Raw genomic sequence first — 72,089 nt, forward strand, 5'->3', positions numbered from 1 at the left:
TCGTTTGTAGTCTACCACATAGACAATAGTGATTTCAAGTGTGTTCTCGGTAATATTGAGACAAAAAAAAAAAAAAGAGATAGATCCGGAGTATATATATATATATATATATAACGTAACTTTTAATAAATTTCGTTAAGACATTTGTGATTTGCGACATATGCGCATAAAAACTTTTCAGTGCCAAAGTTGCATGCAATCTTTCATATATTTTTTATGATATGCATTTCCAACATATTTTTAGACAGCAAATAAGTCCACCTATATAAAGGTTTCCTAATCTATATTGGTTCAGTAGTTAGCTTCAGAAGGTTCGTAAATGCTTGTTTCCTTTGTGTCGCATATAAGACATACATGGGTGTTAGAAGATTTTTTTGGGGGGCAGTTGCCCTCTACCCTTTTTTTTGGATGGTAATATTCCTTTTAGTTGTTGTCTTCAATTTATCTTATATCAGAGGTTCAACAGAAAGCAGGACATTGAAGACAACAACTAAAAGGAATATTACCATCCCAAAAAAAGTTGGCCAAAAAAATTTCTTCTAACACCCCTGTATGTCTTATATGCTAAACAAAGCAAACAAGCATTTATGAACCTTCTGAAGCTAACTACTGAACCAACATACAGTAGATTAGGAAACCTTATATAGGTGGACTTATTTGCTGTCTAATAATATGTTGGAAATGCATATCATAAAAAATATATGAAAGATTGCATGCAACTTTGGCACATGAAACGTTTTTATGCGCATATGTCGCAAATCACAAATGTCTTAACGAAATTTAGTAAAAGTTACATTTTATATATATATATATACTCCGGATCTATCTCTTTTTTAGATTCTGATAGTACATCACTGAAGGGGTTAGTTAGCATTGGCTTATCTGGCCTTAAATACCAATGGTCCATTCCTCAAATTAAAGTACATGTCTCAATGGGAGACGGATGTGGGTCGGGTGTTTCGGAGGAGGACTGGAGGGCTGCATAACTGAACTGCATATTCCAGATGAGGTCGCACTAATGCTTTGTAAAGTGGTAAAAGCAAATACACCGGACTACCTCTCACTTCATCACATTTTTAAACAGGGGAGGGGTGGGGGTGAAAAATACATTTCTCCAAAGTGCTTCTTTAACCCCTTCCCGACATTTGCCGTATGGGTACGCCATGGAAAGCTAGTGCCTCCCGCAATTTGCCGTATTCATACGCCAAATGCAGAAGCTGAGACGGTGCCATCATCGCCGGATTTCAGCGGTATCTTACAGCTGACATCCGGCTGTAATGGCGGGGACCAAAATTTGCTTCGATTCCCGCCATTAACCCCTTCAATGCAGCGTTCAAACGCGATCGCTACATTTAAGGTGTTTGCAGCTCATCGGAACCCCAGCAATCAAATTGCCGGGGTTCCGTTGGCTGCAATGGCAACCGGAAGCCTACTACTGGCCTCCCGATCTGCCTAGCACGGAAGCCGCTCAAGATCCGCCCGGCGGCGGTGCCTGATCGGCTTCCGTAGCCGCCGGCAAGATGGCGCCGGCTCAGGAGCTGATCCGGCGTCATCAGCGGTGGAATTCAGCTGTATGTTACAGCTGACATCCACCTGTAACGGCAGGAACCGGAGCAGGACGGAAGCAGGACGCCTCCAAACATCTGACCATTGATTTCAATGGGATTCTGTTCCGATGGGCCGTTTTTTACGCGGTCGTTTTGAAAAACGGCCGCGAAAAAGAAGTGCAGGCCACTTCTTGGGACGTTTTTGGAGCAGTTTTTCATAGACTCTATAGAAAACAGCTCCAAAAACGTCCGTGAAATACGCAGCAAAAATCGCGAGTGGCTTAAAAAACTTCTGAAAATCAGGAGCTCTTCAACTATGAGTTGAAGAATGACAGCAAGGGCTTATTCAGGCGAACGTATAATACGTCCATGCAACGCGCGTGATTTTCACGCGCCTCACACGGACCTGTTACTCAATGGGGCCTTTCAGACTGTCCGTGATTTTCACGCAGCGTGTGTCCGCCGCATAAAACTCACGACATGTCCTAGATTTGTGCGTTTTTCACGCATCATGCACCCATTGAAGTCAATGGGTGCGTGAAAATCACGGGCAAGACACGGAAGCACTTCCGGGTGACGCGCGTGATTCGTGCAACAGCAGTAAAAACTATGAATGAAAACAGAAAAGCACCATGTGCTTTTCTGTTTACAAACATACAGAGTGTCATAATGATGGCGGCTGCGAGAAAATCACGCAGCCAGGCATCATATGCTGCTGACACACGGAGCTGTTATGTACGTTTTGCGCACGAAAAAAACGCACACGCTCGTGTGAATCCGGTCTTACAATACACTGCACTACATAAGTAGTGCAGTGTATTGTACAGGGGATCAGAAGATCAGGTCTTCAAATCCCTAAGTGTGTAAAAATAAAAAAAGTTTCCAAAAAAGAAATAAAAAGTTTTAAGTAATAAAAACATTAAATCGCCCTGTTTCCCTGATCAAGTTCTTTATAATTAAAAAAAATTAAAATGGAAAAAACTATACATAATAGGTTTGCATTCGGAATGGCCTGAACTATAAGAATGTCATGTTATTTTTTTCGCACGGTGAACACCGTACATTTTTTTTATAAAAAAACAAATGACGGCATTTCATTTTTTGGTCAACTTGTATAAAAAATTTTTTTCATAAAAAGTGATTGAAAAGTCGCACGTACCCAAAAATTTTACCCACAAAAACTACAGTTCGTTACGCAAAAAACAAGCCCTCTCACATTGATATGAACTGAGAAATAAAAAAATAGTTATGGCTGTCAGAAAATGGCGACACTAAAACATGATTTGTTTTAGAAAAGAGTATTTTTATAGTGTGAACGTAGTAACAGGTAAAAAAAAAACCATAAATTTGGGGTCGCTGTAATTGTATCAACCCAAAGAATAAAGTTAGGCCTTCTTTATACGAGCGCTGCGCATCTCGGACGTGAAAAACTGCCGTTTTTCATATCCGAGTTGCATCCGTGCTTAGCGCTGCGGGATGCGATGTCACGCATCCCCCATAGTTGAGAGTCTATGGAGGGATGCGTGATGCGCGTGATGCGCGAAAAGAATGGACATGTCCTATTTTCAGTGCCAGGGCCCTTGTAGATCGCGCCAATCCCCCCCCCCCTGTAGATAGCGCCATTGGGACTCCCTCTAAGAGCGGAATCCCCAGCCAGACAGTCACGTCAAGGGCTTCCCCGACCACAGCGCTTCAAGTAGTGCTGTGCCAGGGGAGTCCTCAGCAAGCTGAGGAGCTCCCTCTGCTCCTACGCTCTGAACTAATTTTGAAGCAGCGAGCTGACGGTTCCTTGCTTCAGAATTGGATTCAACTGTATACATACATTTGACAGCGTGACACCGCCCGGAATCCGGGACTGTCCCGCTGAATTCGGCACGAGGTGTTATGAATTTAGAACCTCCACGTGCCTCACAGTGTTTAACCCCATCATGTTTCTCACAATCATAATGGACAACATTGGGTTAATGTGTGAGGTACATGATGGAGTTAATGACTATGTGAGGCACATGGAGGTTCTAAATTAAGAACACCTCGTGCCTCACATTAATAAGAAGTGAAAGAAAGCTTTTATTTTATTTACAGCGTACACATCATAAATGATGCTATAAAATTGTTGTGCAGGTTATTACTGTGGCGCAGATTTTGCTGGAATGGTTTTCAGTGCCATGTCGTGTTTGCAATGCCCTGGAGGGACCAAAACGGGTTTAGTTAGCATTTTGACCCTACAGGTTTTTTTGCAAAATTTATTGAAATTAGGCAGTGAAATGAAATAATTTTTTCTAATAAAATGTAGATTTAGCTCTGATTATTTCATTTTCACAATAGATAAAAGGAGAAATAGCACTCCAACATTTATAAAGCAAATTCTTTATATGTGGTAATAAACTGCTGTTTGGATACACAGCAGGGCTCAGAAGGGAAGGAGCACCGTTTGACTTCTGAAGCTCAAGTTTTGCCGCACTATGTCACATTTGCAAAGCCCCAGAGGTGCCAAAACAGTGCAAACCCTGCAAAAGTGACCACATTTGGAAATTACACTACTCAAGGAATTTATCTAGTGGTATAGTGAGCATTTTGACCCACTGTTTTTTTTGCTGAATTTATTGGAATTAGGCAGCGAAAATCTAAATTTTTTCCACTAAAATGTTAAATTTTTTTCATTTTCACAAGGAATAAAAGGAGAAAAAGCACCCAAACACTTGTAAAGCAATTTCTGCTGTTTGGACATACTGCAAGGCTCAGAATTGCAGGAGTGCTACTTGGCACGCAGATTTTGCTTGATTGGTTTTTGGGCACCATGTCGCATTTGCAGAGCCCCCGAGGTACCAGTACGGCAGAAACCCCTGAGAAGTGACTCCATTTTGGAAACTACACCTCTCAGGGCATTCATTTAGGGGTATAGTGAGCATTTTGATCCCACAGGCGTTTCATATATTTTATTAGAATTAGGCAGTGAAAATGAAAAATTTAATTTTTTCCAAAAATATGTAAGTTTGCGCCAATTTTTTTTTTTCACAAGGGGTAATAGGAGAAAAAACAACACATCATTTGTTACCCAATTTCTCCAGAGTATGGCAATACCAAATGTGTGGCCCTATACTACTGTTTGGGCAAATGGCAGAGCTCAAAATGGAAAGAGCGCCATTTGGCTTTTAGAGAGCAGATTTTTCTGGACAGGTGTACAGGTGCCATGTCGCATTTACAGAGCTCCCTTAGGTACCAGAGTAGAGTGGAAAACCCTGAAAAGTGACCCCATTTTGTAAACTACACCCCTCAAGGCATTTATCATTTGCCTGGACATATGACAGGGCTTAGGAGTGATAGAGCTAAGGTGCATTTGAGGCCTATTTTGGTGATTTTCGCAGCATTGGCCCACAATGGCAGGGCTCTGGGGTCAAATAGTAAAACAAACCCTCAAGTAGTGACCCCCATTTTGGCAACTGCACCCCTCAAGGCATTTTTTAAGGGGTGTAGTGAGCCTTTTGACCCCACAGGTTTGTTTTTATGTGAGAAATGAACGCTCAGTGGAAGGTGCAAAGTGAAAATTTCAATTTTCCACATGTATGCCATTTTAGTGCACAATATGTTGTGCCCAGTTCGTGCCACTGAAGACAAATACGTCAAACTGTTAAATGGGTTCTCCCTGGCATGGTGATGACATATATGTGGACGTAAACTGCTGACTGGGCACACCATTTGGCTATTAGAGTGCAGATTTAGTTTGGTAGTAGTACAGTTTGGGGTTTTTCTGGTATTTCAGTTTAGAATGTGGGGACATATGTAAGTTGTGCGGAGTACATCAGGGTATAATAATGCGTTAAATAAATAATAATTTATAGATGTGTGGCCGGTGTCGCACTGATAAATGGTGCCCAAACTTATCCGCTTTTGGAAAACTGCACATTTTGCATTGCCATATTCTGAGGGAAAGAACTTTTTTTTATTTTTTCTCCACCGGAGCTGTGTGAGGGCTTATTTGTTGCTGGACAATCTGTAGTTTTCATTGGTAACATTTTGGGGTACATGCGATTTTTTGATCACTTTTTATTCCATTTTTTGGCAAGCAAGGTGACTAATAAACAGCAATTCTGACAATGTTTTTTATTGGTTTTTTTTACGGCATTCACAATGCACTATAAATGAAAATTTTACTTTATTCTGCGGGTTGATATGATTACCGCGACACCATATGTATATGTTTTTTTAATGTTTTGCAGCATCTACACAATAAAATCACTTTTGTTTCAAATAATTTATTTTTTGAATCGCCATAACTTTTTTATTTTCTCGTCCAAAAAGCTGTGGGAGGGCTTGTTTTTTGCGGGACGGGCTGTCGTTTTTAATGGTATATTTTTGGAGTACATGCAACTTTTGGATCACTTTTTTTATTCTGTTTTGGGAGGGGTAGTAACCAAAAAACAGCGATTCTGGAATTGTTTTTTAATTTATTTTTTTTGTTCTCCATGTGGCTAAAATAGCATATTTTATTATAGTTCGGGTTGTTACGGACACGGTGATACCACATATATGTGTACTTTTTTTTAAAAAAAAAATCTGTTTTTCCCTATAATAAAAGCCTTATTATGGGGAAAACGAAAAAAAGGCGTTTTTTGTTTTTTTAACTTGAAACTTTTTTTTTTTTTACAAAATTTTTCTTAACTTTTTTTTTTGGCCCACTGGGGGACTGGAAGGCATGAAGCCCTGAGCGCTATTCTAATATACTGCACTACCTACATTATGGGGCCTAATAGGCTTCCGTACTAGCAGGCCATTGTTAGGCCTCCGGTTGCCTTAGCAACCATCAGCACCCCCGCAGGTGCTGATCGTTGCCATTATTGGGTGCGATCTAATCCCTTTGATGCAACGATCGCTTTTGATCGCTGCATCTAAGGGGATAATCGGCCAGATCGGAAGCTAGCTCCGGTCCTGGCCGTTACAGCGGGGTGTCAGCTGTAATATACAGCCGACACCTGGTGGTGATGGCTCAGCTTGAGCCAGCTCCATCACATACAGTTACCCTCTCAAGGAGCTGTGATTGGTCAGTCTGCTGTGACTGACCAATCACAGTGATCACCGGCAGGGGACTGCTGTGATTGGTCCCCTGCCGTCTTATTGTGCCGATCAACTCTCAAACAGTTGATGGCACAGTTCTGTCACCTTGTCCTTTGACAGTTGTTAGCCAGGACCCACCGGTACGTCTTGGTGACTTAAAGCACTGCAATACCGGTGAGTCTTGCTGCGTTAAGGGGTTAATGAAATTATGTTTTTTTCTTTTTTTTATGAACTATGTATCCTTTTGCTTCCATGTTATTTGAAATGTTTTTATTTTTTTTGCTTTGGGTGACATCACATTTGTTATAACTAGGAATTTAGGCCCCATGCACACGACCATAGTTTTCATCCGTAATTACGGATGAAATTGCGGACCCATTCATTTCTATTGGCCACAGACACCTTTCCGTATATTTATGGATGTGTGTCCGTGCCGTAGAAAGGACCCGCAAAATATAGGACATGTGCTATTCTTGTCCGCAAGAAGTCTATGGCCGCTTCTGCGATTGCGGACGGCTACGGATGTGTATCAGTAGCCGTCGGATCCATATTTGCGGACAGTAAAAAACGTTACGGTTGTGTACATGTTCATTACAATGAAAAAATTATTTCACTAATCTGTAAACAAGCAACATAAGTGCAAGGATAAAAATAAATAAATATATCTCTTTATTAAAAAATATATAATTTAATTTTTCTAATAAAAACTTTAAATCCAAAACTTTAAGCAATATATTATCCCACCCTGGCAGTGACCGTATAATGCATATATAGGTATCAGTATATACCTATTACAGACAAAGAAAATAAATAAAAATCGGATTTTATGATAATAGTAAAACTCACCCAAATTAAGCTCTATAATACACTTACCTTTGAAATCCTGCTCTGCACCCTCTGCTACTGGCCTTCCCATTTTACTCTCAAGCGACAGCATGTGATTTAGGGTATGTTCACACGAGGGCGTCCGTAACGGCTGAAATTACGGGGATGTTTCAGCCTGAAAACATCCCCGTAATTTCAGCCGTAACGGTATGTGCAGGCGCTTGAACGCCGCGTCAATTACGGACGTAATTGGCGCTGCTATTCATTGAAGTCGATGAATAACGGCTCCAATTACGGCCAAAAAAGTGACAGGTCACTTCTTTGACGCGGGCGTCTATTTACGCGCCGTCATTTGACAGCGGCGCGTAAATTACGCCTCGTGTGAACAGACAAACGTCTGCCCATTGCTTTCAATGGGCAGATGTTTGTCAGCGCTATTGAGGCGCTATTTTCGGACATAATTCGGGGCAAAAACGCCCGAATTACGGACCGTGTGAACATACCCTAATAATAATGTCACTTGACCATGGTAGCCAATTGCTGCCAGCCACAGTGACGTTTCTTCTATAGTGACATAACGTCCCCTAGCAGCAATTGCCTGAGCAATCACGCGACAGGACATCATCATGGCTGACACTTTGTTGTTTGAGGATCTAAACAACAGAGTGGTTGGGATCAACAGAGGCCAAGGACAGGGGAGGGACCAGATTAGAATTTCAAAGGCAAGTATATTACGGAAGTTATTTATTTTCAATTTGAAAAAGCTTCAGGCCAGTTTCTTATTGTTGAGAGGCCCCTTTAAAACAAAGTCTTAATATGTAAACTTTGTAGCCTTTTTTTTTTTTTTATATTATTTAAATGGACGCTAACTTTTCAAACAACTTTTGCTAATCTAATAGTATACCTGATATATATTAATTTACTTACTATTAAAAGTATGTTTTATCCATGCAAATTCTGGGTGAAGTTACTGCCACTAGGTGTCTCCCTTCTTGTGATCTGCTGTCCACCCCGTTGTCAAGCATTGTCCGTCCCTAGTTACAGAGCAGAAGACACGGCTGCAAAAGGTGGGGGTGTGTCTCTTCACTGCCTGCTATAACTTTCTATGTAGAGGGGGAACAGTTGGAGAAAGCAGGATAAGGGTATGTTCACACGGCAACGCCAAATACGTTTGAAATTACGGAGCTGTTTTCAGGCAAAAACAGCTCCTGAATTTCAGACGTTTTGACAAGTGCACGCGTTTTTCACGGCGTCTTTTACGGACGTAATTGGAGTCAATGAAAAACGGCTCCAATTACGTCCCAAGAAGTGACATGCACTTCTTTGAGGCGGGCGTCTTTTGACAGCGGTACATAGTCACCCCCATAGATGGCACCCCCCTACTTTCCTGTAGGGGACGGCTCCAGGAGAACCCGCTTGTAGGTAGTGCCACACAGACCCCCTGTAGGTAATGCCACACAGACCCCCTGTAGGTAATGCCACACAGACCCCCTCGTAGGTAGTCACACAGACCTCTGTAAGGCCACACAGCCTTCTGTAAGCAATGCCACACAGCCCCCCTGTAGGTAATGCCACACAGCCCCCCTGTAGGTAATGCCACACAGACCCCCTTGTAGGTAGTGCCACACAGACCCCTCGTAGGTAGTGCCACACAGACCCCGATAGGTAATGCCACACAGCCCCCCTGTAGGTAATGCCACACAGCCCCCCTGTAGGTAATGCCACACAGCCCCCCTGTAGGTAATGCCACAGCCCCCCCTGTAGGTAATACCCCCTTGTACATAGTCACCCCCATAGATGGCACCCCTCCTACTTTCCTGTAGGGGACGGCTCCAGGAGAAGTTCCTCACTTCACTGTCCATATATGGACAGTGAAGTGAGGGACTTCTCCTGGTTCAGAATCCCTTGCCACATTGCCGGGGATTCAGCTTTAGAAGTCCTAACGTCACTGTGTCCATATATGGACAGTGAAGGCAGGGACTTCTCCTAGAGCGGAATCCCCGGCCACATCGCCGGGGATTCTGCTTCACAAGTCCTGACATCACTGTGTCCATATATGGATACAGTGAAGTCAGGGACTTCTGCTGGAGCGGTCCCCAATCCCCGGCCAAAGCGTTACCGAAGCTGTGGCCAGTGATTCCGCTCTTACAGGGAGCAAAAACATACCCTCCTCCTCCTCACATGCACTTCGAGAAGGAGAGAGAGCGAGTGACGGAAGACACGGCTTTCACTTGGAGCACATTTAAGTGATAGCCGTGTATTACCCGGCCCCATAGACTTCTATGGGAGCCTGGCGGCCGGGACAACGGACGAAAATAGGGCATGTCCCATATTTTGACGGCCGGGTTTCCAAAAAATCGGTCATGTGAATAGCCCCATTGGGATCTATTGTTCTTACTGCAGCCATGTGACGGCCGTTTTTGAACAGCCGTCACACGGCCGGGAAACCCTGTCGTGTGCATAAGGGCTTAGGCTCCAACCACAAGATTAGAGAAAACTGAGACTAAGTAGACCGTAAAAAACCTCCGTTTTTGCGGACCGCAATTGCAGTCCGCAAAAATGGACCCATTCACTTTCATTGAATGCGGACACCTTTCCGTAGCACTACGGAAGTGTGTCCGTGCCGTGGAAATGGTCCGCGAATTATGGAACATGTCCGTTCTTTTGAATTTTGCGGGCCGTGGTCCCATACTTTGTATGGGAGCACGGCCCGAAAATGCGGCTGTCTGTCGCCCGCGCCGTGATTGCGGGCACGGTCGTGTGCATGGGGCCTTAAAGATGTAACCTGCAGAGGGGAAACCGGCTGAATAATGCAGAATACAAGTCATGTAATGGCCAGAAACAGTGTTATTCCTCATGTACACGACAGCTTATTCGGAAAAATCACCTGAAAATATAGGTACGCTTTAATTGTATGTATTTAGGGCTTATTCAGACGACCGTAAACTTCATCCGACTTCAGTCGGTGAGAAACCAACAATTTTGTATTAGTTTTCGCTGCGATTGACTTCAGTTTGTTAGTTTTTTGAGGCTGGATAAAATCAGTGTGACATGTTTCTCACGTCCATAAGAAAAAAAAACCTGAAGAATGCCCTCAATTGTCCCAACCCACTAAAAATACCCCCAGGATAGTCACATGACAGCAAAAACGCCATTTTCTATTGCTTATAGCATAGCGAGCATTGTGAGATTTTTCTCGTGTGTATTTTTGGCTTCTGACCATGTCCTATACTCAGCACCACACTGCTCTGGCTCTACTTCCTGGCTTCACTTCTCAAGTGTCTCCAAGCAACCATCCGTAAAAAACTGAACGGAATGGATAGCATCCGTGAGTGAAAAACTGACAAAGATAGAGCATGCTGTAATTTTTTTTTAATCGCAGACAGATTGTTTGAGAAAAAAATAAAATAAAAATTATGCCTGAATTGGCCCATTTACTATAGTGTTCAGTCACGGTGCTACAAATTCTATGTATACATTACATAGAAGCTGCATAAAACCGCTGTAAGCCGAATCCATCAGTCAGCTGGCGACAGCTCCTGTGTGTCTCTAAGGCCCCATGCCCACTTCAGTTTTTTCCTTCAGTGTGCTATCCGTTTTTGTCACCGATAGCACCCTGAACCCATTCATTTCAATGGGGCCGTGCACACTTCAGTTTTTTTGACGGTCCGTTGCCCCGTTCCGATAAAAGTAGCGCATGTCCTACTTTGGTCCGAGAATCCGTGACCGTGAGGCCCATGCAAGTCAATGGGGCCATCAAAAAAGCTGAAGGCACACGGATGTCCGTGTGTGACGGAGACGTTGCCTAGCAACCGCCGGGTGGGCAGAAAAACATAACAGAAATATTACACTAATCGGCAGCCACTTGTCTCTATCAATCACTGATAGAGAAAAGAGGCTGCTGATTAAAAATAAAATAAAAAGCATTTCATACGTACCCGGTCGTTGTCTTGGTGACGAGTCACTCTTCTTCCTCCAGTCCGACCTTCTTTTGTGACGCGGCAGCCTGTGATTGGCTGCAGAGGCGGTTCACGTGGGATGAAGCGTCATCCCTGGAGACCGGCCTTCTGACGTCATCCTGACGTGCGTGACCGCCACTACAGAGTGTGATTGGCTGCAACGGCGACATGGATTGAACATCATCGCTGGAGGCCGGACAGGAGGAATGTAAGTATGAACTTATTTTTTTTTATTACATTAAAATTTTATTTTCCGCGCGCAGAGCATGGTACTGTCCAGGGTGCTGAAAGAGTTACCGCCGATCAGTGCAGCTCATTAACTCTTTGAGCACCCTGAACAGTACCATGCTGGGCGCACGGAAATGGAAACACGGAGTGCACACGGAAATCACATGGCCGCTAAAACGGGTTCACGGACCCGTCAAGAGCGGCCGTGAAAACGGTGATGTAAGTGTGCACGAGGCCTAAGGCCTCATTCACACGACAGGGTCCGAGTGTCGGCTGATAAAATCGTCCATTTTGTGCCGTTTTTTCCAGGCCGGTTTGCATCCGTTCTGATTCCGTTCCAGGCCGTGTTGCCGTTTTTAACGGCCGATTTTTACCCGTTTTTTTCCCTGTCCGGTTTAAAAATCGGATGGATATCATTTCAATTTGTTGCCACACACAGCCCTCTGTAGATAATGCCACACAGCCCCCTGTAGGTAATGCCACCCAGCCCCCTGCAGGTAATGCCACCCAGCCCCCTGCAGGCAATGCCACCCAGCTCCCTGTATGGAATGCCACCCAGCTCCCTGTATGGAATGCCACCAAGTCCCCTGTAGGTAATGCCACCCGGCCGCCTGTTGGCAATGCCACCCTGCCCCCTGTATGTAATGCCACCCAGCCCCCTGCAGGTAATGCCACACAGCCCCCTGCAGGTAATGCCACACAGCCCCCTGTAGGTAATGCCACCCATCCCCCCCCTTTCCAGGAGAAGTCACTGACTTCAATGTCCATATATGGACAGTTTAGTCACTGACTTCTCCTGGAGAGGAATTCCCTGCCACAGGGTCGGGGATTCCGCTTCTGAAGTGAGTGACGTCACTGTGTCCATATATGGACAGTGTAGTCACTCACTTCTCCTGTAGCGGAATCCCCAATCCCCGGCCGGGGATTGGAGATTCCGACTTCTACAGGGAGCAAAAAAATACCCTCCTCCTCCTCACATGCACTCTGCACTGTGAAGAGGAGGAGAGAGAGCGCCCGAGCGACGGAATACATGGCCATCACTCGGGACACGTTCCGGTGATGGCCGTGTATTACCCAGCCCCATAGACTTCTATGGGAGCCGGGCAAACGGCTGAAAATAGGGCATGTCCCATTTTTTGACGGCCAGGTTTCCCGGGCCATCAAAAAATCGGTTGTGTGAATAGCCCCATTAGGGGTCTATTCTTCCTAATGCAGCCGGGTGACGGCCGATTTATGAACGGCCGTCACCCGGCCGGGAAACCCTGTCGTGTGAATAAGGGCTAAGGCTGTGTTCACACTGAGTTTTTTGCAGGAGGAAAATTCCTCCTGCAAAAACTGCTCCAGACGGTTTTTGCACAGTGGTTTGACAAAAACTTGTCAAAACACTCGTCGGTGTTTTTTTCCCCTCTTTCTGACTAACTGAAATGGGGTTTTGGAGGTGGAAACCGCCTCAAGATGGGTCATGACACTTCTTTTTACCGCGACGCGATTTTTTTAATCGCGGTAAAAAAACTCGTCCAACTCCCATTGAAATCAATGGGAAGCATTTTCGGCCTGTTTTTGCGGAGCGGTTTCCGCGCCAAAAAGCTAGTCAAAATACTCTGTGTGAACATGGCCTTACAATATATATATATATATATATATATATATATATAAAAATAAATAACCCTTAGGGTATGTGCACACACACTAATTGACGGACGTATTTCGGCTGCAAGTCCCGGACCGAACACAGTGCAGGGAGCCGGGCTCCTAGCATCATAGTTATGTACGACGCTAGGAGTCCCTGCCTCTCTGCAGGACAACTGTCCCGTACTGTAATCATATTTTCAGTACGGGACAGTAGTTCCACGGAGAGGCAGGGACTCCTAGCATCGTACATAAGTATGATGCTAGGAGCCCGGCTCCCTGCACTGTGTTCGGTCCGGGACTTGCGGCCGAAATACGTCCGTCAATTACGGACGTAATTAGTGTGTGTGCACATACCCTTAGGGCTCATTCAGATGAGCGTAATACTCGTCCATGTGCTGTGCGTTGAAATAACGCACAACACACGGACCCATGCAATTCAATAGGGCCATTCACACACGCGCTGTTTTTCATGCAGCGAGTGTCGTTTGCATGAAACTCACTGCATGTCCTATATCGGTGCGTTTTCACGCACCTAGTCGCCCATTGAATTCTACGGGTCCGGGAAAACCGTGGACAGCACACGGACGACATCCGTGTGCTGTCCGGGTTTCACGAATCAAATACATAGAAAAGCAGAGCAACAAATAAAAAATTAAAAAAATGCAGTGCTTGCGCGGACGTGATAAAACACAGGCCAAACATAAAGCAGACTGATGCCAATACACAGCGCACATGGAGGAAAAACGAAGCGTTTTTTTAAGCGAGTAAATTGGACACGCTCGTATGAATATAGCCTTATACCGATCACATCTAAGTTCATCGAATATGTATAAAATTTAAAAGAAAACAAAATACATGATACATTACAATACAAGACACACTACAGAGGAAATGAGGTAGACAAATTTCTTCAACCGAAATAAACCTGCAAGAAACAACGGGAGTTGATAAAAAAAACAAAAAACTGATATCGATATTTCTACCGGGAAACCCATCCCCCCCAGTCCTCGAACACAAAGCATCACGCCCAATATCAGGCAGTGCCCCGTGGTATGGTGTATTATTCCCCATCTTCCAGAACGTTCACCCCCCACCATGCTGCGTGACCTCACTAGCTACAATAATTAACACAGTTTCGCAGAATTCTTTTTCTGGGCTTTTCCCTGCCCAGAGCTGATCCGGTCACGTGACCTACTATAATCCTCACCAATCCGACATTTACACTTCCAAATACAGGATTTCCTCTTGCGTCATATCTTCGCGACAAGAGCCGATAGAGACCACTGCTGTTGTATTGTAGAAGCTGCCAGTGATGTCTGTAAATTATGCGGCTGGCTTGTCCCCCTATGCTGATAAAGGACGCTGCGGTCTGCCGGAGGTGAGCTCTTTACACAGGTGTGTTGCAATGCTAGCAGCACGGACGGCCATAAAGTACTCTACCTCACTACAGCCGCCGTTCTTCTGAGTCCTTTAATTCGTTATTAACCCTATGTGTAATTATGACAACAGATGTGTCTATGAGATGAAATGATATTCTATGTATATAGTGCTGTGCCCGAAATAGGGAAAATGGGAGCGCAGTTTTCATATTGGCCTTAAGGTGGCGCTGTTCATATTGTAAGTATGTCAATATTATTTATTTAGTTTTTAACCCCTTCAGGATTGAGCCTGTATTGGCCTTCATGACGAAGCAGATTTTTTAAAAATCTGACAAGTGTTACTTTTATGTGGTAATAATTTTGGAACGCTTTTACCTATCCAAGCGATTCTGAGATTGTTTTCTCGTGAGATATTGCACTTTGTTAGTGAAAAAATGTGGTCGATTAAATTCAATATTTAGGCTGGGTTCACACGACCTATTTTCAGACGTAAACGAGGCGTATTCTGCCTCGTTTTACGTCTGAAAATAGGGCTACAATAAGTTGGCAAACATCTGCCCATTCATTTGAATGGGTTTGCCGACGTACTGTGCAGACAACCTGTAATTGACAGCTGTCAAAAGCCGACGCGTAAACTTACAGCCTCGTCAAAAGAAGTGCAGGACACTTCTTGGGACGTTTCTGGAGCCGTTTTCTCATAGACTCTATTGAAAACAGCTCCAAAAATGGCCGAGAAAACGGTGGGAAAAACGCCGCAAAAAACGTGAGTTGCTCAAAAAACGTCTGAAAATCAGGTGCTGTTTTCCCTTGTAAACAGCTCCGTATTTTCAGACGTTTTTGGCTCAGCGTGTGAACATACCCTTATTTGTAAAAAAAAAAACAAGATTTAGAGAATATTTGCAAAAATTAGCATTTTTCTAAATTTAAAAGTATCTATTTGTATACATGCGACTTTTGATCACTTTTTATTGTAGATTTTGGGAGGTGACCAAAAAATAGTGATTTCTAGCATTTGTTTTTTACTTTTTTTTTTTTTTTTGCGGTGTTCACCGTGCGGGAATAATATTATAGTTTTATAGTTTGGGTCGTTATGAACGCCGTGATACCAAATATGTTTACTTTTTTTTAATGTGTTAATTTTTTTTCTATAATAAAAGACTTTTATTAGAGGGAAAAAAAGAATTTTTTGTTTATGTAACTTATTTTGACACTTTTTTTAAAACATTTTTATTATCCTTTTTTTTGTTTTTTCTTGTCCCACTAGGGGACATTTAGACTTGCAGTGCTGATCGCTGCTAGAATACATTACATTACCTACGTAGTGAAATGTGTTCTAACTGTCATTGTCTGGACTCCGGTTGCCGTGACAAGGATCGCCAGCCCCCGCAAATGCATGTGGAGGCTGCCGATCTGCTCTAAACCTCTTAAATGCGGCAATCGCAATCGCGCGGCGGTTAAAGTGTAGCTAAACGTTCAACAAACTTCTGACATGTTATAGTGACGTGTCAGAAGTTTGGATTGGTGGGGGTCCGAGCACTGAGACCCCCACCAATTGCTAGAACGAAGCAGCTGAAGTTCTTGTGTGAGCGCACAGCAGCTTAATTTATGTTCGGCTTTTTACGGAAAGCCGATGTTTCGGAGTACGGGCTCATAGACTTTGTATTGAGTCCGTACGCCGATACATTTATTTCCGGAAATAGCTGAACAGACCCGAAGCAGCTGAACGCTCACACGAGGGCTTCAGCTGCTTCGTTCTAGCGATTCATGGGGGTCTCAGTGCTCGGACCCCCACCAATCCAAACTTCTGACATGTCACTATGACATGACAGAAGTTTGTCGAACGTTTAGCTACACTTTAACTGTTAAAGCGCCAACGTAACTGCATGCCCAGGTGCGCGAAGTTACTGCTCACCTGGACGTGCATTTACACCAAGCTGTGGGAAGGGGTTAAAGGGGTATCTCAGCAATCATATATTTTATTGTCCCAAATGCAAAGTTATGAAAATATGCAAATAACTTTTTCAGGGTTCCCCCTACTATTTTTCCAAGCTCCTTTTCTGCCGTTTATAAGGTTGCCACCCGGCCGGTATTCTAAAGGTCTGACCAGTATTTTTATGGTCCGGTCAATGTCTGTATTTTTTTTTTTTTACCTGTTTAATAGGAGGCCAGTATTTTTCAGTAGCCCTCCCAACCGTCCATGATCCAGCTGTCCCGGGCAGTCAGTGGCATGTCCCAGTTTTAACTGTATCTGCCTCCTCGGGATGAATCAAATGGTGGAGCTCAGCTCCCTGCTTCACCAATCTCTATGTAAAGCCAGCCGTGAGTGGCACGGCACAGACAGGCACAATGCAGTGACGTCATCATGCCTGTCTGCGCCAAGCCACATACAAGCCATACAGACTGGAGGAATAGAGGGATCTCCTCTGCTCGCCGGGAGAATGTATTTTTATTAGGCACAAAAAAGGCATTATACTGGATAAGGGGGCAGCTGTGGGGGCGTTATACGTTTTTGGGGCAGCTGTATGGCATTATACTTGGTGTGGAGGGCAACTATGGGGAAATTATACTGTGTAGGGGCAGCTATGGGGGCATTAAACAATGTGGGAGCAGCTACAGTGGCATTATTCCTTGTGGGGGCAGCTATGGTGGCATTATATTGTGTGGGGGGCTGCTATGGGGTATTATATTGTAGGGGGGGGCTGCTTTGGGGCAATATATTGTATGGGGGCCGCTATGGGGCATTAAATTGTGTGGGGGCCACTATGGGGCATTACATGTTTGTGTGGGGGCCACTATGGGGCATTACATGTTTGTGTGGGGGCCACTATGGGGCATTACATGTTTGTATGGGGAGCCACTATGGGGCATTATACTGTGTGCGTGTGGGGGGCACTATGGGACGCTATACTGTGTGTGTCTGGGGCAGTCTACAGGGTGTGGGGGGCAGCTATGGGGGCAGTCTACTGTGTGTGGGGGGCAGCTATGGGGGCATTATATTGGGGGGGCAGCCATAGGGGCATTCTACTGTGTGTGGGGGGCAGCTATGGGGGCGTTATACTGTGTGTCTGTGGGGGGGCAGCTATTATGCGGGCATTACTGTGTGTGATGAGCACTATGGGGCACTATACTGTGTGGGGGCCCATTATGGGGGCATTCTACTGTGGGTAGGTACTATAGGAGCATGATACTGTGTAGGCTGGACTGTGTATGGGCGGAGTTAGAGGTGTGACTCTGTTGTCCCTCTCTTACAATAATTGAAAGCGGTATGTGTCACGGCTGTGAGGTATGTGAACCCACTAGGCCGCTCTGCCGTAGCGGAGTATCAACTTGCCAAACAAAAGTCAATAACGGTCTCTAGTACAAGAGAACCTGGATAGATGATTTGGCCGACACTCGGAGTGGCAGACGCTCTGCACAGACGACACTCGGCACAGATGACACTCTCGACTCTGGCACTAGATAACGCACCGGATCAAACACAATTATTGGATACAGGAAACGGGAACACTGGATGCAGGATACAAATAAGGGACCATTTGCAAAGACTAAAATGGGCAGACACAACAATGCTCAGGCAAGGAGAGGAAGGGCAGAGCCCTTTTTAAAATCCAGGATGTATTCGGGATTGATTAGGGAACTTTGCACAGGTACGCGCGCTGGCCCTTTAAGGCCAGGAACGAGCACGCGCGCACCCTACAGTGTTCAGTGGAGAAGCTGCAGCCGCATGTGCCGGTGACTCTGAGGAGGGAGAAACTGGGCGCAATTGTATGTTATTGGCGCATGCGCAAGTTACTCTCTTTGCTTCTCCTTTGTTCCTCTGACTCCTCCTACAATGATTTTGGCACTGGCGCAAAGCAGGATAGGAGGTGGAGTATAAGTCCTGTTCACACAGAGTTTCTTGGCGCTGCTTTTGATGCGGAAACTGCACCAAAAAACATCTGAAAACGCTTCCCATTGATTTCAATAGGAGGCGTTATTTCCCGCGAGCTGGAAAAAAACGCTCGCGGGAGAAAAAAGCGACATGCCCTTTTCTGCAGGCGTTTCCGTCTCCAACCACCCATTGACATCAATGGGAGGCAGAAAAAGCGGTTTTCGCAGCGTTTTTTGCCCGCGGCACTCAATGACCGCAGCTGAAAGACGCGGCAAAAAATGTGTTAAGTGTTCTGCCGGCAGGTCAAAATCTGCCTCAAAATTCCTAAAGGAATTTTGAGACAGATTTTTCCGCCTGCAAAAAACCTTGTGTAAACAGGGCCAAAAACTCCTGTTCTGGCGGGAATACATAAGTCAGGGGGCAAGCGTAAACCACGGGAGGATCATCCATAATGTTGGAGCAATAAAGCACTTGCATTATGTGCATGTTGTCTTAGTTTGTGTAGAGGTGGTAATGTTCTTGGTGACTGAATATAATCCACTACATTATGTGCAGGTAGTGCTATGGTGTAGAGCAGGGGTCTCAAGCACGCGGCCCGCGGGCCGCATGCGGCCCCTGGGGCCGTCATCTGCGGGACACAGAGCCGCTAGTATCGGCTCTGCTCCGAGACTCTGGAATTCCCTGACATCGCTGTCCACATATGAACAGCGATGTCTGGGGCTTCCCCAGAGCCGGAGTCCCGATCAGAGCGCTGGTGTCGGCTCTGCTCCGGGACTCTGTGGAATTCCCTGACATCGCTGTCCACATATGAACAGCGATGTCTGGGGCTTCCCCAGAGCCGGAGTCCCGGACAGAGCGCTAGTACAGGCTCTGCTCCGGGACTCTGTGGAATTCCCTGACATCGCTGCCCATATATGGACAGTGTGTCAGGGTCTTGCCCAGAGCGGAGCAGAGCGCTGGTGTCGGCTCTGCTCCTGAACTCTGTGGAATTCCGTGACATCGCTGTCCACATATGAACAGCGATGTCAGGGAATTCCACAGAGTTCAGGAGCAGAGCCGACACCAGCGCTCTGCTCCGCTCTGGGCAAGACCCTGACACACTGTCCACATATGAACAGCGATGTCTGGGGCTTCCCCAGAGCCGGAGTCCCGAGCAGAGCGCTGGTGTCGGCTCTGCTCCGGGACTCTGTGGAATTCCCTGACATCGCTGCCCATATATGGACAGTGTGTCATGGTCTTGCCCAGAGCGGAGCAGAGCGCTGGTGTTGGCTCTGCTCCTGGACTCTGTGGAATTCCCTGACATCGCTGTCCACATATGAACAGCGATGTCTGGGGCTTCCCCAGAGCCGGAGTCCCGAGCAGAGCGCTGGTGTCGGCTCTGCTCCGGGACTCTGTGGAATTCCCTGACATCGCTGCCCATATATGGACAGTGTGTCAGGGTCTTGCCCAGAGCGGAGCAGAGCGCTGGTGTCGGCTCTGCTCCTGGACTCTGTGGAATTCCCTGACATCGCTGTCCACATATGAACAGCGATGTCTGGGGCTTCCCCAGAGCCGGAGTCCCGAGCAGAGCGCTGGTGTCGGCTCTGCTCCGGGATTCTGGGGAAGCCTCTGACATCGCTGTCCATACATCGACAATGATGTCAGGGGCTTCCCCAGAGCAGGAGTCCCAGTGATGTCAGGAGCACAGCTGGAGTCCCAGGAAGAGCCTACTAGCGCTCTGCCTGGGACTCCAGCTCTGGGCAAGCCCCTGACATCACTGGGGCAGCCTCTACAGAGGGCACTAGGGCAGCCTCTACAGAGGGCACTAGGGCAGCCTCTACAGAGGGCACTTTGGCAGCCTCTACATAGGGCACTTTGGCAGCCTCTACAGAGGGCACTGTGGCAGCCTCTACAGAGGGCACTGTGGCAGCCTCTACAGAGGGCACTGTGGCGTTATCTACAAGTGGGTGTGTGACAGTATCTGAAGACGACACTGGCATTATCTAGGGGTGTGTTGCATTATCTACAGAGGGCACTGTGGCCTTATCTACAGAGGGCACTGTGGCCTTATCTAGGGGTGTGTTGCATTATTCACAGAGGGCACTGCGGCAGCATCCACAGAGGGCACTGCGGCAGCATCCACAGAGGGCACTGCGGCACTATCTAAAAAGGGGCTGCCCAATCTTGACGTGTGCTAACTGAGCCGCCAGACTGCATTTAGCGACACTTAAACTGGAAAGCTGGATTGTTGAAATAAGCACGTGGAGAAATATCTCAAATTTTAAACCTAGCGGTATTATTATAGTAATTTAGTATTATTATTCTAGTAATATAGTGTTATAGTAGTTCAAATAACTAATTGATTAACAATAATTTTGTATTGTATCAAATTTGAAAGTAATGCGGCCCGTCAACTTCCCATTTTTTTCTATATGCGGCTCACTTACCCGGCCGAGTTTGAGACCCCCTGGTGTAGAGGTACAGTATTTCGCAACAATATGGTGCTGGAAATGTGTGGGCATGGTAACTGTATTTTGAGACTGTGTATAGTACAGCAGACTACTGGGTAGAGGTTGTGGCTGCTTTTCTCCCCAAACCCTAGCAGCCTTCTCCTCTCCTCGGAGTCTACTCTGCCTGTTTTAGGCTGGGTTCACACGACCACATTAACGTCCGTAATGGACGGACGTATTTCGGCCGGAAGTCCCGGACCGAACTCAGTGCAGGGAGCCGGGCTCCTAGCATCATAGTTATGTACGACGCTAGGAGTCCCTGCCTCTCTGCAGAACAACTGTCCCGTACTGTAATCATGTTTTCAGTACGGGACAGTAGTTCCACGGAGAGGCAGGGACTCCTAGCATCGTACATAACTATGATGCTAGGAGCCCGGCTCCCTGCACTGAGTTCGGTCCGGGACTTCCGGCCGAAATACGTCCGTCCATTACGGACGTTAATGTGATCGTGTGAACCCAGCCTTAGCGCTGGGAGAGAACAACTGCTGACTACTACTATTACTACAGTTAGCTAGTGTTCCCTCCCAGCAGGGTGGGACAAACTTTGCAGCAAAGGATTTGGCTGCCGGTGTTTGGAGAGGAGTAATCCCAGTCTCCTTTCTCTCTGAGCACCAGCAAGCGCATTCTTGGCTTAACCTGCTGTAATAAGAGCTATGATGATGGTTGGTGGGGGGCGGGGTGGGGCGGGTAGGTCCGTCCAAAGCTTCACAATTCTTATCAAATTTAAAGCATACCTCCAATTCTAAAAAAAAATTCATTAATGAATAGTGCATGTAAATATATGAAACGTTGTAAAATGTCATTAAAGAAATATGCTTCTTACTACATTCATCATGCTGCTATGCTCTCTTCTGTTTTTAACATAGAATTCTAAGGAGAGGGGAGGGGGAAAGAGTAAGCTGCTGGAAGAGAGACACACAAACTGCAGTTATATACTTGATACTGCTATATCTACTAAGATCATGCTCTACCACTGTTCAAAGTGAGGTAATAAATCAATTTGCGTGCCTCCTCCTCCTCCCCTTTCCATGGACTTGGAGATGGATGACGAATTCTTAGAGATAAGAGGCTCATTGAAGAGAAGGGGGAGGAAAACAGCCTGAGAAGTGAAAAAGGAAGCATAATTCTTTAATAAAGTATATTACAAATTATTTTATATTTACCTGTACTATTCATTTATGAAAAGTTGTTTTATAACTGGAGGTACACTTTAAGTGTGAAATAACATTGTGTTAAGTCACACCCCCTTTCCCCTGCCAATACTTTTTTGTGAAGGTGGCAACTCTAGTTGTCTGTCTGATTTTCATTGGATGCCACTGTCTTGTAGCGGTGGCATCTGTGCATATTCCTACTAGGCTGGCCAGGTTCTTGGGAGCACACATTTTTTGGGCATGCACCGTAGCGCCCTGCCAACTCTCTGCATTGCTATTGAGTTAAATAGGATGGCTCTGGCACATGTGCAGTATAGTTTGAGCCGTTCTATTCTGCTGTGTAACATACAGTGCAGTTCACAGCTATAAGTATAATAGACATGGCAGTGTGCAGCTAAACATACGATAGACTGCAGAGTTCAGTGTTATATGCAGAAGTCCTGTGTCTGTATATGGCAGAGCCTGCCCCCCAGCAGGTCTCCCCTTCCATGGTCAGCAGCCCTGAAATTACCACGCTAATGAAGTGATCAGTAGGCTACTGTGCCCCTCAAATATGTCTGCGCTGCTGCGGCCAAGATGCTGAGGTTCTACCATGTGTAACACCCATGGCCGCGGACCGTCAGGTTTACTCACCTCCTGTAGGCTGCAACCATGGATCAGTGAGCGCTGGCCCGCATCTCCTCCTCAGGAGACGCCATTGCTCACTTCCACTTCACTCTGCTGTGACTTGTAGGGTGCGCGCGCACGCTCGTGCTCGGCCTTTAAGGGCCAACGCGCACACCTGAATCTGTAACCAAATTAGCCCATGATCCTGGACTATAAGAAGGGCCCTGCCCCTTCCTGCCTTGCCTGAGCGTTGTTGTCGTTTACCTATGTTCGTCTCTGCCATTGGTCCCTTAAATGTTTTCCAGTTCCCAGTGTTCCTGCTACCTATATCCTGTGCTATACCGTGCTATCCTGGTCCAAGTGCCATTTATAGTTGGAGTCGTGTTGTGCTCAGTACTACTCCTGCCTTGTTACACCACGCCTGGTGTCTGCCTACTGCCAAGTTCCCATCCGAGCCTATCTTGCTACTGTCTGAAGTTACCGCAGGTACACCTATTCGAACTATTGACTTTGACTTGTATCCTGTTGGCCAGCTGCCATACCCTCAAGGTGGTACGGCCCAGTGGGTCCACGCACCCTACGTGACACCATGGGCAGGGAGGTTTGCAGGCAGCCATGATGAGGCTGACTGGCTACTTTATAGCAGTCGGATATGATCATGAGAAGACCGGTACGTGCAGGCTCAATGTCACTGGTTTTGATTCACTTTGTATGTTACACTAATGGCTTCTGTACTACATATCAGGTGAATGGGAATAATTAAACAGAGCATCACTGTGTGTTTGGGTGGATGTGAGAAAGTTTGCTATCCCGGGTACTGGAGCTAGAAGTATATAACATATCCAATGGGTGATAAAATCGTTCTGCAGAAATATTGGCCTATGCGAACAAGATAGATTTTCACCGTTGCTGCTAAAGAATACTTTTGCTATAGGGTAAACAGCTGCCATTAAGGGATTAACTTGGTCAGCCGCAACACTTAGGTAAGCTCTACTGGTCCCCATCCACAGATATCAGAGGACCCATGGTGTACCAAGAAAACATTCCCTACACCACCTCCACCAGCCCAAACTATTGACACCTGACAGAAAGGGTTATACTGCTTATGCCGATTTCTGAGCCTCCCATCAGAATGGGGCCACAGAAATCTTGTTTCAACTGCTCAGTGATTTTTGCGTTCTTTTGCCCACTGAAGTCTTGCCCTTCTGTTCTCCCTTAGACAGCAATGGTACTTGAATTGGTAGTCTGCTGTTATAGCCCATCCGTTCTAAGGAATGACAAGTTGTGTTTGGACACGAAAGCGTTGCTCCGCTCCAACTAACATCGACAAGTTGTTGACATTCACTGAATCCCCTTTCACTGGATGTTTCCTCGATCGCTCCACTCCTAATATACTGAGAACCCTTTTGCAGGAGAAAACCCAACGAGGGTGGCGTTTTTTTTTTTTAAATACTTGCCCTGAGTAGTCTAGCACCAATGACATGCCTCGTTTGTAGTCGCTCAGATCGTTTAATTTTCCCATTCTAATGTGGCTTCACACTACGACTGATCCACGGAAAACTTGCTCACTTAATGTTATGGTTTAGTTCTGGGGTTACATGTCTAATTTTGATACAGGGAAGCTCAAATCATGAAATGGCAGTGGTCCCCAATAAATGGTCTTTCAGTGTAAATCTTAGCTCCTCTGCAGTTACTGGACTGTGCCTATAAATTCCATCCATGTGATTCTTTAAATATATAATGTTTTTTAACATTTGCTATTTTCTAGATTTTTGACTCCCCAGAAGAGTTACATCGAAAGGTGAAGGAACTTGCAGATATGGTTCGTACAGCTACATATGTTGTCGTTCATACAGGAGCTGGAATAAGCACTTCATGCGGGATCCCTGATTTTAGGTTTGAAAATATGTTTAATATAACCTTGAGTTTACTTTAGATACGAACATGATTGTTGTATGTGTCTGTAGGAGATATTGAGGTGTGCATGCAACAAACCTGTAGTTTGCCCCACATTCTACGCAGTACATTATGCATTCTCTTATTATTGTGTAAATTTTGCTTGCAAAATGTAGTAAAAGTGCAGTATTTACTTATTATTATTATTATTATGAATAGCAATACAAGAAGTGTATTTTAATATTGCACTGATGCACTATGTATAGGTTTGTACGTTGCTTTCATTGTATGAAGCATAGTAAACTACAAGATCAGTAAAATAAAAATAAAAAGCATTTAGGAAGGTATGTAAGTGGTTTTCATGTCCGTCCAAACACTGAATCTACTTTTACACGGCCCGTCGTTGATCGGCGCTTGTTTGCTCCTTTCACATGGAGCTAGTATGGGGACAAGCACTCTAAACCAATTATCACTCATTCCCATGCAGGGAGATGTGCTGCCGACAACGATAATATTTAAGCCATTTAAAACGATACGATCAGCTGATGAACGAGTGTTTGCTCGTTCATCGGCAGAATGTTGCTCTGTTTAGGCTGGGCAATTATCAGGATTGAGCGTTCTGTGACCTCTCGTTTGCCCAATGATTGGCCGGTGTAAAAGAGCCCTAAGTATCATGGTGAAGTCACCCAGCATAACTCTCTTTTGCCTGAAACGGCTATACTTTTTATCCTTTGGACTCTAAGCCGGGCCGGTTTTAGACAAAGTGTGGCCCTGGGCAAAGTTAAAAGTGGGGCCCCAATGCTGAATTACTGTATCAATAATGCAGTCGATTCAGTAGGCGGTGTGCAGAGAACTGCATCGCTGATTTCTAGCACGTCCAGGAGTGTTGCATGCCCCAAAGAATATGTCCGCCCCCCCCCTCACACAAATTTTATATATATATATATATATATATACACGGTTATTAAATCATACCACATTTAATATTACCTGCAGAATGTTACTGAGCACAACTCACTATTAGAAGCCCAATATTACCAATAATACATTATAAGGCCACATAATACTGCCACACCATAATCACGTAGTGACTGAATAATACCCTCATACTGTTACTGAATAAAAACCACTATACAAAGACCAATATTGCCACCATATAGTGGTAGATGCCAGTTATACACAGGAGCTCTGCAGACCACATAAGTGATTACAGCGCATTTCTATCTAGTGACTCACAGGTGATCATTAGAGTCGTTCACTTTCCCTTTTTTTTCTCCATCCGGCCCAGACCAGTGCCAGCCACAACTCATCTCTGCAGAATTTGACAGACATGTTGGTTTTCTGTCTTTTCCAGCATCCTCCCCTCCTATTTCCCACCTAGCTCCCCGTCCCCTTGTATATAGTGCCCACAGCTCCCCATCCCCTTGTATATAGTGTCACACCTCCCCCACCCCTTGTATATAGTATCACACAGCCCCCCCCCCAAAAAAAATTTGTACTTGCCTAGTACCGTTCCTGCGGAGGACGGAGCACTTCACAGCCTCTGGGCAGGACCCTTGCGCTGGCCAGCGTGATGCAGTGACCTCCTCACGCCTGATGTGGCCTGTAGCCTATAGTATTGAATTGTATCTGCATCCTGAGGAATGCGGCTGGCAATAGCACCGGAGCCCCCCCCCCCAGTTCTAGCGACGCCACTGGGCATGAGGGGGCCCGTGCTGCCTGGCCCATAAATGTTATGGGCCAGGCGGCGCTAGGCCCCGTAGAAGCCACCATGGCTGATCTAGTGGGCAGGGGGCCCTAAGAGGATGGAGCCCTGGGCAATTGTGGGAACCAGGAGGTCAGTTGGCACTCCACTCTTGCCGGCCAGCGGTCCGCTGATTTCGGCAATTAACCCCTTAAAGAGGCTCTGTCACCAGATTTTGCAACCCCTATCTGCTATTGCAGCAGATAGGCGCTGCAATGTAGATTACAGTAACGTTTTTATTTTTAAAAAACGAGCATTTTTGGCCAAGTTATGACCATTTTTGTAGTTATGCAAATGAGGCTTGCAAAAGTCCAAGTGGGTGTGTTTAAGAGTAAAAGTCCAAGTAGGCGTGTATTATGTGCGTACATCGGGGCGTTTTTAATACTTTTACTAGCTGGGCGTTCTGATGAGAAGTATCATCCACTTCTCTTCAGAACGCCCAGCTTCTGCCAGATCACGCTGTGACGTCACTCACAGGTCCTGCATCGTGTCAGACGAGCGAGGACACATCGGCACCAGAGGCTTCAGTTGATTCTGCAGCAGCATCGGCGTTAGCAGGTAAGTCGATGTAGCTACTTACCTGCAAACGCCGAACTGCTTTTTTTTTCTTTTGCTTTTTATGATAGGAAAAAATGAAACCGTAAAAAAAGTACACATTTGGTATCACCGCGTTCATAACTACCTAAACTATAAAACTATGTTATTTTTCCCGCGCAGTGGGCACCGCAAAAAATAGATAAAATACAATGCCAGAATCTCAATTTTTTTTGGTCACCACACCTCCCAAAATATAGAATAAAAAGTGACGTACCCTAAAATAGCACCAATAAAAACTACAGCCCATCCAGTAAAAATCATGTTATGACTCTCAGAATATGGCAACACAAAAAATATATTTTTTAAAAAAAAAGTGATTTTATTGTGCAAACGCTGCAAAACATAAAAAAACTATATACATATGGTATAGTTGTATCGTATCGACCCGCAGAATGAAGTAAAATGTCAATTATAGCGCACAGGGAACTCTGTAAAAAAAAAAAACTTGATCAAAGAGTTATATGTACCAATAATAACTACAGATCATCCCCAGAAAAAAATAAGCTCTCAGGCCGCTTAATCGACCAAAAAAAAAAAGTTATGGCTCTCTTTTTCTTTGTAAAAGTAGTAAAATATATGGAGGAATCACCGTCTTTTTCCAATTTCAGCCCGCAAAGAATTCTTTTTCAGTTTCCCAGTACATTATATGGTACTTTTAAATGGTGTCAATAGAAACTCCTCCCACAATAAATAAGCCCTCACACCACTCTATTCACCGAGAAATAAAAAGTTATGGCTCTTTAATCATATTTTATGCTGCAGATTTTATTGCATTTTTCTGTATATAAACTTGTCAGATACATTTCTGAGATGGAAACGCAAGATAAATTCACATACTGCGGATGGTCAATTTACGTGCAGAAAAATGTCCTCAATGTGTAGATGAGATTACATGAAATCTCATTTACTTTGTTGGTACTCTGTTACGCTATAAATTTGCTGCAGGTAATACGCAATGTGTGCATGTAGCCTATTATGGTTTTTTGGGGGGGGGGATACAAGAAACTATTTTGCCAATTTTTTTTTGGTGTTTTTTACATTTAGCCACATATTTTTGTATATGTCTTACATATAACACAGTGGATCAACACTTGCTTAGTGGTCCAAAGTCCTGTTTTCAGATTAAAGGACCTGTGGGTTGAAGGACCTGTGGGTGACGTCACGCTGTGTGTCTGCAGTGAAAGAAGCTGGGTGGGAACGATGAGAAGTGTATGATGCTGATTTGTCAGCGTCATACACTTCTATTCACAACGCCCAGTTGGTAAAAATACAATACACGCCCAGTTGGTAAAACGAGAAAACACGCCCAGTTGTCCATTGAAAAGCTCATTTGCATAAATATAAAATTGCTCATAACTTGGGCAAAAATGATCGTTTTAAAAAAAAACGAAAAACGTTGCTGTTCTCTACATTGCAGCGCCGACGCCCATTCAATAGGAGATAGGGATTTGATAATCTGGTGACAGAGCCTATTTAATCTGAAAACAGGACTTTGGACCACTAAGCAACAGTGTTGGTCCACTGTGTTATATGTAAAACATATATAAAATATGTGGCTAAATGTAAAAAACCATAATAGGCTACATGCACACAATGCGTATTACCTGCAGCAAATTTACAGCGTAACCGTACCAACAAAGTAAATGAGATTTCATGTAATCTCATCTACATATTGAGGAAATTTTTCTGCGTGTAAATTGACCATCACATTCAATAGGAGATAGGGATTTGATAATCCGGTGACCAGTGCCTCTTTAAAATAAATTTAGGATTTCATTTGGAAATCAAGGTCCCAGAGTCTGGAGGAAGAGTGGAGAGGCACTCAATCCAAGTTGCTTGCGGTCCAGTGTGAAGTTTCCACAGCCAGTGATGGTTTGGGGAGCCATGTCATCTGCTGGTGTTGGTTCACTGTGTTATTTCAAGTCCAGAGTCAACGCAGCCATCTAGCATGAAATTATAGAGCACTTCATGCTTCCCTCTGCTGACCAGCTTTATGGAGATGCGGCTTTCATTTTCCAGCAGGACTTTGCACCTGCCCACACTGCCAAAAGTACCAATACCTGGTTTAATAGCTACAGTATCACTGTGCTTGATTGGCCAGCAAACTCGCCTGACCTAAACCCCATAGAGAATCTATGGGGTATTGTGAAGAGGAAGAGGAGAGACACCAGACCCAACAATGCAGACGAGCTGAAGGCCGCTATCAAAGCAACCTGGGCTTCCATAACACCTAAGACCCATCTATCTATCCTATCTATCTATCTAATCAAATTGTGCGAGCCCACCTGCCACGACAAGGCAACCATATACAGGGGGTCCCTACACTGAACATTATATCCCTATAATAGGAGACTTACCTCTCTCCTTAGGACTAAACCCACAATAAGCTCAGGATAGGTAGGAACCTGGTTTATGCTATTTTAATTAAAAACAGCCTAGGACAGGTGGGAGGAGAGCATTGAGACGGTCACCCCCCCCATTTACTACAGACAGAAAAGTTAGTCCCCGCCTCCTGAGACATAAAATGCAATTAGAATAATAAAAATGCATTATAAATATAAAGTGTGCGTGTATTATATATGTATGTGTGTGTATATAGATATATATATAATTTATTCTTGTTGGAGATTATATGGATAGAATGATAGATGGAGATATAGCTATCTATCCATCATTCCTCTGTGTCCGAAGAGGGGATTAAGGGAGGAATTTGAGGTTTTGTTTTTGTTGTATTCTCTATAATTACTGTTGCTTTAACAGGTCATCTAATCCTTTTTATCTCTTTTGACCATGCTATACAGTATGTCTTCTATGTTGCTTAACCCCAAATGTTTTATAATTTTGTTGTTTGTTCTATGCAATTAAAAATCTTTGAGAAGTATCAGAAAAAGTCCACACTTTCGATTTCTCATTTTATTTAAGGTTAAGAATGTACCCTCTTATTTGTATTACTTATCAAATTAATGCAAATGTCTCTTTTCTTTCAGAGGTCCTAATGGTGTGTGGACATTAGAGGAAAAGGGTTTAAATCCTAAATTTGACATAACATTTGAAACTGCACATCCATCTGCAACACATATGGCACTGCTGCAGCTACAGAGAGTTGGTACCTTGAAGTTTTTGATTAGCCAAAATGTAGATGGTTTACATATAAGATCTGGATTCCCCAGGTATGTTGCTTTTGTTCTCTTTTTCATTCTGTATTTTAAAGAGACCCATGAAGTTACATTTTTATCCTTCAAATAACATTTTGTCAATAATGAGTCATTCCCTCCTTTTAGACATGTAGACGTTCTGGAGTACAAGATAATAATTTTTCCGAAAGACATCACAGCACTATCTATCAAATATGATAAATTTAAATTCATGCAACGTGTCAACTATATAGGACTTGCACGTCAACCACATAGACTGATGTCTAAAAAAATAAAAGGGGGAAAAAAAGGTGAGAAGAAGGGAGAAAAAAAAAGCAGGGGCACACCAACAGTTGTACTTTCAAGAGCGCAGGACCATCGAAGTCAAGACAATCACCATTCCAATTAAGTTCGGAGATTCCTTAAAAGTCCGCCAACCATGTCAAGTCTTTTAAAAACGAAACACCCTATATTTATTTGCTATTAGGTGCTACATTCTGTAGAGATGGTCAACCTCTGCCACCTATTCTAAGATAGAGGGAGTTACAGTAGAAGCCAGTGACGTGGGGTAATCATCCGTGTAGCTGTAAAAAAAGTGTCTAAGTAACCCTTTTTTTTAATTAGTTGGAGGGGTCAAGGGATCAAAGATAATAAAGCTACCTGTGGGTTCTTTGCAATCACATGGGAAAGGATTTCAAAAACCTTGTCCCACAAGCAGTGTACTGGTGGACAACCCCACCATTTATGTAACATGGAGCCCACTGTCTCATTAGATCGCCCTCATTCATCAGGAACAAAGGGATACATTTTGTGCAGATCCAGAGAACAACGATAATACCTGGAGAGAATCTTAATTTTTTTTTCTCTTGGGCCCGACAAGCCATAGGGAGATTGTAAGAGAAAAGCCTTCACCCATTGTTTAGAGGAAAACCTGCTGCCAATTTCTAATTCCCAATTCTCTGTGAACCAAGAAAGGGACCCATCGGAGGAATCCTGTAGGATTCTGTAGAGATGAGATCTAGTTCTATATAGATATTCCTCTTGTAAGAGGAGAGCCTCTATAGGCTTTAGATCCATTTGAAGCACTTGGAGTGGCTGGAGGGAATGCAAAAAGGATTGTAGTTGAGTATAGGAGAACCAGGAGAGGGGGGCCTCCGGGACAGGAAGCTCTAAAAGCAGACCATAAGGACAGAGAAAGCAAGTTCTTAACCTATTTATATTCTTTATATAACCTTTTATTTTTGGAGCGTTCGTCCAGTAGAAAAAATTTACCATGCCCTCCGGGAGGAATGCATTTTTGTTAAATAAGGAGGGTGAGTGGGTCAGAACAATGTCCGATCTCCAGCCTGTTTACGAAGTGATCCAACACGATAAGAAAGCTCTGGGTAGGAGATAGGAATAAGCAGCAGGCACACGGCACACTATAAAGTAGTATAGCCATAACTATAGCGTATATGCTTCCCAAAAGCAAAATGGGTGCTCGCCTATTGAAGTTATGCAAGCATAGGCGCAACTCTAGTGATGGCGTACAGGGTAGGGTATATGTCAACTTCCGCGGTCCTCCAGCAGGGATAAGCTGCGGGTAAACTTCGATGAAGGAAGAAAATTAAAAAGGAAGGTATGGGATGCGCTGCCAGACAGTAAAGTGCAGGGACTTCAATGGTGCATTAAAAAGCAGGATCAGTTTAATTGAATTACGTGCATCAGGGGTTGTTATCCCTTTCATCCGGTATATGAGCTATACATACACACAGGCTGGTTTATATAATAGTGGAAGCCATAAAATAATATCTTCGGTCAATCAATTAGTAGTCCATATATAAAAGATCTTTTTCAAGGAAAACATATACAATGTGATACAAAATAGAATTTAACAGAAGTCTAGATTAAAAGAATTAAAAAGACAATTGTATAGTGAGTGATTCATGATCTTAAAGTTGCGTATTTCATATTGGCCAGAAATTAAGGTCACTGGTAGACAGAATTAATAAACTCATTGCAAATGCATAACAATGGTGGATTGTAACCATTGGCAACCTAGTAATAGCAGTGGTAACAATATCTACAAGATCAAAACAGTTCATCGGCTGATGTTTTAAAAAACAGCCACAGAGTAGGTCTCCGTGAGGTAGAGGCAAGGGATCGGTGTGTTCGCCTAGCATAGTGTTGATTACCCGCTATGCTAGATGGTGTGCTGTGAATATAGCTGGCTGCTAGGTAAGCCAGGTACGGATACTCGTAGGGATGAAAAATAACCTGGTATCGTAATAATAAACACTATCGGGATGGGATAGTCCGTATAATAGCTGTGGATCATATGGGATGGTGTGTCATTAACCTAGCTGGTTGTTAGGTGACCAGAGGACATTGTGACTATGTATGACCTTGGGGATCAAAATTAACTCCGTATTGAAATGGACACTGGCAGAATAAAATGGTAATTTAACAGTCTGTCTCTTATGTGCTAATATGAACACTTTTATGAGAACTTCTACTCAGAACCCAGGCAGCTCCATCAGAGATGTGTTTGGCGTATGACATCTGTCAATCTCTGGCGGTGTTGCCTGGGTTCTGGATGTAAGTTTTCTGAAAAGGATTCACATTAAGTGTCAGAATGCTGAAATCAGCATGTCTGTCATTACATTATTCTGCCCTTCAGTGAGGCCAAGTTCCATTAAGGGCACCCTAAAACCTGTCCACATAAAATGCTGCCGCCATTTACCGTATTTGGCCAACACACAGGCACAGACTGAATCTGTCTAGGATTAAACAGGTTAACTTCTAGCAAACTAGCATTCAGAGGGTTAACACTACTAAGCAATACTTTTTTCCTCTTCAAGGTTGTGGGAAAGTTAGCCATTTTTGGACCCATTAGTGCTTTGGAGATTAGCCGTCTACTCCGAGATACATTCACCTCCCACTTGTTGTCATCTCTATCTGAGCTGGGACCCCACATAGAAACATTCGTGCTTTGTGTATGTTTGCAAACAAATTTCATTATCAACTATTTAATAGATTTAACAAGGACGTGAATTACATAATTAAAACGTAACCCATAACAGTCTCGGATGTAGTCCTAGATGTTCCCCGTACAAATTTAGATATGTCCGAGGTAAGCGGGTTAAAAAAAAAAAAAAAAGTAGTGTCATGGGAAGTTTTAGAACATATAAAGATTCACTTTAAATTTCTAAGCAAACCATACCTGTCAAGTTCCCTCAGCATCAAAGGTAAAGATATTCTGGGATGGGTTACATATAGCAATAGAATAAATGTGTAGAGTATGGCTTTATATTCCTTATTCTGCACTACAATATCCCTGATGTCTTGGTTGTTGCGCTTGGCGCACCACCAGGTGCTCCATTCCAAGGCCGTACAATAAAGGGGATAAGGACACTGGGGAGCTGTGGAGAATGCCATTGGATCTAGCAGTAGGTTCAAAGTACAAGGCCATGATGTTGTGCAACATAACAGAACAAAGGTCAATTTGAAACAAAATGCTCCAAAGGAATGCCCAGTTTACCGGGTCAAAAGCCTTCTCGGCATGCACTGACACATAATGCAATCTCAAATTTTGCCAGGTTTGGCAAATAGTAGCAGGGTTTTGACCGCATTATTCCTGGCTTCTACTGGTCACAAAGCAAACCTCCACATTATGTACAAGAAGTGACAAGTGCAGGGCTAAGATTTTGGCATTCAACTTCACATTCACATTAAAATGGAATATAAACTAAAACTTGAATATACAGTGTGGTTGTAAAGGATCTGCCAGGCACAGCTTCGGGGTTAACTTCCATAGGTAATCAGTCTTCACCTGAGTCTGTCTCTGAGACTGACTCCAGCTTCCACCACTCAGGCTGGCAGGCTTAGGAGTGGGAGAGCCTATCGCAGCCTGGCCAGACTCGGCTAGCTCCCGCCCTCTGTCTATTTATACCTGCCTTTCCTGTTCCTCCTTGCTTGTGATTCTTCCCTTGTGTTTTCCTGGCCCAGCTACAGCTTCTGACTATTTGATCCTGCTCCATACTGACCCTGGCTTACTGACTACTCTCCTGCTCTGCGTTTGGTACCTTATGCACTCCTGGTTTGACTCGGCTCGTTCACCACTCTTGTTGCTCACGGTGTTGCCGTGGGCAACTGCCCCATTTCCCTTAGCTTTGTGTACCCTTGTCTGTTTGTCTCGTGCACTTACTGAGCGTAGGGACCGCTGCCCAGTTGTACCCCGTCGACTAGGGCGGGTCGTTGCAAGTAGGCAGGGACAGAGTGGCGGGTAGATTAGGGCTCACTTGTCCGTTTCCCTACCCCTATCATTACAGTGGTCTTTTCCCATTTTAGGAAGGGTTTAGATGTGAGCATTAAGAGTTTTGCGGGGCAAAGGTATGTGCCTCTGACACGGCATTACAATTTTTTTCAGAAAGTATTAAAGAGGAAAGATTTTATAAAATATATTTTGTACCCTAGCCATCTGGCCCTGGGCTTTTTCCAGAGGGACAGAGCTTTATGACCGAGGCCAGTTTCTCTTTCCTGAATTCTGAGACTAGGTCCTCACTATAGGGTTTCCACATCATTTTTGCCGATCTTGGTTTGAAAAGGCGAGGACGCATGTAAGAAAATTGACCCCTAATGTTATATTAAGTCATTCATGTGTCAGTCAAAAATTCAGAAATCGTGTCTTTTGAGGCAGTACAGTCCGTATCATCAAGAAGGCCAGTGTTCAGGGGACGTTGCCAGGAAAGAATCTGGCAGCAGAAAGGAAAGGTAGATGGTCCAAAAAGATCATGGTGCCAGTGGAGTTAGAGGATGTCCAACTCACTAAATGAAGACCAACAAGGAAATAATCAATTCCGCTATATTATGGACCGCAGAATAAAAAGTGTAGTCTCCTTCCCTGGGATGTACTCCCACAAGTCAACAAGCTTGAGATTAAAAAGATTGTACAGAGGACCTACCTGAGGAAGTATACATAAACCTGTACAAAACGAGATTGAAGTCACCACTAGCTATTAGGTAACCCTCATCTCAAGTGGCTTGAGGAGTTCGCTATGTCAGGCAAGTCCTTACCTGACCCTGGTTACGGAGATTGAAATTGATGAGTACAGTTTAGAAAATTCTAAATTGGGAGCGAAACAAAATGTATCTACTGTCCAAGATCATGTTTTACTGTCCGGATAGTGCATATCAAGCGTTTTTGTAGAGCTAGAACAACTCCTTCACATCTAAAGGCAGGGTTAATACTATGGTACCACTGTGTAAAGTAACTACTTTTCAGTGTGGGGAAATGGTCCGTTCTAAAAAATTAAGGGCACCCACCTTGTGCATACCCTAGACAATTTTGTTCATCCACCTCAAACTGCATCATTTACAATAAAGCAAACTTGTAAATTTATATTTAATGCAAAGGTCTGTATTTTTTTTCTTTCTTTATTTTGCAGGGATCACCTGGCAGAGCTTCATGGAAACATGTTTGTTGAGGAATGTACAAAATGTGGCAAGTCAGTATCTGGATAGTATTTACTTTTTTGTTTCTAAATGTTTCCCTGTAAAAAATTATTTTTCTGGAGACTTCAGAATAAATCTACACGATAACGAACATCAGTTGAACTGCGGTCACCTCCGTCAGCCATCATGGTGTGGTGCTTTTTCTGAACTAAAAGTGTTGGATATGTGTGACAGAGGACTTGAATACAGCAATAATGCAAATAATAAATAACATTCATCATCTGTCACATATTCTATTCTCCAGTAAAGTATGTTTCATCAAAATGCCATTTTAACCGTTCTTTACCTTTTTTTTTTTCCTTTTTTTTAAATTTATTTCTTTTTTCTTTTTTTTTTTCCTCCTTTTTTGCTTCAGATTAAAATATATTCTTGCCTTACAGACAGTATGTTCAAGATTATGTGGTTGGAACCATGGGTTTAAAACCTACTGGTAGACTCTGTGATGTTGCCAAAGTAAGAGGTCTACGAGCATGCAGGTAAAAAGTAAATATGTAGATAAAGAATAAGTTTAATCTTAAGATGGGCTTATATCCGGCAACAAGATGATTGTTCTAGTGTGTGAAAGAATGATAAAATAATGAAAACCGATACTATTTGCCTAAATGCTCTACAATAAGCTCAATAAATCAATGTAGCCAAAAAGATAAATATTTTATTAATTTTTACACAGTCTTACAAACTGTTTTAAAAACACCCAATAAAAAAATGCAACAAAAACAGGACAGTGTTTACATAAGGCAGGGCAGGAATGGTGGTGATATAATATCTAGAAACAAGAAATTAATGTCAACTGTCTATAATAACATCTATGCAGTATACCAAAATACATCATTATATCTAGGCAGAAGCAAATTCCAATCTGGGTTTTTATCATAAAAGTTAACATCACCCCACCATATGCCATGTTAACTTTTGTACAACTATTGTGCAAAAATGTATAAAATATTTATCTTGCTACATTGATTTATTGTAGAGCATTTAGGAAAATAGTATCGGTTTTCTGTGTGTTATTGGTTCCTATGTGCAAGGATTATGATCTATTACATCTTCATAAATATTTATAGTATTCTTTGTCTCCGTTCAATGAATGATGAAATAATGTCTACAACGTCAAGGTTTGGGGAACATTGTAAGGTGTAAATAAGAAAAGCGATTTCCGCATCTATTTACCGTTTGATTCATATTCATCATTTATATTCATCCTGTTGGAGTTTGTCAGGATGTAAACTTATAAAAATGATAAATGTCATTGATTTTCAGGGGAAAGCTGATGGATACAATCCTTGATTGGGAAGATTCTCTGCCGGATAAAGATCTGAATCTTGCAAACGAAGCCTCCAGGTATCTGGTTGGAACAATAACTTTATTTTCAGCCTTCCTTCTATTCGGCAATCAAGTATCTTATTCGGTTTCTTTTTCTCTTCAGAAAAGCAGATCTGGCCATTACTCTTGGAACATCTTTACAAATTAAACCCAGTGGGAACCTTCCTCTGTTGACTAAACGTAAGGGTGGGAAACTGGTGATCGTAAATCTGCAGCCAACCAAACATGTGAGTTTCTAAACAACTAGGTTACATGGGAGAATAGTCCTGAAACTCCAGTAGATAATGGCAATTCTAGTTCCAGCATGAAATGTTATCTGTGTCAGCAGAAATGGTCACTGAATGCTCTTGCCGCTGTGAACTCCTCCGGCATCCATCTCTGTTAGCAGGGTGTAGGCTAGCAGAGGGAGCATTTGGGAGGTAAACATATGTGGGCAAGCACGCTGGGGATGGATAGGTAGAGACCCTGTTGCTACTACTGTTGAGGGAACGGAGGGGGGGGACGACGACTATATAGACAATATAACAGTTGCATTACAACCATGAATATACCACAGTTTACTGTTGCCATGTAGCCCTAGCCTTGTTGGTACCTTGGCACTTGAGAAAATTTCACCGAACAATTATGACCAATTTGGGCACACTCTGCTAAAAAAAAGTTTGCCACCCCTGCTTTAGGACATGCCATTAATATGTGATTGGTGCAGGTCCGGCTTCTTGGAAGTCAGACCTGCACCAAGATTGCTGAACCAGACAAAGCACACAGATGAGTGTCAGGCCCCTTCATTCTTGTGATCATGAAGGGTCGCAGCAGTCGAATATCACACTGATCGCATATTGAGGTCATGTCCTAGGGAAAGTGTTTTTCATACGTGGGCCAGTTTGTGCACGTGTCCATATCCTTTGCAATACGTGTTGCTAGTCAGATTGCATGCGTGCTGATATTTTCCAAGTTATTGTGTGGAAAGTAAGATGTGTTTCAGAAGCAACTAACCCACATGCCAGTTTTCGTTTTGTTTTATAGAAAGTTTAATTCAAGATGCCATTTGTTAGCAATTTCTGTACAGCTTTCACATGCCATTAACTGTAGTTGTCACACTGCTGTATAAATTAGGAAAATGTGTTTGTCTTTCTAATACTAACTTAAAGAGGCTCTGTCACCAGATGAGCAAATCCCTATCTCCTATTGCATGTGATCGGCGCTGTAATGTAGATAACAGTAACGTTTTTTTTAAATTTTAAAACGATCATTTTTGGCCAAGTTATGAGCAATTTTATATTTATGCAAATGAGCCTATCTAATGCACAACTGGGCGTGTTTTCTCTTATTTCCAACTGGGCGTGTATTGTGTTTGTAACATCTGGGTGTGTTTACGTGTTTTACTAGCTGGGCGCTGTGAATAGAAGTGTATGATGCTGACTAATCGGCATCATTCACTTCTCATCGTTACCACCCAGCTTCTGGCAGTGCACAGACACACAGCGTGTCCTCGCTAGTCCGACGCGATGAAGTTCCTGTGGGAGGAAGTGACGTCACAGCGTGATCTCGCGAGATCACGCTGTGTGTCTCTGCACTGCCAGAAACTGGGTGGTAACGATGAGAAGTGAATGATGCTGATTCGTCAGCATCATACACTTCTATTCACAACGCCCAGCTAGTAAAACAAGTAAACACGCTAAGATGTTACAAACACAATACACGCCCAGTTGGAAATAAGAGAAAACATGCCCAGTTGTCCATTAGAAAGGCTCATTTGCATAAATATAAAATTGCTCATAACTTGGCCAAAAATGATCGTTTTTCAAAAAAAAAAAAATGTTACTGTTATCTACATTGCAGCGCCGATCACATGCAATAGGAGATAGGGATTTGATCATCTGGTGACAGAGCCTCTTTAACAGCGATCCCCACCTTTCTACCTAGGATCGTAATGCTGACCTGCGTATTCATGGATATGTGGATGAAGTAATGACACAACTAATGCAGAGTCTGGATCTCAAAATTCCTGGGTGGACTGGTCCTCCAACTAAATCAGAAACAAAAGATCAGGTGACTGACCACCCGTCTTACTGCAATGGAGATTCAGAATTTGCACATATTAAAATTGAAAAAAGGGACACTTGCATTGAAGAGAAGCCCCACCTGCCCAAAAGAGCAAAAGTGGAGACCATTTGTACGTGAATTTTGATTGGAATTTAGAGTCAGTGTAAGAGATTGTCTTGTTTAAAATGAGATATTTCAGTGCTGATTTATTAGTATACGTATAAGAAATGATCAAAATCCTTTGGAATGGGAGCAATATAGAGCAGTCACAAGGATTATTGAATCTCACGGCACCCTGAACTTCTTGTTCATACATTAATGTGCAAAAAGGTGTACATAGCCTTACATTGTAAATGCACTGCAGTATTGTTTAGTTTGTGGGTTCGCCAAATGTGGTTTTCCCTAAAATGTAATTTTGACCAGAAAAAAAATAAACAAAAAAACCCAAATGTGTGAGAACAAAATTTTAAAAATTGGAAGTACCTTTTTCCATTAGACCCAAGTATCGATTCAAACATAAACAACTTATGGCAACTAAAGCTGGTCATACATGGCCATGAACACTCATTCAGCTTGACCTCCCCATAAGCATGCATGTATATTCCAGTGGGAAGAGGGAGACAAGCTGCTGTCAGACACCTCTCACAGAGATTTTTCTTCTTGGAGAACAGCGGAGTACGAAATCCAACATACCCAATACTTGTTTCCCACAACATCTGCTGCTGAGAGGCCTTGATACATGGTGGGATCCATCAGTTTTTTGTATGGGGCCTTTACACAAGGTCACTGAAGTAGAGCGGTTCCCCCTTATTTTACTTTGTGCTAAACATGTACATGTGGGTGGAAAATTGGTTGAATGTGATCTAGAATCTATCTTGTTGGCTGCCTTGTAAGACAGTGCTTCTATACTATAATGTAACATCGTAAACCATCAGTGAGGTATGTGCAGCAAGTCCGATGACCGCATCCTATGTTGTGTGTGATCTTTTATACCCTTTTTATGTTACGTAACTTTATTTTGTACCTCAGTCAAGTAAATGTTTTAGTTTCTCAGAAGGAAGATAACGTTTCTACAAGCAATGTATTTATCAACGATTCTCCCTTTTAGTAGTTTTTATACAATTGTTTAAATACACAAAATATGCTAGTTTCTTTTTTGTCATCCTATATTTATAGGTTTATGTAATATGTTCATTTTCTCAGAAGTCAGGCAAACTTGTCTGGGCAACAATAAAATGCGTACAATTCTCTGCTGTGACTTTTCTATTATGTAACTGTATTTTTATTTAACATTTTGAATGTACAATAAAATGTTAAGAACAATATCCGACTACAAATGGAAGGGGGTTTTGCTCACTAATTTCCGTCGCCGTTGATATTTTGTAGGACAAGATATATACAGTTGCAAAAATCCACGTAATCCCCATAATTTTTTTGCATCAATTACTAATAAAATGTGGTCCTTGTCACAATTCTAGACAATCATAGGCATAATCTAACTAAACTAACCACAGGATAGGTGATAAATATCTGATTGGTGGGGGTCTGACTGCTAGGACCCAACCGTTCCATGAGAACAGGCTTACCTCACTGTTCCTGGGAGTCCCATGTGAATGGAGCGGTACTGCACATACTCGGCCACCGCTCTATTCATTTCTTTGGGGATTCCGAGTGCTATCTTCGGCTGCCCCAAGAAATTAATGGATTGGTGGCCAAGCATGCCCAGTACTGCTCCATTCAAATGGGCTACCAGGATTGGCAAGGTAAGCCCTGTCTCATGATCCCATCAGTCCGACCCCCACCGATCAGCCCGTTTTAATTGTAGATCCCCCTTTTGCAGCAATCACCTCCACCAAACATTTCCTTCAGTTGTAAATAAGATTTGTACAATGCTGAGGAGGAATTTTGGACCATTCCTACCTGCAAATGTGTTTCAGCTCAACAATATTTCTGTGATGCCACTGATCAGGCCGTGCCACAGCATCTCAGTAGGGTTAAGGTCTGGACTCTTGTTGGGTCATTGTCTTGTATCTAGGGCTGGGCGATACAAGTACGATTTAATTTGGCATTTCAAGTGAGCACGATTCTGGATTTGCCGACTAGAAGCCACGCCCCCATGGCAGAATAGAAAAAGCTTTAGTAAAATGCAGAAGCACTGCACAGTGCGTGTCTGTCTCACTGACTTCCGATCCTGGTTTTACTGATCTGCAATCAGCATGAAGCAGCAGCAACTTCATATGCAGATCGTGTAAGCTGCCTTGCCCAGTATTTCCATAGCTGGGACCAAAGCCCCCAACTTGGGGATAGGAGTCTGTCCGAAAAAGAGCAGGTCGTGGCAGTCTAGATTACTCAAATGTGTGTAATGACAGGAGGCAGTGCTTTGAGAAGCTTACAAGCAGTGATTTGGTGAAGCTGAACAAGCACAATTTCTCTAGCCTTAAGGTATGTTCACACACAAACTCAAAAACGTCTGAAAATACGGAGCTGTTTTCAAGGGAAAACGGCTCCTGATTTTCAGACGTTTTTTAAGCCACTCGCGATTTTTGCAGCATTTTTTACGGACGTTTTTGGAGCTTTTTTCAATAGTCTATGAAAAACCGCTCCAAAAGCATTCCAAGAAGTGTTCTGCACTTATTTTTCGTGGCCGTATTTTTACGCGGCCGTTTTTCAAAACGACCGGGTAAAAAAATCGGCCCATCGATTTTTTTTTTTTTTTTTTTTTTTTTTTTTTTTTTTGGGCGTTTACGGCCCGAAAAACGGCCGAAAATATGAACATACCCTCACATTCCGTGACACCTCCCATTCCGTTTAATAATCTAGTCGCCTGTCTTTGAACCCTCTCCAGTTCTCCTATATCCCTTTTTCAATGTGGAGCAAAAAACTGAATTCGATATTCAAGATGTGGCCTTACAAGAAATTTTCTAGAGGGGTAATATTACATTTGAATCACAGGATTTTATCTCTTTTTATACACCCCTATGTGCTTTTGCAGCTTCTGCTTGACATTGGGTGCTGATGCTTCGCTTATTTGTTACCAGAATACCCAGGTCCTTCTCTTGTTCTGTTAGCCCTAGTTTTATTCTATTTAATGTATATTCATTAATACGATTATTGCGCCGCAGGTGCATTACTTTACATTTATCTACGTTACATTTCATCTGCCTTGTTTTTGCCCATGCAGCCAGCTTATCTAGGTCTTTCTGTAATATTTTAGGCTGGATTCACACGAACATGTTCCGTCCGTAATGGACGGAACGTATTTCAGCCGCAAGTCCAGGACCGAACACACTGCAGGGAGCCGGGCTCCTAGCATCATAGTTATGTACGACGCTAGGAGTCCCTGCCTTGCTGCCGGAAAACTGTCCTGTACTGTAATCATGGTTTCAGTATGGGACAGTAGTTCCACGGAGAGGCAGGGACTCCTAGCGTTGACTGCTGACTTTGGCCCATTTTGAGTAAGTACCAATTATAACGACTTTGTTTACTGTCCCTTAAAGGCATGGTGTTGCCCTAAAAACATGTTTTTTTTTTAAAAATTAAACATTTAGTGTGTGGGTGATTAAACATTGTTCAAATTTTATTTTTTTTTTTTGGCACGAGCCATGTAATATTATAAATTATTTCTAATTTATAATACTACCCATTTTTGGCCACTAGATGGGGCTGTTCCCAAAATTGCAGCATTGCAACATTGGGTTAAAAGCCCTCGCTCTAGTGAGCTCTCAGCATCCCCCCCTCCTTTATCCTGGCTAGTGCCGGGATAAACGAGGGGTTTGAAAGGTTTAACCTGCTACACTGCGTGTCGCCATTTTTTGAGGTAACCCACAGTGTAGTAGGTTTACATATAGTAGTAAACACACACAAACACTAACATACATTGAAATCTCTTACCTGCTCCTGCCGCCGCGGCTCCCTCTGGCCCGTCCGCTCCGTTTGCTGCCGCTGTTCCATGTGCACAAGTCCGGAAGCCGCGACCGGAAGTAGTAATATTACTGTCCGGCCGCGACTTCCGGTCCACAGGAAAATGGCGCCGGACGGCGCCAATTTCGAATAGGACTGTGTGGGAGCGGCGCATGCGCAGTTCCCACACAGACGCCGTACACGGCAGTCAATGGGACGGGAGCCGTTCGCAGTCCCTATGGGACTGTGGCTGCCGTGTTCCATGTCTGTGTGTGTCGTTAATCGGCACACACAGAAATGGAACAAAAAATGGCAGCCCCCATAGGGAAGAAAAAGTGTAAAAATAAGAAACAGTAAAACACAAACACACAAATGAATATAAACGTTTTTATTACAGCACTAACATCTTTAACATATAAAAAAATTATTTGCGATGACACTGTTCCTTTAACCAATTCTTTACCCACGTGCATACATGGTCCCCCAGTCCATGTGTCTGTAGCTTCAGTACAAGACTGTTGTGTGGTACAGTATCAAATACTTTTGTAAAATCCAAATATATCACGTCAGCCTCATAACCAACATCCAGATCTGTCACTAGTTTATTAATTCCCTATCTCCTAAATAATCTAATAGGTGCTGTCATGCTGATAACTACAGTTTTTTCTAAATATGGTAATGAACCTAAACTTGACAAATGGGGGAGTAACTCTTCATTTTCTCTGTGGGTAGTGTTATATTTTGTCAGTATGATTCTGTCCAATCCTCATCATACAGCTTCTCCCCCTTTCCCTGCCGAGCGTGATCTCAGTTTCAAAAGCGAGATCACGCTGTGTTGTCAATTCCAGTTGCAGGTCTTTCAATACAGTGACTCAACGCTACTCCAGGAAGATGGTTCCTGCATCACTTCCAGCCGTTGCAGGGAGTTGTCCTGGCGCTACTCCAGGAAGATGGTTCCTGCATCACTTCCAGCCGTTGCAGGGAGTTGTCCTGGCGCGGCTGGAGGTGATGCAGGAACCATCTTCCTGGAGGAACGCTGAGTCGCTGTGTTGAAGGAACTGTGGCTGGAGTTAACAACACAGCGTGATCTTGTTATTGAAGCTGAGGTCACGCTCGGCCGAGAAAGGGGAGAAGCTGTATGATGCTGATTGGACAACGTCATACAGAAAATAATACACCGCCCACAGAGAAAATGAAGAGTTACCTCCTATTTGGCAAGCATATGCTCATTAGCATATTTTGAAAACTAGGTCATAACTTTGAAATAAGAATAGTTTTGGAACACTATTTTCACTGTAGTTATCAGCATGACCGTGCCTATTAGATTAGTTAGGAGATAGGGGATTAATAAACTAGTGACTGATCCTCTTTAACTCCTCATAGAAACCGAGCATGTCAGTTAGGCACGACCTGTTTTTCATGAATTCTTGCTGGTTATTAGACTGTTCTTCGCTATATACTGTTGCAGTTCATCTCTTAGAATACCCTCAAATATTTTACAAAACACTGATGTCATACTTACTGGACGGTAGTTACTCGGTTCCACCTTTTTACCATTCTTAAATATTGATACATCATCAGCCATCCTTCAATTCTGTGGCACTGATCCTATTACAAGGGAGTCTAAGAAGATGAGATACAATGGTATGTCCATTACTGAGCTCAATTCCCTTAATACCCGTGGATGAATGCCATCTGGGCCTGGGGGTTTATCAATATTTAATTTGCTCAGATGCAGCTGTACTTCCTCCTGTGTTAAGCAGGTAATATTGGGTGTGGAGCCTTTATTGCTGTCCCCCTTAATATCTGGCACTGGCAGCTCATCAGTAAACACTGGGGAAAAGTACATGTTTAATATCTCAGCTCTGCCTTCATCCTCTACAATTATATTCCCATAGTCCTCTTTAAGAGGACTAATATCATAATTTTTATTTTTGGCATTAAAATATTTATAATTTTTTGGGGGATTTATTGTAATGTCGTTAGCGATTTGTTTTTCTGTGGATAACTTTGCTAACTTGATTACATTTCCTTTTGAGATCTTTAACCCCTTAAGGACGCAGCCTTGTTTTGGCCTTAAGGCTCAGAGCCCATTTTTCAAATCTGACATATTTCACTTTATGTGGTAATAACGTCGGAATGCTTAAACCTATCCAAGCGATTCTGAGATTGTTTTCTCGTGACACATTGGGCTTCATGATAGTGGTAAAATTTGGTCGATATATTCAGAGTATATTTGTGAAAATTTGCAAAATTGAGAGAAAATTTTGAAAAAATAGAATTTTTCTGAATTTAAATGCATCTGCTTGTAAAACAGACGGTTATACCCCCCAAAATAGTTATTAGTTCACATTTCCCATATGTCTACTTTAGATTGGTATAGTTTTCTTGAACATTTTTTTATTTTTCTTGGACGTTACAAGGCTTAGAACATAAACAGCAATTTCTCATATTTTTAAGAAAATTTCAAAAGCCTTTTTTTTAAGGTACCTGTTCAGTTCCGAAGTGGCTTTGAGGGGCCTATGTATTAGAAATCCCCATAAAACACCACATTTTAAAAACTAGACCCCTCAAAGTATTCATAACCGCATTTAGAAAGTTTTTTAACCCTTTAGGAATTTCACAGGAATTAAAGCAAAGTGGAGGTGAAATCTGCAAATTTCATTTTTCTTGCTGAATTTCAATATTATTCCATTTTTTTTTCTGTAACACAGAAGGTTTTACCAGAGAAACACTACTAAATATGTATTATCCAGATTCTGCAGTTTTTAGAAATGTCCCACATGTGCCTCTAGTGCGCTCATGGACTAAAACACAAGTCCCAGAAGCAAAGAAGCACCTAGTGCATTTTGAGGCCTCTTTTTTTTTTTATTAGAATATATTTTAGGCAGCATGCCAGGTTTGAAGAGTTGTTGAGGTGCCAAAACAGTAGGAATCCCCCAAAAGTGACCCCATTTTGGAAACTACACCCCTCGAGGAATTCATGTATGGTTGTTGTTACCATTTTGACCACACAGTTTTTTCACAGCACGTATTTGAATTGGGCTGTGAAATTTAAAAAATGAAATGTTTTCCACTAAGATGTCATTTTTGATCAAATTTCTTATTTTCACAAGAAATAAAATACCCCATTTTGTTCCCCAATTTGTCCTGAGTGCGGCAATACCTCATTTGTGGTGAAAAAACTCCTTCTGAGCCCTCCCATGGGCCCAAACGGCAAAGTAGCGCTATGTGTTTGTTGGAGTCCAGATTTTGCTGGATTGGTTTTCGGTGCCATGTCTTATTTGCAGACCCCCAGAGGTATCAAAGCAATGGAAACCCACCAGAAGTGACCACATTTTGGAAACTACACCCCTCAAGGAATTAATTTATGGTTGTTGTTACCATTTTGACCACACCGTTTTTTCACAGCACGTATTTGGATTGGGCTGTGAAATTAAAAAAATGTAATTTTTTCCAATAAGATGTCATTTTTTATCAAAATTTCTTACTTTCACAGGGAACAAAATACCCAATTTTGTTGCCCAATTTGTCCTGAGTGCGGCAATACCCTATTTATGGTGATAAACTGCCGTTTAGGCCCATGGGAGGGCTCAGAAGGAAAGGAGCGCTATGTGTTTGTTGGAGTCCTGATTTTGCTGGATTGGTTTTCGGGTGCCATGTCGCATTTGCAGAGCCCCAGAGGTAGCAAAGCAATGGAAACCCACCAGAAGTGACCCCATTTTGGAAACTACACCGCTCAAGGAATTGAGTTATGGTTGCTGTGACCATTTTGATCGCACAGTTTTTTCACAGCACGTATTTGAATTGGGCTGTGAAATTATTATTTTTTTCCAGTAAGATGTCATTTTTATCAAAATCTCTTATTTTCACAGGGAACAAAATACCCCATTTTATTGCCCAATTTCTCCTGAGTGCAGCAATACCCCATTTGTGGTGATAAACTGCAGTTTGGGCCCATGGGAGGGCTCAGAAGGAAAACACCACCATTTGGCCTACTGGAGCTTTTCTGGTGCTATGTCATGTATGCAGAAGCCCCTGAGGTACCAGTACAGTTGAAACCCCCGAGAAGTGACCCCATTTTGAAAAATACACCCCTTAAGACATTCATCTAGAGGTGTAGTGAGCATTTTGACCCCACAGGTATTGTGTAAAAAATAATGCGCAGCAGATGGTGCAGTGTGAGATTTGCAATTTTCTATATATATATGCCATTTCAGTGTCCGATATAGTGTGCCCAGCATGTGCCACCGGAGATATACACCCCATAAACTGTAATGTGGGTTCTCCCAGGTACGGCAATACCCTACATGTGGCTGTTATTAGCTGCCTGGGCACACAGCAGGGCTCAGAAGGGAAAGATGAGGGGGATAAGCTGTGCGGAGTGCATCAGGGCAGATGAAAAATCTAAGGGATCTATGATAAATTTTAAAACACTTTCATACAGAGCCCTGGTTTTTTGGGACACGTGTCACATTGATATATTGTGTCCTCCCTTATCCCCCTCTTATAGCAGACTTTGCACCTCTTTTGACTTTTTCCCTTCTTGCCAGTTTGGGGAACTTCTTCTGGAAAGTGTTGCCCTGGTACGATGCCTGTGGCCTCGCTTCCAGAAGTACTGGGTGCCCCCTTCTTGGTCCCTAAAGATTAGGTTCTTGATAATGATGTGCACGGCCAGCTTCTTATACCACACCGCATGGCGCTGTAGGGCTTCAGGGCTTGATCTGACAAGTCCACCCCTCCCATGTACCTATTGTAGTCCAGGATGCAGTCTGGTTTGGGGGTCTCTGTACTGGTACCTCGTACAGGTACATGGGTACTGGTGTGGCAATGTATTGTCAATACAAGAACATCTCTCTTGTCCTTGTACTTGACACACAATATGTTGCTGCTAGATTGTGCCCTGCTCTCACCCCTTCTTGTTTGTCCAAGCAGAGTCTTAGGGAGGCCTCTCAGATTTCTTCTAGCAGTGCCGCATGCCGCAGGACTGGAAGTGAGGCAGTTGAAGAGTGGGACGTTGGTATAAAAATTATCCAGGTAGAGGTGGTAACCCTGGTCCAGCAGTGGGTGCACGAAATCCCACACAATTTTTGCATTAACTTCCCTTCATATATCCTAGATTTGTAGGTATACCCTGATGCACTCTCGCACAGCTTATACATCTTCACGCCATACCTTGCCCTCTTACCCGGCAGGTACTGGCGGAATTGAAGCCTCCCCCTTTAAAATCTACCAAGGACTCATCAATAGAAATACACTTCTCGGGGGTGAATGCTTTGGAAAACCGGGCACTGAAACGGTCTAATAGGGGTCTCCGTTTATACAAACGGTCAAAACTGGGGTCATCTCGGGGTGGGCACGGCTCATTATCAGTATAATGTGAGAAGCTAAGTATTGCCTCATTTATTTATTTTTAGGTTCCAGTTCAGTTCTGAAGTTGCTTTGAGGGGCCCATATATTAGAAACCCCTATCAAACACTCCATTTTAGAAACTAGACCCCTCAAAGTATTCACAACAGCATATAGAAAGTTTTTGAACCCTTTAGGTGTTTCACAGGAATTTAGAGCAAAGTAGAGGTGAAATTGAAAATTTTATTTTTGTCAGAAAATCCTTTTTATACCATTTTTTTCTATAACACAAAAGGTTTTACCAGAGAAACGCAACTCAATACTTATTGCCCAGATTCTGTAGTTTAGAGAAATATCCCACATGTGGCCCTAGTGCGGTAATGGACTGAAGCACCGGCCTCCGAAGCAAAGGAGCACCTAGCGGATTATGAGACCTCCTTTTTATTAGACACCATGTCCGGTTTGAAGAGGTCTTGTGGTGCCAAAACAGTGGAAAACCCCCAACAGTGACCCCATTTTGGAAACTACACCCCTTGAGGAATTCATTGTAGTTTTCATGGGGTGCATGCAGCTTTTTGATCCGTTTTTAATCTATTTTTAAGTGGCGTGGTGACTAAAAAACAGCAATTCTACTATTCTACTATTCTATTGTTTTTTTATTCTATTTTTTACAGCGTTCACCGTGCGCTATAAATGACATATTCACTTTATTCTGCGGGGCGCTACGATTACGGCGATACCAGATGTTTATAGTTTTTTTTTTATGTCATGGCGTTTGCACAATAAAATACATTCACTTTTTGTGTTACCATATTCTAAGTGCCATAACTTTTTTATTTTGACATCATTAAAGCCGTGCGAGGACTTATTTTTTGCGTAACGAACTGTAGTTTCAATCAGGACTATTTTTAGGTACATGCGACTTTTTGATCTCTTTTTATTCCATTTTTTGGGAGGTGAAGTGACCAAACAATTGTGATTGTGGTACGGTTTATTATAATTTTCTTTTACGGCGTTCACCGCGCGGGATAAATAACGAAATAGTTTTGTAGTTCAGGCCGTTACGGACGTGGCGATACCAATTATGTATAGTTTGTTTGTTTGTTTATATATTTTTATTAATAATAAAGGACTGATAAGGAAAAAAGGGGGATTTTTACTTGATCACTTTTAAAACTTTTATTTTCTTATTTTTACACATATTTTTTTAACATTTTTTTTACTTTATTACTTTGTCCCATTAGGGGACTTGAGGGCAGGAGGCCCTGATCGCTATTCTAATACACTGCACTACATGCGTAGTGCAGTGTATTAGAACTGTCAGCTACTCACTGACAGCAAGCATAGTGGGTCCTGACTTCGTCAGGACCCACTAGGCTTCCGTCGATGGCAGAGCCGGACGCCATTGTTTGGTGTCCGGTTGCCATAGTTACAATCGCCGGCCGCTATCGTGTAGCAGGCTGGCGATTGCAGCTTAACCCCTAAAAAGCCGTGATCGCTATTGAACACGGCTTTTCAGGGGTTAATCAGCGGGGACACAGCGATCGGTCCCCGTTGTAGGAGCTGTGACAGCTGCTGTACGAGACAGCAGCTGTCACAGCTCCTGTATGTGTCGGGAGGACGGCCGAAATGGCCGTTACTCCCGTGACGTACTATTCCGTCATGGAGCGCGAACAGGGCAGTTTCCATGACGGAATAGTACGTCACTGAGCGTTAAGGGGTTAAGTCTGGAATGTCTGAGCCCTCAGCCTTCAATTATTTGAATGCTTTTTGTGTTTGTCTTATTATATTCAGTAATAGACCTTTTGTATAAACTTACTAAACGATTTATGTAATATATCTATAAAAACTCCCCCTTTATCTTCAGTATCCATATTTACCATTACATGATCACGGTCAACAAGACTAAGGCCCTATTCACACGACAGGGATCCCCGGCCGTGTGACGGCCTTTTTTTGAATGGCCATCACACGGCCGCAGTAGGAACAATAGACCCCTAATGGGGCTGTAAATGGAGCATTCCCTATTTTTGCCTGTTCTCCCGGCCGCACGGCTCCCATAGAAGTCTATGGGGCCGTGTAAAGCTCGGCTGTCACTCGGATGTGGTCCGCGTAAATGCTGTGCTTTCTGCCACTCGCTCTATTCCCCTCCTCACAGTGCGAAGTGCATGTGAGGAGGAGGGTATTTGTTTGCTCACTGTAGGAGTGGAATCCCTAATATATGGACAGTCACGTCGGGGACTTCTCCTGGAGTGGTCCCCTACTCCTGATGCAGAATCTCCCCGGCGCTGTGGCTCCAGGAGAAGTCTCTGACTTCACTGTCTTCACTGTCCATGTATGGACACAGTGACGTAAGGGACTTCTGAAGCGAAATCTCCAGCACTGTGGCCAGTGATTCAGGAGAAGTCCCTGACTTCACTCTCCATATATGGACATTGAAGTCAGGGACTTCTCCTGGAATGGTCCCCTACAGTTGCTCTATCTACAGGAAGGTAGGGGGTGCCATTAATGGGGGGTGTTACAAGGGGGGGGGGGTGTTACAAGGGGGGCAGTGTGTCACTACCTACAGGGGGCTGTTGCAGGATCTACAGAAGGCAGTGTGTGGCAAAAAATTTGAATGGGTTTGCCAACGTACTGTGCCGACGACCTGTCATTTTACGCGTCGCTGTCAAAAGACAACGTGTAAAATGACTGCCTCGTCAAAGAAGTGCAGGACACTTCTTGGGACGTAATTTGAGCCGTTTTTCATTGAATTCAATGAAGAACAGCTCTAAATTACGCCCGTAATTGACGCCTCGCAAAACGTGAGTACGAGCAATTACGTCTAAAATGCAGGAGCTGTTTTCTCCTGAAAACAGCTCCGTAATTTCAGACGAAATGGTCGTTATCGTGTGCACATACCCTAAAAAGAAAAACAAGCCAGATTTGCTGTTTTTAGGTCACATCTCCTCCCAAAAAATTTAATAAAAAGTGATCAAAAAGTCACATTTACCCCAAAATAGTACCAATAAAAACAACAACCTGTCCCGCAAAACAAAATCCCTGACACAGCATTGTCCACGCAAAAATAAAAAAGTTATGGGTCTTAGATTATGGCAACATAGAAAACAAATGATTTGAAAAAAAAAGTGATTTTGTTGTGCAAAACCTGCAATACATGAAAAAAACTATATAAATTTGGTATCACCATAATCGTATCTACCCGCAGAATAAAGTTAACATGTAATTTAACCCCTTTAGGACACAGCCTGTTTTGGCCTTGTGGACACAGATGATTTTTTCAAATCTGACGTGTCACTTTATGTGGTAATAACTCCGGAATGCTTTTACCTATCCAAGCGATTCTGAGATTGTTTTCTCGTGACATATTGTACTTTATGTTAGTGAAAAAATGTGGTCGATAAATGTAATATTTATTTGTGAAAAACTTCACAATTTAGCAAAAATTTTCAAAAATTAGCATTTTTCTAAATTTAAATGTATTTGCTTGTGAAACAGATAGTAATACCACACAAAATAGTTACTAGTTAACATCCCCCATATGTCTACTTTATGTTTGCATCATTTTTTTCACGTACTTTTATTTTTCTAGGACGTTACGAGGTTTAGAACTTTAGCAGCAATTTCTCATATTTCCAATAAAATTTCAAAAGGCTATTTTTTCAGGGACCAGTTCAGTTCTGAAGTGGCTTTGAGGGCCTTATATATTAGAAAGTCCCCATAAATCACCCCATTTTGAAAACTGTACCCCTCAAGGTATTCAAAACCACATTCAGAAAATATTTTAACCCTTTAGGCGTTTCACAGGAATTAAGGCAAAGTAGAGGTGAAATTTACAAATTTCATTTTTTTTGCCGAAATTCATTTGTAATAAAAAAAATCTGTAACACAGAAGGTTTTACCTGAGAAACACAACTCAATATTTATTGCCCAGATTCTGCAGATTTTAGAAATATCCAACATGTGGCCCTAGTGTCCTAATGGACTGAAACACCGGCCTCAGAAGCAAAGGAGCGCCTAGTGGATTTTGGGGCCTCCTTTTTTTAGGAATATATTTTAGGCACCATGTCAGGTTTGAAGAGGTCTTGTGGTACCTAAACAGTCGAAACCCCCCCAAAGTGACCCATTTTGGAAACTACACCCCTCAAGGAATTTTTCTAGGGGTATAGTTAGAAAATTGACCACACAGTTTTTTTGCAGAATTTAGTGGAATTAGTCTGTGAAGATGAAAATCACCTATTTTTCTGTGGAAACATAGAATTTTTTCATTTTTACAAGGAATAAAGGAGAAAAAGCACCCCAAAATTTGTAAAGCAATTTCTCCCGATTACGGCAATACCCCATATGTGGTCGTAAACTGATGTTTGGACCCACAGCAAGGCTCAAAAGGGAGGGAGCGCCTTTTGGATTTTGGAGCGCAGATTTTGCTGGATTGGTTTTCAGTGCCATGTCGGGTTTGCAACGCCCCGGAGGGACCAAAACAGTGGAAACCCCCCAAAAGTGACCCCATTTTGGAATCTACACCCCTCAAGGAATTTTTGTAGGGGTATAGTGAGCATTTTGGCCCCTCAGGATCTTTTTTAGAGCTAAGGTGACCAAAAAACAGCGATTTTGGCGCTTTAAATTCTTTATTTATTACAGCGTTCACCGTGCGCAATAAATTACATTTTAATTTATTCTGCCGGTCGGTAAGATTACGCCGATACCATATGTGTTTAGTTTTTTAGTTTTTTTTAAGTTTTGCAGCGTTTGCACAATAAAATTACGTTTCTATAAAATTACGCGCAATGGTTTCAGACGTAATTCGGGCGAAAACAGCTCCTGATTTTCAGAAGTTTTTGTAGCAACTCGCGTTTTTCGCGGCGTATTTTACTGACGTTGTCAGGGTAGCTTCCTTCTCCCTGTTATCTCACACCGAATAACCAGCTACGTAAGTTGGAATCTGAGGGCATGCGTGGAGAAAATATACCAGGCAGACAAGTTGGTACAGATCCTCCCTCAGTCAAGTAGGAAGTAAGAACTAAACTTTTTATTGAACAAAGAAAGAAACACAAGTCTCCCCCCTAAAGATGTGGGACGTGCTTAAGCCCTATTGGCTCCTCAGCTGTAAGTCCATCTGTACACTCCTCTTGCATTCCAGGGGCGGTGTCTCCACAGGCGTGTCCCTGATACATGCTCCATTTTGTTACATTCCAGTTCTTTGTGTAATATACTGATATATATACACATATATGTGAGGATAATATTTTTGCAAACAATATACATGGTAATGATCCCTGACAGTCCCCCCTAAAAATATTATTACTCTATCCCTGAGTCTTGCCTAGCAACCTACCACTGACCACTCGATCCAGGCGGGTAGGGGTTTTGGATTTCTTCACCAGCTGGAGACGAGCTACTCCTTATGAGTAACCCCCCTTTGTACCTGGAATTCCAAGGTTTCGGAGTGGTCCTAACTTTCCCTATTCTCCTCAGGATACAGGATGGTTGTCTTGGTATAATCTACAAACCGCTGCTGGTTGTAATATATATATATATATATATATATATATATATAATTAATCCAGTCTACAGTTTATTAATGGTAATAATTGTCGCACTGTCACTTACTGTCCTAATGGAACTTTTACCCCTGCTGATAGAACAGGTCATGGGCAGCAAGACACCCGGGTAACATAACCTCCGGGCTCTCATTGCTGCCATGTACTTCTTACATATGAGTGACAACAACCAGTGACCTTCACCTCACACCTCCACATAAAACTCCTCCGATCGTAATTTGAAGTGCCGCGGCATATTTACACACATTATAATTATAAACCTCAGACAATATAAACAATAGGGCCTCAACTAATAATATAATGCTATCACCAATCTCATGCTATCACCCTCTGGTTTTGGGTCCCATCAGTTCATTGCCAGTCCTGTACATCATCGTCCTCTTCTTCTCCTGTCTTCTGCTCTTCTGTCAAGTCAGACTGCACAGTGGTGTCCAGTGGGGGATTTATTATTATCCTCCACTTGGTCACTTACTTATTAAAACACTTGATACTGCTGACGGATTCACTCAGGTCTTTGGTCTTTACTTTACTTTGCTGATGTCATCAGGACTTGGTTTGGTCCTTCTCATCTGTCAGACACCGTCTCTTTTAGTATACGTCACCGGGCTGTACATAGCACCTCATGCTGTGAGCCTGGGGTGAGATCCCATGTAGACGGAGTAGTGGAGTTTTATTGTGACTACCACAAACCCTCCGCATCTGTCCTCTTCCTCCGGTAAATTACTTGTCTGGGCGGCTGCTTAGAATTGTGACACTGCCGTCAGTTCAGGACAAGCGCGTTGTACTGGCTCAGGCTGCTCCTGCCGCATCTCAGTGATGGAGTTCATCATATTAAAAGTCTTCTAGTTCATGTTTACTGGCACTTGCCGGGACCCAAACCTTGTCAATTGTTAAAATAAATGCTAATCTGGTGATAACATCATCCGCATACACTATAAACGTTGTTCTAAGTACATACAATAACAATGACAGACCCTTAAACCACATAAAACAAACACCTTCATGTAAGAAAAACTTCTCTGTTCCACTGGACAGGGCACCTAGAAGACGTGTAATTACTGGGTACATTGTATTTGAACTTGGTGTTTACACTTTCCAGCAGGATTTATACCTTATTCTCAGCTGATTACCTGGAACATCTCCTATTCACAGAAATATACACAGATTCCACGTGTTTATCTGACAAGTGTCTCAAACCAATTTTTCTCCCCCTACTCTGGTTCGTTTTACCTGGGAAGACCTCTCAAGGTCTGTTCTCTTCGTGGGAGGCGGGTATGATAAGGTTGGCACCGGTCTGCCAGGTCTGTTCTGTAGGCAAATCAAACAGCTCTAACAGAATTTAGCAGCATCAGCTGTAAAGCCTGGGACATACCAATTAGATCTTACCACATCGATCCTTGCAGTCTTGGGGCATATGTGAGGTCATACACCATCAATACAAGAGCCATCAAGAGTGCCTTGGGTGCTTCCGGTTTACCTTCCTTTATCCGTCCACATTCTGTCAGAATCTGGTTCTCACACCTTCCGCTCCCAGTTGGACTCTTCCTGTGGAGAACAAGCTTTTTCATTGTATAATCAGTAATTGATTTTAGTCAGATAATTAACTTTAAGAAAAACATTAACAATGACAGATTTATGTTAAACGTTCACACTGGGCAGTAACTAAAACTGATACCTACAAACTGATTCTTCTCTTTATATATATCTATACATACACATATACACTGCACAGAATTCTCTACTCTAAAATTTTCCTTTCTCAACAAAAATATTTTCAAATGGGAATCTATTTGCACTGAGAAGTTCTCATTTACACAAACATAATACTGACGCAGGCCTCCAATAGTCCAATGCTGAGGCTGGTCCAGAACTTTACATAAAACTTAACCTCAGTATTCAATATTCCCACAACACTTTTTGAATATCGTTATTAAACAAACTAACTCTGGAATAACATCTGGAGAACTGCTGACATCTTATCATTGTACAAACACCAGGTCAATACTTGGGATAACACTGTTCCCCTTACACACAACGTCTGCAGTGGGGAAGATACCGGCCGGGCTTCAGGCCCCCCTGAGAACAGGTCTACACACACGACCACCGCGTTATACACTTCTACCTCGGGTAGTTGTACGTTCTGCAGTCGCTGGGACGGGTAATCTGGACGGGCTGCACTTTTCACAGGTACCTTTGCTGTTTTACCTATGTCATGCAGTGCGCACATCATGCCGGCTGCTACAAACCTAGTGGTGGCATTATTGTATCCAGGGACAAGCCAATTTACTGACACCTGGCCGCACATACCCTTGTTGTCAGGTCTGTCTTCTTTTGCTCTCTCAATTGGCTTACCCGATGATCCAATAAAATTCCTACTACCAATGGGCCCATAATTGTGGGCGATGCCAAAAGCGTACCTAGAGTCAGTGTAAATGTTGGCCGTCTTACCTTTCGCCAGGTTACAAGCATCAGCGAGCACCTCCAGCTCTGCTCCTTGAGATGAACAAGAAGGTGAACAAGAAGGTGAGAGTGGTTTCTGGATGATTTACCTGGTGCATCGTATCCTGTCTTGTACATAATGTATATGATCAAGTATTTCTACATTACAAATTTACATTAAAAACCCATGTCACATATAGATAGAACATTTCAAAGGGGTGGCGTCTTCAATCTCTAAAATAAAAACAAATGTTATACACTTCTCCACACTCATCTGATAATCCAGAACACTTTGAGAATCTCACTTTTATCAGGTTCCTTCCCTCCTAAATCTGTAAAGACTCATCTGTGAGTGACCTCGGCCTCTTGGGTCAATTTTCTGGAGTTGGATGGTCTCTTACACATTACCTCATATTGGGTGGAGACTACAGCACAGCATACCCAGTGCCATATTTACTGTTCTGGAATGATCTACACAGAAAAACCTCAACATTTAGGTTACTCTTATACACATTTAATGTGGATTACTCATTGGGGTCTCATACACATTTTGTAGATCTCCTGGAACCAAATTCATTAATTCAAAACAAACCAAAATTGTACCTGATCAGTTCCTTCACCATTCCCCCCTTTGTGGACTCTGCGAAAGTAATGTAGCAGGGTTCAAAACTACATCTCAACATAATAAGGTTGGGCACTCTATCTGGGGGGCACTAGTTTAACCCCCTGTAATACACAACAGCCTGGAACAAAAATGACTTTCTCCTGACAAAAATAAATTTTATCTTTAAAATGACTTGCAACCATTTACCTGTAAAACATCTCACATTTTCCAAAATAACATTTAGGCAGCACTATAGCACGTGCCTCATGTGTGAAAACAAAAACAAAACAATTGTAATTAGTTATTCAATAAAACGGAAAATATTCTATCTGGTAATATTAATTACTGCAAACCAATAAATTGTATATAAGAATAGGGAACAGTGGGGGCACATACATTTTCAAGACCCCCGTGTCTCACAATATCTGTAGTTTAATACATTTTAATTAACATCAAAACACATTAAATCTTATCACATCATAGCACATAAATATGCAGCGTAACTTTTATCATTTTTTTTTTTTTTGTACGACATATCCAGCAGTCTGTAATATTTTACTCGCTGGGTGAAGGTTAGGACAACAGCGCATGCTCAAAGATAAGAAACTTTCCTGTACACAGAAAAAAAGAAACTGATTTTAACCCCATACACAAAACACTAAGAATTTTTGTTTTTTTAGACATTACTGCTGTTAAAAATAAGTGCATACAATATAGATCTAAAATCAGTGCAATATTGTAATCACTTGTCTCAGTCCACGCCCTGTATATCAGTCTGCTTTTTCAGACTTTACACTGCACACATCACACAGCCCCCCTCCCCCACACAATCGCATTCTACAGGAGGGGGTCACACACTCACTCCTCACAGCTTCTGTTCTCACAACCTTAACAACTTCAATGCCGGCAAAAATTCTCCCATACAATGAACCTTCAAGAGTCATACATCTATACAACACAAGAGAATGTATGTATCTGCAATCATTCATCACACTATTGTATAGGAATTATCTACGTTCAAAACATCAAACACATAATCTGTAATTGTGTCCAATCTGTCGGCCACCAGCTCTATATTATGATGACGTGTCTTTTCACCAGTGCACAGCGTCCTGCACCCTGGGACGGAATCTAGAATAGAAGAAAACACTGCAGCATGTGTTACAGGCAACTCGTTACTGAGGGAAATTACAAAATTAACAAGGCTATCATTTCATACTGATTTGGTTGGGCCGGGCGTGACCTCATCAGGGGTGGGGGGCGGCCTCTCCCACAGGAAGCACATTGCTCAGCTGTGAGGGGGGGTTTTGCTGCCCACAATGAGGACACACTCAACATGAGATGCGGCCGCCATTACAGGGCGGCGGCTGGTCCTGTGTTTTCTAATACATATAACATACAATGCCTTTCTTATTTCCAACTTCCCTTCACCAAATCATACGAATAGGATCGTCCGGGTACGGGTGATCCTGATGATTTGAATATGGACCGTAAACCATCCATTCTAAACGTCATAAATTACGTGAAGAATATAAACAACTTTTGGTCTGCAACTCTCTGGTGTAAGGTTTCACCATGGTCTGGCCAACATATCACCTATGACTTATCACACGACTTATCAGTGCGTTACACCCCGCGTGCAACTGTCCCACGACTTATCACACATTGTGCCCGCATGCCCTCGTATAAGACAGGTCATAATACTACCCACGACTTATCGCACATTATAGTGCCCGCGTGCCCCTGTATAAGACAGGTTATATTTTCTATCTAGTCCCTAATTACCCAGAGGATGGTTAGTCGGGCGCAACTAATTTCTTACGGGTTCGTGACCACACAGCGGGGATGTCACCTCTGTCGCCTGAAATAATCCAGCCAACCGACCAGGGCTATACATATTCCCACAAGACCGTCCACTAACACAGATAAGTCGAAGATTAATAAAATCAACTGACTTACCGTGTTATTGTGGAGGTGATCAGGCTCCTTCAGTGGGCAGTCCTGGGTCGTCTGTTTCACCCTGTGATTGTTGGTTGTCCGGACTCCGAGATCCCCTCAAGTGTGGCCCCACGTTGGGGTGCCAATTGTCAGGGTAGCTTCCTTCTCCCTGTTATCTCACACCGAATAACCACCTCCGTAAGTTGGAATCTGAGGGCATGCGTGGAGAAATTATACCAGGCAGACAAGTTGGTACAGATCCTCCCTCAGTCAAGTAGGAAGTAAGAACTAAACTTTTTATTGAACAAAGAAAGAAACACAAGTCTCCCCCCTAGAGATGTGGGACGTGCTTAAGCCCCATTGGCTCCTCAGCTGTAAGTCCATCTGTACACTCCTCTTGCATTCCAGGGGCGGTGTCTCCACAGGCGTGTCCCTGATACATGCTCCATTTTGTTACATTCCAGTTCTTTGTGTAATATACTGATTAATATACACATGTATTTGAGGATAATATTTTTGCAAACAATATACATGGTAATGATCCCTGACAACGTTATTGGAGCTGTTTTTCAATGGAGTCTATGAAAAACGGCTCCAAAAACGTCCCAAGAAGTGACATGCACTTCTTTTTCGCGGGCGTATTTTTATGCGCTGTATTTTGACAGTGACGCGTAAAATAACACTTCATGGGAACTGAACACCGTAATACCCATTGAAATCAATGGGCAGATGTTTGGAGGCGTTCTGCTTCCGATTTCTCTGGCGTTTACGGCCCGAAAAACGGCCAAAAATGTGAACATACCCTCACATTGTGACACCTCCCATCCCGTTTAATAATCTAGTCGCCTGTCTTTGAACCCTCTCCAGTTCTCCTATATCCCTTTTTCAATGTGGAGCAAAAAACTGAATTCGATATTCAAGATGTGGCCTTACAAGAAATTTTCTAGAGGGGTAATATTACATTTGAATCACAGGATTTTATCTATTTTTATACACCCCTATGTGCTTTTGCAGCTGCTGCTTGACATTGGGTGCTGCTGCTTTGCTTATTTGTTACCAGAATACCCAGGTCCTTCTCTTGTTCTGTTATCCCTAGTTTTATTCTATTTAATGTATATTCATTAATACGATTATTGCGCCGCAGGTGCATTACTTTACACTTATCTACGTTACATTTCATCTGCCATGTTTTTGCCCATTCTGCCAGCTTTTCTAGGTCTTTCTGTAATATTTTAAGCTGGATTCACACGAGCATGTTCCGTCCGTAATTTCGGCCGCAAGTCCCGGACCGAACACACTGCAGGGAGCCGGGCTCCTAGCATCATAGTTATGTATGATGCTAGGAGTCCCGGCCTTGCTGCCGGAAAACTGTCCCATACTGTAATCATGTTTTCAGTACGTGACAGTAGTTCCACGGAGAGGCAGGGACTTCTAGCGTCGTACATAATTATGATGCTAGGAGCCCGGCTCCCTGCAGTGTGTTCGGTCCGGGACTTCGCTGCAAAAATACGTTCCGTCCATTACGGACGGAACATTCTCATGTGAATCCAGCCTAATAGTCAAGCTGAGTTTTAACTATCCTACAAAGTTTTGTATCGTCAGCAAAAACACACCTTGCTATCAATCCCATCCACAAGGTTATTAATAAAGAGATTTAAAATAATTGGACCTAACACCGATCCTTGTGGTACCCCACTGCTGACTTTGGCCCATTTTGAGTAAGTACCAATTATAACGACTTTGTTTTCTGTCCCTTAACCAATTCTTTACCCACATGCATACAGTGAAGGAAATAAGTATTTGATCCCTTGATGATTTTGTAAGTTTGCCCACTGTCAAAGACATGAACAGTCTAGAATTTTTAGGCTAGGTTAATTTTACCAGTGAGAGATAGATTATATTTAAAAAAAAACTGAAAATCACATAGTCAAAATTATATATATTTCTTTGCATTCTGCACAGAGAAATAAGTATTTGATCCCCTACCAACCATTAAGAGTTCAGCCTCCTCCAGACCAGTTACACGCTCCAAATCAACTTGGTGCCTGTATTAAAGACAGCTGTCTTAAATGGTCATCTGTATAAAAGACTCCTGTCCACAGACTCAATTAATCAGTCTGACTCTAACCTCTACAACATGGGCAAGACCAAAGAGCTTTCTAAGGATGTCAGGGACAAGATCATAGACCTGCACAAGGCTGGAATGGGCTACAAAACCATAAGTAAGACGCTGGGTGAGAAGGAGACAACTGTTGGTGCAATAGTAAGAAAACGGAAAACACACAAAATGACTGTCAATCGACATCGATCTGGGGCTCCATGTAAAATCTCACCTCGTGGGGTATCCTGAGAGCTCAGCCAAAAACTACACGGGGGGAACTTGTTAATGATCTCAAGGCAGCTGGGACCACAGTCACCAAGAAAACCATTGGTAACACATTACGCCGTAATGGATTAAAATCCTGCAGTGCCCGCAAGGTCCCCCTGCTCAAGAAGGCACATGTACAGGCCCGTCTCAAGTTTGCAAATGAACATCTGGATGATTCTGAGAGTGATTGGGAGAAGGTGCTGTGGTCAGATGAGACTAAAATTGAGCTCTTTGGCATTAACTCAACTCGCCGTGTTTGGAGGAAGAGAAATGCTGCCTATGACCCAAAGAACACCGTCCCCACTGTCAAGCATGGAGGTGGAATCATTATGTTTTGGGGGTGTTTCTCTGCTAAGGGCACAGGACTACTTCACCGCATCAATGGGAGAATGGATGGAGCCATGTACCGTCAAATCCTGAATGACAACCTCCTTCCCTCCACCAGGACATTAAAAATGGCTCGTGGCTGGGTCTTCCAGCACGACAATGACCCGAAACATACAGCCAAGGCAACAAAGGAGTGACTCAAAAAGAAGCACATTAAGGTCATGGAGTGGCCTAGCCAGTCTCCAGACCTTAATCCCATCGAAAACTTATGGAGGGAGCTGAAGATCCGAGTTGCCAAGCGACAGCCTCGAAATCTTAATGATTTACAGATGATCTGCAAAGAGGAGTGGGCAAAAATTCCATCTAACATGTGTGCAAACCTCATCATCAACTACAAAAAATGTCTGACTGCTGTGCTTGCCAACAAGGGTTTTGCTACCAAGTATTAAGTCTTGTTTGCCAAAGGCATCAAATACTTATTTCTCTGTGCACAATGCAAATAAATATATATAATTCTGACTATGTGATTTTCTGTTTTTTAAAAAAAAATATAATCTATCTCTCACTGGTACAATTAACCTAGCCTAAAAATTCTAGACTGTTCATGTCTTTGACAGTGGGCAAACTTACAAACTCAGCAAGGATCAAATACTTATTTCCTTCACTGTACATGGTCCCCCAGTCCATGCGTCTGTAGCTTCAGTACAAGACTGTTGTGTGGTACAGTATCAAATACTTTTGTAAAATCCAAATATATCACGTCAGCCTCATAACCAACATCCAGATCTGTCACTAGTTTATTAATTCCCTATCTCCTAAATAATCTAATAGGTGCTGTCATGCTGATAACGACAGTTTTTTCTAAATATGGTAATTAACCTAAACTTGACAAATGGGGGGGTAACTTCATTTTCTCTGTGGGTAGTGTTATATTTTGAAAAATGTAGGTATAGGGAGAGAGGAGGAAAGGTAGAGCATGGTGGACAATGTCGCCTTCAATTTTTTATTGATACCGACTAGTGTAGTAGGAGAAGGATTATACTGTGCAATGTCCCCTTTATTGCCACATTGTGTGGTATTTTGATTAAATTATTGCACAGTGTGATTACAGCTTTAAACAAATTCCACTGGGTAGGGAGCTTGTTGGCCCTACTACTCAGGTGGAAATAAACGAGGTGTTGCTGCAAGGGTTATTTTTGTATCTGTAAGATACCTTGCATATGCACACTACAGGAGGTTGTGTTCAAACTCTATGAGCAACTGCCTGATCATTGACTACCTTTTAAGCGTTTCCGCTCCAAACTTTTGGTGAGTAGCAGCGCAAAAGGATTAAAATTTTTGTGTCAATGAACAGTTAATTAGTCTTCAGATTGTGTTGTATTTGTTCTGTTACCAGCGTTGCTGTTCCATTCCTGGCTCAAGCAGCAGCTCGGCCAGCAACGCGGACAGAAAGCAATCTATCTCAGTGAGCAGCTAGCTGGTCACCGAGTGCGTTTTGTGTTCTCAGCGTTGCCGCTGCGGTTCTTAATTATGCGGCAATGCAGAGAGACAAACTGCCTGTTGTGTTTTATTTAGTGTTCTCAGTGTTGCCTCTGCGATACACAATTCGGCGGCAATACAGAGACAGCAGCGTACGCTGTGTTTAGGCAAACAGACAGCCTGCCTGTTAGCAGTGAAAACTACTGGTTCGTGCAGTTGTAAGGATTGCTGTCTGTTGCAGAGTATTGGCTGTGAGTGCCGCGACGTCATGGGCACTCAGCAACACACTGGTCTCAAGTGTCGCCACTACGTCCGTTCCCTCCAGCTGTCTGGAGCGGACTTGAATTCGGCAGGATTAGTTAATTATTATTCATGGCTCCAATCTTGCCCTGTGTAATCTGTAATCTTTCCCTACTGTCAGGGTCGGTATGTCCCGACGTACGTTTCACTGAACTGAGTCAGCTTCTTCCAGGGATTTTTGGGGATTTATTGTAATGTCGTTAGCGATTTGTTTTTCTTTGGTTAACTTTGCTAACTTGATTACATTTTTACATTTCCTTTTGAGATCTTTGTAAGTCTGGAATGTCTGAGCCCTCAGCCTTCAATTATTTGAATGCTTTTTGTGTTTGTCTTATTATATTCAGTAATAGACCTTTTGTATAAACTTACTAAACGATTCATGTAATATATCTTTAAAAACTCCCCCTTTATCTTCAGTATCCATATTTACCATTACATGATCACGGTCAACAAGACTAAGGCCCTATTCACACGACAGGGATCCCCGGCCGTGTGACGGCCTTTTTTTGAATGGCCATCACACGGCCGCAGTAGGAACAATAGACCCCTAATGGGGCTGTAAATGGAGCATTCCCTATTTTTGCCTGTTCTCCCGGCCGTACGGCTCCCATAGAAGTCTATGGGGCCGTGTAAAGCTCGGCTGTCACTCGGATGTGGTCCGCGTAAATGCCGAGCTTGCTGCCACTCGCTCTATTCCCCTCCTCACAGTGCGAAGTGCATGTGAGGAGGAGGGTATTTGTTTGCTCACTGTAGGAGTGGAATCAATAATATATGGACAGTCACGTCGGGGACTTCTCCTGGAGTGGTCCCCTACTCCTGATGCAGAATCTCCCCGGCGCTGTGGCTGGTGTTTCTGCTCCAGGAGAAGTCCCTGACGTCACTGTCCATGTATGGACACAGTGACGTAAGGGACTTCTGAAGCGAAATCCCCAGCACTGTGGCCGGTGATTCAGGAGGAGTCCCTGACTTCACTCTCGATATATGGACATTGAAGTCAGGGACTTCTCCTGGAATCTTCCCCTACAGTTGCTCTATCTACAGGAAGGTAGGGGGTGCCATTAATGGGGGGGGGGGTGCTATAAGGGGGTCAGTGTGGCACTACCTACAAGAGGGGCTGTGCGGCACTACCTACAGGTGGCTGTGGCAGGATCTACAGAAGGCAGTGTGTGGCAAAAAATTTGCAAATGAAATTCATCCCTTTTTAAAACGGACTGGGCAAAAATTTATGCAAAAAGGGTCAAAATCGGCCGTTAAAAACGGAAACACGGCCCGGAATGGAAATGAAACGGATGCAAAACGGCCAAGAAAAACGGACCAAAACGGCTGACACACGGACCCTGTCGTGTGAATAGAGCCTAAGAGCTTCCCTCAGTTGATTAAATTTTGCTTTCCTATAATTCCAGGTTTTTGTCGCTGCCCTTCGTACTGTTTTATTGAATATTATATTAAAACTTACCATATTGTGGTCACTATTGTCCAAGTGCTCCCGGACCACCACATCTGATATTGTGTCTGGTTTATTAGATAAGACCCTCCTGTAATGGTCATGACCGGAGCTAGTCTCCGATCCAGCCGATTAACCCCTCAGATGCTGTGCTCAATAGAGAGTGCAGCATCTAAGAGGTTTTAATCCGGCCGGCACCCCAGCAAGCAATCGCTGGGGTGCCGATGGTTGGTATGGCAATGGGAGCCCTTATAATAGCCTCCGCGTCTGCCTTGTATGAAAGCCTATGAGGAACCGCCTTTGGCGGGTCCTCATAGGCTTGCTGTTAGTGAGTAATGGACAGCTTCAATACACTGCACTATATATGTAGCGAGCAGGGCTTCAGGCCTTCAAGTAACCTAGTGGGACAAAAAAAAAAAGTTTATAAAAATGTTGTACAAAAAATAAAAACATTTCAAGTTAAACGAAACCAAGTTGCCTTTTTTCCCATAAGTTTTTTAATATTGGAAAATCGTAAAAAAGAAAAAAAAACTATACGTAATTGGTATCGCCACGTCCGTAGCGACCCAAATGATAAGACTATTATGTAATTTATTCTGCACTTTGAACGCAGTAAAAAGAAAAACAAGCCCAGATTTGCTGTTTTTAGGTCACATCTCCCAAAAATTGGAATAAAAAGTGATCAAAAAGTCACATTTACCCCAATATAGTGCCAATAAAAACAACAACCTGTCCCGCAAAACAAAATCCCTGACACAGCTTTGTCCACCTAAAAATAAAAAAGTTATGTGGCTTAGATTATGGCAGCACAGAAAACAAATGATTTGAAAAAAAAAAGTGATTTTGTTGTGCAAAAGCTGCAATACATGAAAAAAACGATATAAATTTGGTATCACCATAATCGTATCGACCCGCAGAATAAAGTTAACATGTAATTTAAGGCGGATGGTGAATGCTGAAAAAAACCCAATAATAAACAAGTCCAGAATTGCCTCTTCCAAAAAATGAAATACAAAGTGATCAAAACTCGTATGTGTCAACGTGGTAAGAATAAAATCTACAGCTTGTCTAGAAAAAAACAAGCTTGCACACAGCTCCATCAACCAAAAAATAAAAAAGTTATGGTGCTAGTAATGCGGTGATGAAAAAACATCCTGATGTGCAGGCCGGAGGGTTAGGATATGTTCACACGCAGTGGTTTCAGACGTAATTCGGGCGAAAACAGCTCCTGATTTTCAGAAGTTTTTGTAGCAACTCACGTTTTTCGCGGCGTATTTTACTGACGTTATTGGAGCTGTTTTTCAATGGAGTCAATGAAAAACGTCTCCAAAAACGTCCCAAGAAGTGACATGCACTTCTTTTTTGCGGGCGTATTTTTATGCGCCGTATTTTGACAGTGACGCGTAAAATAACACCTCGTGGGAACAGAACACCGTAAAACCCATTGAAAGCAATGGCCAGATGTTTGTAAGCGTAATGGAGCCATTTTTTCAGGCGTAATTCGAGGCGTAAAACGCCCGATTTCCGTCTGAAAACAGTGCGTGTGAACATACCCTAACATTCCTTCAATTTTAGGGCCGTAGTATTCAGGTACCAGGTAGGGAAGGGACATAGCACATCTGCTGGAAGCGAGGGCACCCGTGTTATACCAGGGCAACACTTTCTAAGCAAAATGTCCCAAACTACAGTGGAGAAAAAGACCCCAAAAGGTGCAGTGTTACAAAAGGGGGATAAGAAAAAAATACTGTGTATCAGTGCGACACTGGCCTGTGCATAACGGATTGCTTCACAGTGTACCACACACACATCTATGGATAATTGTATTATTTACCCCATTATTATACCCTCTTATTATGTCCTGATGTAATCCTCACAGTATACATATACCCTGATGTACTACGCACAGATTACATATGCCCCCACATTATAAACTGAAATACCAGCTAGGGTTTGTTCACACGCTTAGCAAAAAACTTCTGAAAATACGGAGCTGTTTTCAAGGGAAAACAGCTCCTGATTCTTAGGCCGGATTCAGACGAACGTGAGCGTTTTGCGCACGCAAAAACCACGGCATTTTGCGTGCGCAAAAGGCACTTGACAGCTTCGTGTGCCCTGTTCATATGGATGCGCAGCCGCCATCTTTATGACAGCCGTTACATTCATTCTTTTACTGTTATTGCGCGAATAACGCTTGTCCCACGGAAGTGCTTCCGTGGGGCATGCGTGATTTTCACGCACCCATTGAGTTCAATGGGTGCGTAATGCGCGAAAAACGGCTATATATAGAATATGTCGTGCGTTTTACGCAGCGGACTAACGCTGCGCAAAAAACACGGACTGTCTGCACTGCCCCATAGACTTGTATTGGTCCGCGCGAGCCTCGTGAAAACCACGCCGGCTGCACGGACGCAAATCACATTCGTCTGAATCCGGCCTTAGCAGTTTTTTATTCAAACTCGCGTTTTTCGCTGCGTTTTTTACGGCTGTTTTTGGAGCTGTTTTTCTATAAAGTCAATGAAAAACGGCTTCAAAAACAGCTCAAGAAGTGACATGTACTTCTTTTTCACGGGCGTTTTTTTACGGCCGAAAATAAGCCGTGTGAGCATACCCCAAGGGTATGTGCACACGACAATGCCAAATACGTCTGAAATTACGGCGCTGTTTTCAGGAGGAAACAGCTCCTGAATTTCAGACGTTTTTACAAGTGCACGAGTTTTCGCTGTGTCTTTTACGGACGTAATTAGAGCTGTTTTGTTCATTGGAGTCAGGGAAAACGGCTCCAATTACGTCCCAAGAAGTGTCCTGCACTTCTTTGAGGCGGGCGTCTTTTTACGCGGCGTCTTTTGACAGCGACGCGTAAAATAACAGCTTGTCTGCACAGAACATCGTAAGACCCATTGCAAGCAATGGGCAGATGTTTGCCGACGTATTGGAGCCGTCTTTTCAGGCGTAATTCAAGGTGTAAAAGAGGTCGTGTGCACATACCCTAATACTCAAACAAAACTACTACCAAGCAAAATCCACGCTGCAAATGGCGGTCCTTCCCTTCTAAGCCCTACAGTGTGCCTAAACAGCAGTTTACGTCCATATATATGGCATCGCCATACCCGGGAGAACCTGCTTAACAATTTATGGGGTAAGATTCTCCGGTGACACAAGCTGCGCACAATACATTGAGCAGTGAAATGACAGATCAGTGTAAAATTTTACATTTTTACTTTGCATTATCCACTGCAAATTAATTTCTGAAAAACACCTGTGGGGTCTAAATGCTCACTACACCCCTTGAAAAATGCCTTTAGGGGTGTAGTTTCTAAAATAGCGTCACAAGGTGTCCGCATACCATTACTACACTCCTATTACCACCCCTTTTCTTCTGAACCCTCCCATTTGTCTAAACAGCAGTTTATAACCGCATATGGGGTATTGCCGTACTCGGGAGAAATTGCTTTACAAATGTTGGGGTGCTTTTTCTCCTTTAGTTCTTAGCATTCCAAAGTTATTACCACATAAATTGACACGTCAGATTTGAAAGATTAGGCTCTGTCAGGAAGATCAACGCTGGCCGCAGCGGGAAGGGGTTAAAATCCCCCATAATAAGGACCTCATTATTATTTGCTGCCTTTTCTATTTGTTGCAGCATTTCATCCTCAGTCTGTTCCGCTATGTTCCCCCAATGTCATCATTCAGCACTGGGCTTATGCTGGATTTTACAAATGGACAAACCCTTCCACCTTTTTTATCTTTTCTATCTCATCAAAGTACGGTGTAGCCAGGGGCGTAACTAGGAAAGACTGGGCCCCATGCAAACTTTTGACGGGCCCCCCTAGTTTTGCCACACACAGTTCCAGTTATAGGTAGTGCCCCCTGTAGGTTGTGCCATACAGCCCCCTATAGACAGTGCTGTACAGCCCCTGTAGACAGTGTCAAACCCCACTTTTAGATAGTGCCCCATACCTCCCCCTTGTAGAGTGCCATACAGCCCCTCCTTAGTAGATAGTGCCACAAAGCCCCCTGTAGATAGCGCCCCACAGCCACCTGTAGATAGCACCACAGCCCTCCCCTTGTAAATAGTGCCATACAACCCCCCTTGTAGATAGTACCACACAGCCCCCCTTAGTAGTGCCACACAGACCCCCCCTTAGTAGTGCCACATGGGCCCCCCTTGTGTATAGTGCCAAACAGCCCTCCCTGTATAGTGCCACACAGCCCCCTCCCTTGTAGATAGTGCCACACAGCCCCCTGTAGATCGCACCAGACACAGACCCCTGTAGATTGCGCCACACAGCCCTCTCCCTTATAAATATGCCATACAGCCTCCCTGGTAGATAGTGCAACACACCCCTCCAAGTAGTGCCACACACATCCCCCTTGTGTATAGTGCCACACAGCCCCCCTTGTATATAGTGCCACCCTGCTCCCCCTTGTATGTAGTGCCACCCTGATCCCCATCCTTGTATATAGTGCCATCCTGCTCCCCCCTTGTATATAGTGCCACCCTGCTCCCCCTTGTACATAGTGCCACCCTGCTCCGCCCTTGCATATAGTGCCACCCTGCTCCCCCTTGTATATAGAGCCACCATGCTCCCCCCTTGTAAAAAGTACCACCCTGCTCCCCCCTTGTATATAGTGCCACCCTGCTCCCCCTTGTATATAGTGCCACCCTGCTCCCCCCTTGTATATAGTGCCACACAGCCCCCCCCCCCAAAATTATATATTGTACTTACCTTGCCCCGAACTAAGAGCTGCACAGGCTCCGGTCGGGACACATGCGCAGACCAGCATGATGCAGTGACGTCATCATGCCGGCCTGCGCAGGGAGTCTTCCCAGTGCCTTATAGGCTGCAGACCTGACGTGGCCTACAGCCTATAATATTTATTTGTATCTGCATCCTGAGGACGCACATACAAATGAATGTGGCTGTCGCTAGCAGCGGGGCCCCCTCCGCTGCTAGCGACGCCACCAGGCATGAGGGTGGTGCAAGTCCCGTAGTGGCATCGCTACCGCTGTAGCAGCCGTAGCAGCTGTTAGGAGCGCCACCGGGCATGGGGGGGGCCATGTCGGCATGGGGTCATGGGCCCCTAATGCCGCGGGCCCCGTAGCAGCCGCTATAGCTGCTACAGCTGTAGTTACGCCACTGGGTGTAGCCCTCCACATTTGTTACCCAGTCATGTCTCTCATCCAGCCAGGTTTCCATTATGCCCACTACCTCATAATCCATGTTGATCATTATAATCTCCAAATCGTCCATTTTACTTGCAAGACTTCTTGCCTTCGCCAGCATACATATGATCTTACTGACACCTTTATTTTTCTTAGGTCCATATTTATTACTAGTCACCTCCCCACTAGGCTTGCTAACCCCAGCCCCCACTAAATCTCCGTTAACCCCCTGCTCTATCTAACTATCCTTGTGTATCCCCACTTTAATATCAAACATAGTTTAACCCCTTAACCTCTTAACGCTGAAGGAGGGATATATCCATCCTCTGTAGCTGCTAGTTCGCGCAGGAGGACGGATATATCCGTCCTGTGATGGTGCGGGTACTGACTCTGTACCCACGCGATCAGCGTCAGGAGCACGGCTGTTATACACAGCCTAGCTCCTGCTGCAACTGCCGGAATCGAAGCGCGCTCCGATTCCGTCAGTTTAACCCATTAAATGCCGCTGTCAATAGTGACAGCGACATCTAATGTGTTTGACAGAGGGAGGGAGCTCCCTCTGTCATCCCATCGGCGCCCCCGCAAAGAAATCGCGGGTCGCCGTCAGCTTTTCATGGCAGCCGGGCCTAACAAAGACTCCCAGGTCTGCCTTCAGCAAATGCCAGTTAGGCCATGCCGGAGGCTTGACCTAATAGATTGACTGTAAGTTTTGCACTGACAGGCAATAATGCTTTGGCATACTAAGTATACCAAAGCATTATATATGCGATCAGCAGATCGCATAGTGAAGTCCCCTGGTGGGAATAAAAAAAAAAATGTAAATCAGTTAAATAAAGTTTGTGAAAAAAATAAATAAAATTACAGTGAAAATCAAATAAAACTACTTTTTTTGCCCAAAAAGTGGTTTTATTTAGTAAAAGTGTCAAAACAAATAAAACATGCACATATATGGTATCCCCGCGATCGTAACAACTTGAACAATAAAATGAACACATTAATTAAACCGCTGGATGAACGGCGTTCCAAAAAAAAAGCAAAAAACTACGGCAAAATTCTCTCTTTTCTCCCATTCCCCCCATAAAAATTAAATAAAAATTAATCTATAAGTCCTATGTACCCCAAAATAGTACTAATGAAAACTACACATTGGCCCGCAAAAATCAAGCCCACATACGGCCACATTGACGGAAAAATAAAAAAATTACATCTCTTGGAATGCGGCAATGAAAAAACAAGTAATTTTTTTCTAAAAGGCTTTTTATTGTGCAAACATAGGAAAGCATATAAAACCTTTACATATTTGGTATCCCCGTAATCGTGCCGACCCATAGAATAAAGTTAACATGTTATTTACGCTGCATAGTAAACGGCGTAAATTTATAACGTGAAAATCAATGCTGGAATAGCTGCTTATTTTCAATTCTCTCCTAAAATAAAGTTAATAAAAGTTAATCAATATATTATAAGCATCTAAAAATGGTACAATTACAAAATACAACTCGTCCCGCAAAAAACAAGCCCTTATACGGCTATGTCGACTGAAAAAAAAAAAAAGTTACGACTCTTGGAATGCGACCATGAAAAAACAAAAAAAAATCCATGGTCATTAACGTGCAAAATGGCCTGGTCATTATGGGGTTAAGGACACAGCCTGTTTTCGCCTTATGAACCAGGCAATTTTTTTCAAAACTGACATGTGTCACTTTATGTGGTAATAACTCCGGAATGCTTTCACCTATCCAAGCAATTCTGAGATTGTTTTCTCGTGACACATTGGACTGTAAGTTAGTGGTAAAATTTGGTCGATACATTCAGTGTTTATTTGTAAAAAACACAAAAATTGAGAGAAAATTTGTAAAAATTAGCATTTGTCTAAATTAAAATGTGTCTGCTTGTAAGACAGATAGTTATACCACACAAAATAGTTACTAGTTCACATATCCCATATATCTACTTTATGTTGATGTCGTTTTTTGAATGTTCTTTTCTTTTTCAAGGATGTTACAAGGCTTTGAAACTTAGCAGCAAATCCTCACAATTTCAAGAAAATGTCGAAAGGCTATTTTTTTAGGGACAAGTTCAGTACTAAAGTGACTTTGAGGGCCTTATATATTAGAAACCCCCCCATAAAAACCTAACCCCTCAAAGTATTAAAAACAGCTTTTAGAAAGTTTCTTAACCCTTTAGGTGCTTCACAGGAATTACAGCAAAGTGGAGGTGAAATGTACAAATTTAATTTTTTTTGCA

The 72,089-nt window shown here is 43.2% G+C and overlaps 1 protein-coding gene across 3 annotated transcripts; it reads left to right on the top strand.

The window, feature by feature from the left end:
- Nucleotides 1–14,364: 14,364 nt before the first annotated feature.
- Nucleotides 14,365–40,216, top strand: SIRT6 (sirtuin 6). Of its 3 annotated transcripts, none has more exons than XM_075850635.1 (8): nt 14,365–14,621; nt 24,508–24,635; nt 29,964–30,146; nt 35,537–35,596; nt 35,984–36,079; nt 36,864–36,944; nt 37,030–37,153; nt 38,850–40,216. In XM_075850635.1, the coding sequence occupies exons 1-8, from the start codon at nt 14,556–14,558 to the stop codon at nt 39,105–39,107; spliced, it is 996 nt and encodes a 331-aa protein (XP_075706750.1). In that variant the 5' UTR covers nt 14,365–14,555; the 3' UTR covers nt 39,108–40,216. The 3 variants fall into 3 exon arrangements, with proteins under 3 accessions (XP_075706750.1, XP_075706754.1, XP_075706758.1); XM_075850639.1 differs by having other exon boundaries at nt 14,553–14,638; XM_075850643.1 differs by lacking the exon at nt 14,365–14,621 and adding an exon at nt 14,661–14,860.
- The last annotated feature ends 31,873 nt before the right edge of the window (nt 40,217–72,089 follow it).

The sequence above is a fragment of the Rhinoderma darwinii genome, chromosome 1 (assembly GCF_050947455.1).
Source record: "Rhinoderma darwinii isolate aRhiDar2 chromosome 1, aRhiDar2.hap1, whole genome shotgun sequence".
Classification (NCBI taxonomy): Eukaryota; Metazoa; Chordata; class Amphibia; order Anura; family Rhinodermatidae; genus Rhinoderma; species Rhinoderma darwinii.

Excerpts from the sequence above, each read along its gene's own strand:
- SIRT6 (XM_075850635.1), top strand. The coding sequence starts at position 14,556 with ATGTCTGTAAATTATGCGGCTGGCTTGTCCCCCTATGCTGATAAAGGA. Across the intron at positions 14,622-24,507 it reads GACGCTGCGGTCTGCCGGAG|ATTTTTGACTCCCCAGAAGA; the intron begins GTGAGCTCTTTA and ends GCTATTTTCTAG. Across the intron at positions 30,147-35,536 it reads ATAAGATCTGGATTCCCCAG|GGATCACCTGGCAGAGCTTC; the intron begins GTATGTTGCTTT and ends TTTATTTTGCAG.